Raw genomic sequence first — 70,312 nt, 5'->3', positions numbered from 1 at the left:
CTAGCCAGCCGTTTGCATGTCTGAGGCCGTTGAGGGAGCCCACCTCCTCAATTAGCTTTGGACGCTGTTGTGCTCGGGGTAACAGTAATGTTAAAGGAAGGGGTAGCATCATAGCGGCCATTAAAATACTATGTGAAAGGGAGGAGCTGGAGGGAGGAGGGATCTCTCATTAAAAAGGAAAGCTGTTTTGCCATGCTTATTTTATAGATTTACCTTTTATTTTTCTTTAATGTTTTTTAAAATTGCATTTTATTTGTGTGTGTGCCTGTTCTGGACTCGACCTCCTGATTTTAGGCTTGGCGATTGTCGTCTTTTTTAAAAGATTTATTTATTTATTTTATGTGTGCGAGTACACTTCAGATACACCAGAAGAGGACATCAGATCTCATTACAGATGGTTGTGAGCCACCATGTGGTTGCTGGGAATTGAACTCAGGACCTCTGGAAGAGCAGTCAGTGCTCTTAACCACTGAGCCATCTCTCCAGCCCCAGTTATCATCTTTTACCCACTGAGCTACGACAGCACAGGGTCTCACAGACCTGGCTGTCCTCGAACTCAGAGATCTACCTGCCTCTTCCTCTCATGTTCTGTCACGCCCAGCCGCAAGATTTGTACTTCCAGACCCCTGCCCCTTCTCTTGGCACAGCTCCTTATAGAGCCTCGCTTGAATTTGCCCACGTTCTGAGTAGAATTAAATTTTCCTTCTCTCGCTCTCTCCCTTGTTTTTACCCTCTGTAGATTGCTGCTGTGTTTTGGTGAGCTGTGGTGGGGACATACTCTTCAGAACTACAGACCCCAGTGTGTGCTTTCACAGACCCCAGTGTGTGCTTTGTGAGCTCTGACACCCGACAGACAACACTGAAGGTCCTTGGCACACAGCAGGTCCAGTCCTGAACTGGGTGTGCCAGCTTCAGGATGCTGGGGCCGTGGCACAGGACTCCAGGTATTCACCTGAGCCCACAATAACAATACAAGGTGTTCTGGCTGGTTTTGTGTCAATTTGATACAGGCTAGAGTCATCAGAGGAGAAGAAGGAGCCTCCCTTGAGGAAATGCCTCCATGAGGTCCAGCTTTAAGGCATTTCCTCAATTAGTGATTGATGGAGGAGGAACCCGCCCATTGTGGGTGGTACCATCCCTGGGCAGGTGGTCCTGGGTTCTATAAGAACACAAGCTGAGCAAGCCATGGAGAGCAAGCCAGTAAGTAACACCCTCCATGCATCAGATCCTGTGTTGGTATTCTGTCTAAGCTCCACCCCCAGCAACAGCCAGGTATGCTCTGCCCCACAGTTACCTGGCAACAGCCAGATATGCTCCACCCCACAGTTACCTGGCAACAGCCAGGCCAGGCTGACTATAAAAGGGGCTGCTTACCCCCTCCTCATTCTCTCTTCTCTGCTCTGCTCTCTTCCCCTCTTCCTTTTTGTCCCTTCTCTCCCCATTCTCCTCCCCCTTCCCCCCACGTGCCTTTATTCTTCTCCTCTTCTCCTCTTCTTCTCTCATTAAATATTTCCATGTGGAACCATGTTGGTTGGGTGTGGTTTGTCGGGATGCCAGCCGAGATTTAAGCTCGAACATCCTGCAGCAGGATCCTGCCCCATTTGAGTTCCTGTCCCGACTCCCTACAAAGAGGAACAGCAACATGGGAGCATGAGCCAAATAAACTCCGTTCTTCCCAAATTGCTGTTTGGTTCTTCGTCACAGCCATAGAAACCCTCAGGCACAAGACCTGTCTTAAGTTACTGTTCTATGTTTGTAAAGAGACGCCCATAACCAAGGCAACTTAGAGAAGAAAGCATTTGACTGGGGGCTTGCTTACAGTTTCAGAGGGTGAGTCCACGACCACTGTGGCTAGGAGCATGGCAGCAGGTGGGCATGCGTGGTTCTGGAGCAGAAGCTGACCGCTTACATCATGGTCCTTGGGTAGGAGACAGAGCTAACTGGACCTGGTGGGAACTTTTGAAGCCTCAAAAGTGACCTACCGCTTCCAATGAAGGCCATACCTTCTCACAGTTTCCAGCTTGTCACTCAGATCTTAGCCTGTGCCTCAGTTTCTCCAATGGACTGTGAAGTCCCTAGCAGGGGAACTGTGCTCTTTGAAGGTCGAGGCTGATTTTAGACGAGCCCAGTGCCCAGGTGGCTTCTGGGAGGAAGGGTGACCGACACCATTTCCCAGGTGGCTCCTAAGGGAGACATGAGTCTGTGGGGTTTGCTTACTGCATTAGCTTCACAACAACAGTGGCCCAAACAGGATGGAGTCTTAGTTTTCCTCCCTCGCTGGAAGGGACTGTGTCAGCCAGGGTCTTCCACAGCAGCTCCCTGGGCCCATAGACTGATTGTCAAGTTTGAGAAAAGCCAAGCAGCTACCACCACCTCTGGAGAGGGACAAGCCAAAGAAGGTATATTTTTATCCATGACGTCTGTTAACATCCTTATACCCAGCACTCAGTCAGGTGACTGCCCCAGATGCAAGGGGGGCTGGGGAACTGGGAGACTGAAACAGGAGCAATATACTTTGCCTGCTAAGGGTTCTGTTTGCAGTTAAGAATATGCTCTGGTTTGTCCTGTGTTACATCTTTGCAATTTAAGGTTTCTCTTTGTAACTAAGAACACGGTCCTCTTTCTTAGAGCGGTTGTAACTGTTGTAGCAGATGTGTATCCTTCCCCCTCTGCCTTTCCCTTTCTTTGTTTCTTTCTAGCAGTGTATTAACAGCCAACTCTCTCCCCCGTGAGCGTCTTATTTCTCATATAAAAATGACCTCAAGAGGCTGGCAGGGACTGCTCTCCCAAATCCAGAGTTAGGGTGAGAAATGGCTGGCTAGTTCTGGGTGTACAAATAAACAGTTGGTTTGATTGGACAATTGTGGTTTTGGTCTTTTCTCCACAAAAGTTGCGAGTTTAACAAAACATCACAATGTTCCCTTCACCTTAATAAAAAAATGTAGCCTGGGCAGGCCTCACTAACTGACTCTCTCTCTCTATGCACCTCTCAAATAAGGTGTGTGCTCCCTCACCTGGCTAGGGCTTATTACCTTTACAGAAGCAAAGAGCCAGCCAGTTGGGCTTGGTGGCTTATATTTGTGTTCCTTACACCTGGGACACAGAAACAGGAAGATGAGTAGTTCAAGGCCATCAAAAGCAAACAAATAGAAGAAAAAGAACAAGATGACGAAGAGGAGGTGAGTAGATACTGACGTGGGGTCTGCTTAGATCTAACATAAACCAAACATAACTCAAGCACCAGGTCAATGCAGATGACAAAAAAATAATATTGTAATCAAACTGCTACTGATCCACTGGGGCTACAGAACAGAGCTAGGAGCTGAACTGTGACCCAGAAGGGACGTTACAGCAGATTTAAAAGATGAAATCAGGAAGAGAGAGGGAGCCAGGTGGGCTGTAGCACTGTCCAATCATATTTTGCCATAAGGGGTGAGCAAGGAAGTTTCCGCCAATCAGGTTAGGAGTAGAGTCATGGGCCTGAGAATGTGAACTTAGTTTGACCCTGTCAGCAAGATGAAAAATTTGTCCTTGAGATGACTGGACACAGACAACTGTTCCCTTACAAGTTGTCCCTGAGATGACTGGACACAGACAACTGTTCCCTTACAAGCTGTCCCTGAGATGTCTGGATCAGGCAACTATTTCCTTAGAATAGAAGCTGTTCAGTTATTAGGAAGTCCCCAGCTCCCCAGGGGCCTGGATCCTTGAACTTAGTTTCTCCCTGTTTTTAAATGGAGTCTGAAAAATGAAATGGTAGTACTGAGATTTGCCTCTTCCTAGCAGATACTAGAGGCAAAAGAAGAGCTGGTTATACCAGGCAGGAGGTGAGGCCCTTCGGCAGGCAAGGAGCCGGAACTGGGAGAGGAGGCAGAAAGCTTGCAAACGCTGACAATGTGTGCACGCAAGCCTCAAGCCACTTGTCACTGCTTCGTTAAACAGAAAAGCAGCAGCAGACTGGAAGTGTTATAGCCCAGTGGCCAGGAGTTTGCTTAGCATGGGCAAGGCTCCCCCTCCCCTCAGTTCAATTTCCAGTGCTGTAAAACCGAAACAAAAATCCCAACATCCTAGACACAAAGCCAGAGGAAGCAGGTCACACTGACCCAGGTCCTCCTGGTATAAAACTATCTAAAGGATAAATAAGCAGTAAATCTGGTTAGCAACTCCTCTCTCTAACACCTACCCGTGGTTTTAGGACACACACAGCAGCCTCTGACTGACTGCGAAGGTAAACCATCAGTAATAGAAGGTGGTTACTTACTGTCCTCAGTTGGCTTAGGAGGGTGAACTCAGCCCAGCTTTCATGTCCAAGGCTCAGGCCATCCTAGGCAGAATGAGGGTCCCATGCCTACTTCTACAAAAAGCCCTAGGCAGCAGGGTGGTGGTGGCACCCAGTAGGCAGAAGTAGGAGGATCTTTGTGAGTTCGAGGCCAGCCTGGTCTACAGTTCCAAGACAGACAGGACTACAAAGAGAAACCATGCCTGGAAAGTCTGGATGGGAATGGCTGTTCTTTCTCACAGTCTCCGAGAGGCTGACGTCCTTTTACTGCTTCAGCGAAAACTCTGTTTAAAGGCCTGCCATTAAGACACTTCCTCCTTCTCTTGCTCAGTTTGGTTTTATCTGGTGAGAGGCCACAGGAGAGACCCCCACCAGAGGACCTGCACGGTTCTCCAGGTCCTCGATAACGAGACCAGACTTAGCCATGTGTGCACATCCTAGCTGTGCAGAGTTAGAGAGACAGGAGAGTTCATTCTGCTCTCCAGGGCTGGCCAGTGCCTCAGAGCAGTATAGTATCTGTGCCAAGCACTTAGCATGGGTTGTCAGGCTGAGTTACCCAGCCAGCTCTGGGCACTCTGGGTCCTGAGCTTGACCTGACCATCCCGTTCCGAGAGTCTGTTTTGAACGCTGCAGGCTCTGGAGTACTCAGTGTCCCTGGGTGTTACAAGTGTGGTGTCCTCGGCCTCGGTCAACATTCCCATAAAATATGGTTTCCTTTTTGGTTTAAAAATGTTTTTCTTAGGGCACAGCCAGTCCACCCACCCCTCAGCTTTCTTCCTAGCAAGACCCGCGTGAGCAATTTTTATTGCAATGAGATAAAGACTTTGTGGCCACTGAGCAAACAGCCTGCTTCCTGCAGATAGTCCTGGGTCAAATGTCTCCTCCCCACCCGGCTGCCTGGAGACTTAGTCACAACGTTCTTGCCACCTCTGTTTCCCAGGGCGAAGTACTTTTCAGTTCTGTGTGTTCGTTGGGACTTTGAGATGGATTGCTTCCCACTTTGACTATTGGGAAGAAGAAGCAGGCTGTCATGGATGATAAAATTAAGAATGAGAACCCCCTAATTGTAAAGGAAATATCTGGGTTCCCGTGGCAGTGGGTTCCACTGCTGTACTCGAACATCAGCCGGGCAGAGTTTATCAGAGGTGGGGCAGAAAGAGAGAGGAGACAGCTTTAGGAGGCAGGGGATGGCCATCTTGTAAGAGAGGTACAGCTTTAAGCCTGGAGCTGGCCAGAGGGGGACCCTGAAGCAGTCCACTTGTAGGCTGATGGGAAACAGGGCCCTGACCCCAGTCCTATCATTCAGAGCTGTGTGACCTTGGGTGACTCACTCAGCCTTTCTAGCAATAGTGACTGTCACAAGGGATGTTGGGAGGACTAGGTGCTTAAATTATTATACATGAGGGGCAAGAATAGAGCCTGGCGTTTTAGTAGTGGAAGGATCTTGTGCTGTGGTTGAATGGGTGGAGGGAGGATGTAGGAGGAGGAGGAAGGTTAGGAGGAGGAGGGCTTGCAGTGAGCACTGGGGAGCTGCGACTGACTGGGTGGATAGATGGAGGAGGGTTCACAGTGAGCGCTGGTGTGTGTGTGTGTGTGTGTGTGTGTGTGTGTGTGTGTGTGTGTTAGTGTTAGTTTGGAGTGAGCTGACACAGCTGTGAGGTAAAACATGTCCTGGTGTAAAGCTTCCTGTGGGCTCTGGAAGGATTGAAGAGGGGGCAGTAAGGTGCTTTCTTTGCATGGACTGTCTAGGGCCAGCCACCTCCCTTTGATGCCCAAGAGGCCTGGATTCAGGATGCTGGGCAGATAGAGGGGGTTTGAGATGGGCACACCCCGTCCCTCCACTCTGCTGCTCTGACTTCCTTCTTTCCTTGCCTGGCACCCAGGAATTTTGACAGACAGCTCACCGATAAAGGACTAGGATTGCCCTGTTTAGGAAACACCACTAGTGAGACACTTAGCAATGGCTCTGTGACCATGCTATAGGTCCAGCCTCCTTGTGACAATGAAGCTCACACAAGCTCGGGGGTGCCACCAGGAGGATCCAACCTGCAGAGACTGGAGAATGGCTGAGAACCTGGTGTCCCCAAGCAAAGAGAGGTGCAGCAGGTGTGGGAACTCCTCCGTGTGTTGTTCAGAACGATGCTCAAGAGATTAGGCAACTTCACCAGGCTCTAAACCATGTGAATGGAGAGTGAAGGGGGTGGGGACGGGGACAGGACTAGTGAGATAGTGATCTGAGATGCAGCAGCACTGACAGACACACTTCACAAAATCCTGCCATTAATCAGACATCTACAACCCAGGGAGAGGGGTTCACTCAGACACTCTAGTCCTGTAGGACATGAAGTGACATTGGGGGACCCAAGGCATCACTGCCACCTAACCCACTGGTGTGTGAGTTTCTCTGAAACATCTTGGCGGGGTCGGGGGAAGCTTCACTACTGTTTCCTGAGAGTGTGGGCACCCCAGGACTCCCTTCCAATGATGAGAAGGACACGATATTACTTCCAAGTCTGGATGAGGAGTTAGCAAACTTGGGATAATCTAGAGTCACTATTCTAATGGCCTCTGCTGTGACGGTGTAGCTGTGCCAATGATGTGAAGGGTACGGAGACACAGCTTGAGGAGAGGGTTCGGCAAGCTCCTGCCTGGGTTCATACAGGCACCATGGCTCCCCCAGGATCTCTTCCCTCTGAGAGGCAAGCTAGCTGTAACAGCACGGGGATGTGTGGGCAGCCAGTGGCGTGACCTACTTTGGGGAGGCCTAGGACCCGATGCCTCTTGCTAGTGGCCACACGGAGAGCTCTCTCAGCCACGTTCCTGACAGGTAGTCAGCAGCTGCCTGGCCAGCACCTTGATCAACCTCTAGGGAACTGAAGCCAACAAGCTGGGCTGCTCTCAGTTCCTACCACAGAAACGGAAATGTGTCTATTGTGGTGGTTGGCAAAGTTTCGGGACAATTGGTGACACAGTAAAGGGATAATGTTTGGAGGATCAGCAAGAGCCAGGTAAGTGGATGTCCTAGCCAAGGTCCACTTTCAAGTGTTTTATACTTTACTGGACACACCTAACTGCTTTTCATTGATCTCGAGAAATGAACTTTGACAGCCTTTTCTTTTTAAATGAATTCATTTGTTTTGCCTTTTAGATGACATTTCACTATGTTGCCCTGGGTAGCTTGGAGTTCTCTGTGTAGACCAGGCTGGCCTCAAACTCACGGGGGCTCTACCTGCCTCTGCTTCCATATACTGACATGGGCTTGACATTTTTTTTTTTTTTTTTTTTTTTTTTTTTTTTTTTTTTCGGAGCTGGGGACCCAACCCAGGGCCTTGTGCTTGCTAGGCAAGCCTCACCACTGAGCTAAATCCCCAACCCCTGGGCTTGACATTCTTAGAGCAGGTACAACCCCTTGCTGAGTGAGCCAGGGCTCAGTAGGGCTGCCAGGGTAGGAAAGGCAGGTGGGGCTCTCAGCTGCTCCTTTCACAGCCCCCTAGTCAAGAGCGTCAACTCACAGGTCTGGAGAGGTGGCTCAGTGGTTAAGAGCATGTACTTGCTGAACATCCACATGGGGGCAATACACAACTACCTATAATTCCAGCCCCAGGAGATCCAGTGCCCTCTTCTGACCGGTGCTCATAAGCTACCTCTCTCCCCAGACACAGCTACATACACATGATTAATATTAAAACAAAGTAAATCTTTTTTTCTTTTTTTTTTTTTTTCGAGCTGGGGACCAAACCCAGGGCCTTGCGCTTGCTAGGCAAGTGCTCTACCACTGAGCTAACTCCCCAACCCCTTGTTTTCTTTTTAAGAGTGTTGACTCTTGGTGGTGCATGCCTGTAATCCCATCACTTGGGAGCAGGAGGCAGAGGGATTGAAAGTTCAAGGCTGGTTTGGGCTGCAGATTGATCTATCTATCTATCTATCTATCTATCTATCTATCTATCTATCATCTATCTATCTATCTACCTACCTATCAATCATCTATCATCTATCAACCTATCTGTCTGTCTATCTATCTATTGATCTCTATCTATCGATCTATCTATCCACCTATCATCTATCTATCTCTTGATCATCTATCTACCTATCAATCTATTATCTATTATCTATCTATCTATCTATCTATCTATCCATTCATCTATCTATCCATCTATCTATCTATCTATCTATACATCTACCCATTCATCATCAATCATCTATCTACCCATCTATCATCTATCATCATCCATCATGTATCTACCTCATCTATCATCAATCTTTTCTATCATCAATCATCGATCATCAATCTATTTATCCATCTATCATCCATCATCTACCCATTCATCATCAATCATCTATCTATCTATCATCTATCTATCTATCTATCTATCTATCATTATCTATCTATCTATCTATGTATCTACCTATCTATCATCAATCTTTCTATCATCAATCTATCGATCTATCTATTTATCCATCTATCATCATCTATCTCTATCTATCATCAATCATCTATCTATCATCATCATCTATCTATCTATCATCTATCTATCTATCTATCTATCTATCATTATCTATCTATCTATCTATGTATCTACCTATCTATCATCAATCTTTCTATCATCAATCATCTATCTATCTATTTATCCATCTATCATCTATCTATCTACCTATCTATCATCAATCATCTATCTATCTATCATTATCTATCTATCTATCTATCTATCTATCTATCTATCTATCTATCATTATCTATCTATCTATCTATGTATCTACCTATCTATCATCATCTTTCTATCATCAATCTATCTATCGATCTATTTATCCATCTATCATCTATCTATCTATCTGTCTATCATCTATCTATAAATCTGTCTATCATCTATCTACCTATATGTCTGTCTATCTATCTCTACCTATCTATCTATCAATCTATTTATCCATCTATCATCTATCTATTTATCTATTGATTATCTACCTATCATCTACCTATCATCTATCTATCTATCTATCTATCTATCTATCTATCTATCTATCTATCTAATCTATCCTATAGTCAACCAATCAGACAAATTAAACTCAAACCCGGGGAAGATGCTTCAGTAGGTAACCACTTGCTATGCAAGTCTGATATCTGAGTTTTGTTCCTGTAACCTACATAAAGGCAGAAATAGAGAACCCAGTCCATAAAGTTGTCCTCTGACCTCCACACTCATACCAAGGCAGATGTATGCCTCACTTGGACATACAGGATAACAAATAGGACTTTCAGATCTTTCTGGAACTCAGCTGCTCACGATTGTATATCATTCCCATTTCCCGAATAAAGATTTTTCTTTTAAAAAATTAATTAATTAATTAATGATGGTCTTCAGACACACTGGAAGAGGGCATCATGTTCTATTACAGATGGTTATGAGTCACCACGTGGTTGCTGGGACTTGAACTCAGGACCTCCATAAGAGCAGTCAGTGCTCTTAACCACTGAGCCATCTCTCCAGCCCTAAAGATTTTTTCTTTTTTTTTTTTCTCTTTCTCTCTTTTTTTTTTTTTTTTTTTTTTTGTTTTTTTTCGGAGCTGGGGACCGAACCCAGGGTCTTGCGCTTCCTAGGTAAGCGCTCTACCACTGAGCTAAATCCCCAACCCCCTAAAGATTTTTCTTAACCCTTTAATATTTACTAAACAAAATATAAAAAGTCTTTAAAAAACAGTGCAAACGTCAGCCAATATTTCTTCCCAGGAGCACAGATTTCAGTGCCACCCTTGGACATTGGAAAAATGCAGGGGTCACGGTCCCTAGGGCATCTCCACTAAATTCACCAGCTTGATGGGCAGAGAGATGACGGAGCCTGACAGGTGGATGCAGACAGCACATCTGTGACCAAGGAGGAGCCCAAGCACAGCTGTCCTAACATCTGGAACATTCACCCAGGCTAGAGACTTAGCATAGAACATCAATTGGCAGCAAGCAGGAGAGAATTCAGGAGGGTTTTCATGGGGCAAGGTGGGCGGGTTTGTCCCTGTCCCTGTGGTGGTTTGAATGAGAATGGCCTCCACAGGCTCACAGATTTGGCTACTCCCTCCACAGTTGGTGCAACTGTTTGGGAAGGATTAGGAGGCGTGACCTTGTTGGAGGAGGTGTGTTCAGGGGCCAAGGTGTACTTGGAGATTTCAAAAGCATTCAAAAGTCATTGCAGTTGGTGCACTTGTGGATCAAGATGTAAGCTCTCAGCTGCTATTCAAATACATGTCTGCTTGCCTACTGCCGTGTTCCCTACCACAGCCGTCATGCACCCTAACCCTCTGGAACTGCGAGTCCAAATGAACACCTTATAAGCTGTCCTGGTCACGGTGTCTTAGCCCAGTAATAGGAAAGTTACTAGAACAGCCCACAGGACTGTTAAATCTCAGGACGTCTGCAGTCTGCAGAGTGAAGGTGACCCGTGTAATGAATGACACGATGATACTGTCAAAAAATCCCCCCACCCCCGCTTTGTCGTGCTGAAGACAGAACACAGAACCTCTGCTAGGTAACCGCTCTGTTGCTGAGCTGTATCCTGGGCCTGAGCTTCTTGGAGCTGCCCTCCAAGGGCCTGTTCTACTTGGGAGGGCTAAACCCATAGTCTCCACCCCTTTCCCCTGGGAGGGCTGAGCCCATAGTCTCCATTCCTTCCTGGAGAGATGGCTTGGTTTTCTGTGACTGTCCTAAGGTTTCACCAACTTGGTGGCTTAAAACGCCAGAAATCGATTCCCTCACAGTTCTGTGAGTCCACGTTTAAATCAAGGGGTCTGCAGGGCTCCGGCCCTGGTGAAGGCTTGGGGAGACAAATCCTATACTAGCTTTTAGCAGCTTTGAGGATTCCACAGTCCACGTGGCTTTGCTCTGAGCTCCCCAAGTGCCCGTGTATTCTCCTTGTCAGTCTCTCACAAGGACACCTGTCATTAGATTTAGGGTTCACTTGGGAACTGGGGGGAGGGTCTCACTTGCATACCCCAGATGAAGTCATCCTTCCGGGTAGAATTTTCTGGGGCCATTGGTCAACCTACTTCAGGGTTTTTGATCTAAGCCATGTATGTTTCATAGGTGGGAGAATATTCTGTGGGATCTTTTTTTTTTTTTTTTTAGGTTCTTTTTTCGGAGCTGGGGATCGAACCCAGGGCCTTGCGCTTCCTAGGCAAGCGCTCTACCACTGAGCTAAATCCCCAACCATTCTGTGGGATCTTAACGACCCCACGTGGCGGTCTGCTCTGGCCCGTTCTGGTGCAAGTTCCTCCATTTCTCTTGTGTATGCATCTGGTGTTACAGTGCGGGTTGAATGGCTGCCTCTCTCTGAGTGGCTCACAGGGAGGGAGCTCCCTCAGAAGGATGTTTAGAGAGGAGGACCGAGTACTGGGTTATATAGAGAGATCTGGTTAAGTCCCACTTCCACTGGCTAGAGGGGCTCCTCAGTTAGGCCCTCATTCTGTACAGACTCATTGACAGGGAGGGAACCCTTCCGTTGGTTCCCTCGCCTCTCAGCCCAGGCCCATGTCACAATTCACTCATCAGCTTCAGGGTACTACTCTGCTGTCTTTTCTAGCTGCAGTCCAGCCATCACTGAGTTGAAGGTAGACTCCAGCTGCAGCACGGCTGGCCTCTGTCCCCAGCTCACCCTCACCAACTGCCCAGCAGTGCCCCTCCTTTCCTTTCTTCTCCAGTTCTGGTTCGGCCACACGAGCCTAAGGAGGTCTGGTCCCATGTTATCCACTGGGGGGCGCTCCTGCCTCGTAGAACTTGCCGGTTTCCAGTGGGGGCAGGGCTGCAGCAGCTTTTCTGCAGGAGGCGAGGGATGGGAGCTGTACAGCCTGCCAGGCAGGTCTGGGTGTGGTGTGAGGAAGCCACAGGCCTGGGAGAGCTGGGTTATACAGACACAGTACATGAGGAGAAGGGTTGTCAGTGATGGTGTCAGTTGTATAGAAATGTCCTGGTTCCTCTGACTCTCTCAGGCCTAGGGTCCTCACAGTTGTGTTGTAAGAACTCAGGCAAAAGACTGGGCCTGGCCCTGCCCACCCCCTTTCCCAGGGCTCCACATTTTCACTCAAGGAGGGAGGGCTTTGGGGTCTTCTGTCACTCTACCATGTGGATTCATCATTTCTTTTTTCTTTTTCTTTTTTTCGAAGCTGGGGACCGAACCCAGGGCCTTGCGCTTGCTAGGCAAGCGCTCTACCACTGAGCTAAATCCCCAGCCCGATTCATCATTTCTTATAAGTGAGATTTGAGCAATGATACTCCTGAGACAGGACCATCATGGGAATGAGCTGGGAATGCAGGGGAGTGGGGTGGGGATCTAACTCTAAGTCAGGGACTGAGGGGGTGTCAGGTGGAGAGTCATAGGCCATCCCTGAGAGTTGGTCAGAGAACTGGACTGGAGAACCTGTTGCTCAGAGATGCAGATGTGAAAGAGTGCCCAGGTGTGAAGAGTGCCCAGGTGTGAAGAGTACCCGGGTGTAAAAAGTGCCCAGGTGTGAAAAGTGCCCAGGTATGAAGAGTGCCCAGGTGTGAAGAGTGCCCAGGTGTGAAGTGTGTGCAGGTGTGAAGAATGTGTAGGTGTGAAGTGTGTGCAGGTGTGAAGTGTGTGCAGGTGTGAAGAATGTCTACGTGTGAAGAGTGCCCAAGTGTGAAGAGTGCCCAGGTGTGAAGAGTGCCCAGGTGTGAAGTGCCCAGGTGTGAAGAGTGCCCAGGTGTGAAGAGTGCCCAGGTGTGAAGGTGTGCAGGTGTGAAGAGTGTGTAGGTGTGAAGAGTGCCCAGGTGTGAAGAGTGCCCAGGTGTGAAGAGTGCCCAGGTGTGAAGAGTACAGAAGCTGTTGCTGGGAGTCTGAATGGGAGGAAGAGGGCCATTGGAGCTGTAATCTGGGGCCTGCTTAGGGGTACAGGGAGGCCTAATGTGGGCTGAAGGAGTATGGAACTGGTCTGGGAGGAAAGATGGCTTTCACTGCAGAGAAGGCCTGGGCACCATTTTGTACATCATGGGGTCCTGCGGTGTTTGGGTGTAGGTGGCAGGCAGTGGATTCTTGGTTGCTGCAGTGGGTTGAGGTTCTGATGCTAGTGGTCACTCCGTGATGAGGACTGCAGGCTCAAGGCAGAAGTGTTTGGAGGGCTATGTTATCAAACTGGACTTCTGGAAGACCCACGTAGTGACAGGGAGAAGCATCCCTCTGATCAACATGGGGTGGGTCGAGGGATGGTGGGGGCAAGAAGGGCAGGGACCTGGACCATGGTGTCTGCTGGAGAGCAGGGCAGGTTTCCTAGGAGGCAGAACCTCTTCACTGAACTGACCTGAGGGATCCGTGTGGAATGGCAACAGGAACTTCCTGCATCTCTACTTGGGACAGCTTGGCCTGGGACCTGGTCTCGCCTGTCCCTAAATCTCCTGTCATCCCTGGTTACTAATGCCCACAAGTGGCTGTGACTCCTGGCTAGGCTTCTGGAGTGAGCCCTGGTTATGTAGAGACCTGGGATTGGGCAGAAGAGCTTCAGCCTTAACCCCACTGAGTGACATGACATGACAGGGACTCGTGTATGTGTGTGCGTGTGCCCTTGGCTCACCCCCTCTGTAAGCCAGGGCTCTTGACATGGCGGCGACAGGCCTAGAAAAGATTCCTCAGGGATGGTCCTGTCTCCTCAGGGCTGAGGGTGGGGGGAAGCTGAGGAGACTGGTGGTGGGGGTGTTGTGGAATGTGGCCTCAGGCTAGCGGTCAGCATCCTCTCAGCTGGCTACGGTAGCTGGATTGGAAGTGGTTGAGGTTGTAGAGGCTCAGACCAGCAAGCTAGCCCCATGCCTCTCTCTACATAGCAGCTGGCAGGGGCTTTAGGATGGAGAGGGGATTTCTGTAGCAGGAAGAGCTGGGGTCTGGGAAGAACTCTCGGCTTTTATGCCAGGGGTCTGGACATGACCCACTGCTGAGGGGTGTGGTATGGGAGGGCGTTGTTACAGAGGGCTTCTAGCTGTGAGGCAGAGGGCTCCTAGCTGTGAGACAGTGCACTTAACTGTGGAAAGATGTCAGGTTGCAGCAAGACAGTAGGTCTGGAATCTACACAACTCTTTGGAGTCCTGGAATGAAGCTGCTGGGAGCCCTAGGGGAAAGATTGTCTTGTCCCAAACCCTTGCTCCTCTGTGGTGACTCACAGCCTGGGCATGTGGGCATCTCTCCCACTGCTCTGGTCTATCCCAGGCACTGCTTTCTGAAGAGGGCTCTAGACAGCAGATGTGGGGTGGGCCCAGGTGGGCAGTCGGGCTAGAAGTAAGGTTCATGGGGCAGCTTGGAGCTTGGAGCAGGGCTGGTGTCAGTGGTGGAGACAGTGTGCTTCTGGAGTATGGACAGGTACCACGGAGTTGGGTCAGGGTTGGGCTAACATTGGAATTTGGGGTGTGAGTGTGTCAGTCTGAGAGTCAGGGCTTGGGATGGGATGGGTTTATATCTGAAACATGAAAAGAAGGAAATATTGTTTGGAGAGACACACCTGTCCCCACCCCTCTCTAATGGTCTCAGTTGACCATCACCACCACAACCACCACCACCACCACCACCACCACCACCACCACCACCACCACCACCACCACCACCTCCACCTCCACCATCACCACCACCCTACCCAAGTTCCTGCAGCAGAGGCAAAAGGGAGACAACCCCTCACTGACCAGGTCTGGCTGAGGAACTAGGAGCTGAGCCAGGAAAGACTGAATGGTTTGGGTCAGGCCAAGATGGCAGCCTACCAGGACACCCAGCCTGGGCATTAGAGTCCAGTTCCTGGCTTCTCCAGGGGCTAAACCTGACAGGTAATAAAGGCAGAAGAGAAATTCCCCCATGAAGGAATGATCCAGCCCCAGGCCAGACTGCATAGGCATAGCCCTGACCCTCTGTCCCCCTGATCCTAGCCCCTCAGCCAGGCCCTCGAAAAGTGAGAGCCATGACAAGATGGGACAGCCATCAGGTAACCTTTCTGGTTAAGGTGAGGTGAGGTGAGGTGCTGGCCCTCTCCTGGAGGTGAGGGAAGGAAAGGCCTCACTCTGCTGAGCCTGAGCCCACCAGTCATGGCTCAAAGGGTCCAGAGTGGGAGAAGAGGCCGAGGCGGAAGCACAGATAGCAAGGAGGACAGAGCCACAGCTCTCCCTGAAGAGGAGACCCAGGCTCTGGGTCCATTGTGGGCCTCGTTCCACATGACGCTAGACCTAGTGCTTAGGACTCTTTGCAATACCCCCTTCTGCATCCCACCCAGCCAAAGGGAGACAAAAGGCCCAAAGGGCACTGAGGAGGTATTTGAGCCCAACCCTGCCTACTGTCCCTCATTCAGAGACCCCTGTCACCCTGCATAAGGGCTAGCTAGCCCCAACTCCAAGTCTGAACCGTAGGGGCTCAAGACCAACAAACTAGCCCTGTGCCTCTCTCTAGATAGCAGCTGGCAGGGGGATTTAGGATGGAGAGGGGGAGGTTTCTGTGGTAGGAAGAACTGGACTCTAATGCCCAGGCTGGGTGTCCTGGTGGGTTGCGATTTTGGCCTGACCCAAATTGTCCAGTCTTCTCCGGCTCAGCTCCTAGTTCCTCAGCTAGAACTGGTCAGTGAGGGGTTGTCTCCCTTTGCCTCTGCTGCAGGGGCGTAGGTGGGCTGGTGGTGGTGGTGGTGGTGGTGGTCAGGGGTAGGGAGGCCTGTGATCCCCTCCAGTGGGGGACCATTAGAGAGGGGTGGGGTAGGTGTGTCTGTGAGTGATTCAGGTTAGATGCCGAGGCCCTGAGCTGGTGGCTTTTTTCTCCCACTGGCCTAGCAAGTTAATTCTCCAGCTCTGAGTCACCAGGGTGTGGCCAAGCAAACTGGCAGCACCGTAGATACACATGGCTACACACCTGGATTAGGCCATTGTGTCCTGGCTGCACAGGGGCCTGGCTGGTGGTGTGGTATTGTTGTTGGTAGTGTTGTGAGTGTTCCCAAGGTGTCCCTTAGTGACTAAGGGCCCCTGCCCCGGGGCAACATCGGCTAGGTTCATCCTCCCCCCTGTTCCCTACCTGAGAACCAGGTGGGCTCATGGAAGGATGAGAGGAGTTGGCTGGGGTTTGTCACCTGCAGGTGCAGCAGAGACCCCGAGAGGCACACAGGTTTTCCTAGGCACCCTGGAAAGGGCACCCGTGGGTTACTAAACGCTGATTGCTTTGGTGTCAATTCTGGGTGTTTCATAGCTCTGTGTGTGTGGTGGTGGTTTTCCAAGTTTCCATGTCACAGAGGAAGATCTGGGCTGTGGGTGGCTGTTGCCATCCACTCACATGGCCAATGAGGCCTGAGCCAGATGTGTGGACATCAGGGTTGCTGCCCTGCCCCCTCCCTGCCCCCTGTTGGTCCACCTCATTGCTAGGCCCCCCTCAACATCCTTGTTTAGGGTTAAGCTGAACTTGGCATTTGAGACTGGTTTCCCTGAAGAGTGTTGGGGCCAGCAGAGCTGCCCTGACTCCACAGGCTAGGAAAGGCCATGCCTGTCTCTGAGGGAGCAAGGGCTGGCCATGGCTGGCATGGTCCAGGGCTTTGAGTATCAGGCAGTGAGGGGACCCTGGTCTATTGTTTACATTTTCAATGTGTCTTGGGTAGGAGAGGTCATTTGGCTAGGGTGACACTGTCACCCCGCTGACTGTCTTGCTCTGGCTGCCTCTGAGGTCTGCCCTGGAATCTGGACAGGCATGACCTGACATTCTGTTACAGGAGGTGCCTTCTGGAACATCCCCCTTCTTCGACAGGGACAGATCACATAATGTGGGTCTCTAGAGGATCACCCCTTCTTCACAGGTGACTGTGTGATCCTGGGTAGGGGTCAGGAGGACCAGCACAGCTGTGAATCAGGTATGGGGAGGGGCAGTGCAGGTTAAGGGGCTTTAGGAAGGGCTCCTTTTCACTCAGAGGGGCTCTTGGTGGCCAAGGCAGGCTCCAGGTCTCGGGTCTGGGAACCCCTAGAGGGTCCCCAGTAGGAGGGTGGCAGGTGAGGCTCCAGCTTGAGCACTGGCTCCACCCCCTCCACCCACACCCTGCAGGGTCTGTCAGAAGCTGTTCCAGCACAGGAGAAAGTACCTTATTAGGTAATCGGTGTCTCTGCCAGGTGGGGCGAAGACAGGCTGCCTGCCAGGCCTAGGCAAAGCCCAGCCTCTGTGGTGTCTCCGAGCTGGCCCTGAGCCCGGCTCTCCTACACCCATCTGCCTGTGCAGCCCCTGATGTCTTGCTCGAGACCCAAGGGGGCACATGGGAATAGGAAGGTGGCTATGTCACCCTGGCCACTGTCATATGAGTGGAGAGCCAGGATGCTTTCACTTTTCTCTCGCAGGCCCAGGCCATGGCAGCTAGGCTGGTGCTCCCTCCATGCTGATGCTCCCTCCCTGCTGATGCTCCCTCCCTGCTGGTGCTCCCTCCATGTTGGTGCTCCCTCCATGTTGGTGCTCCCTCCCTGCTGGTGCTCCCTCCCTGCTGGTGCTCCCTCCCTGCTGGTGCTCCCTCCCTGCTGGTGCTCCCTCCCTGCTGGTGCTCCCTCCATGTTGGTGCTCCCTCCATGTTGGTGCTCCCTCCATGTTGGTGCTCCCTCCCTGCTGGTGCTCCCTCCCTGCTGGTGCTCCCTCCGTGCTGGTGCTCCCTCCCTGCTGGTGCTCCCTCCCTGCTGGTGTTCCCTCCGTGTTGGTGCTCCCTCCATGCTGGTGCTCCCTCCGTGTTGGTGCTCCCTCCCTGCTGGTGCTCCCCTCCATGTTGGTGCTCTCCCTCCATGTTGGTGCTCCCTCCATGTTGGTGCTCCTCCATGTTGGTGCTCCCTCCCCTGGTGCTCCCTCCCCTGCTGGTGCTCCTCCCTGCTGGTGCTCCCTCCCTGCTGGTGCTCCCTCCCTGCTGGTGTTCCCCCTCCATGTTGGTGTTCCTTCCGTGTTGGTGCTCCCTCCATGCTAGTGCTCCCTCCATGTTGGTGCTCCCTCCCTGCTGGTGCTCCCTCCAGGTTGGTGCTCCCTGATCTCTCTGGTCTGAGGTTGTGAGGCTTTCGGTAAGGCTTTTTCACAGCAGGAGAGCTTGGCAGGGACCAGGTCTGAGTTATACTGGGCACAGCTTCTTGTCTTTCTGATCTGCCACCTTCACTACCCCCTTTCTGGCTCTCTCCCAGCTTCTCCTTGGGAGGCTGGCCTCTCCAAATTCCCAGGCCACCACCACCTGCTCACTCAGTCCTTGATGGACCGAGTTCTGCGTCACCCTGTGCCCTGGCCTGTGTGTACCAGGGGCACCCTTGAAGGTTGGGCCCGAGATAAAAAGTACTACTCTGTAATGCCAGGGACTTTGGGGGCAGGGTTTGGTTTGCTTTCTGTGGCAGTCTTAGCACAGGACTCTCTGGAAAGGGCTTTAACATCAGTCTCACGGCTCTGCTGACAGACAAGGAAGCCCTGGATGATCTGTGGGAAAGTGAGGGTGGGTGTAATTTCCCAGGAGCTGGAGACAGCTGGGAACTCAGAGTCTAGGTCACGCCTCCCATAACCCCTTGCCCTGGAGTCTAGTGCCTCTTACTACACCCACCATGATTGTTCGGGTCCCCTGTCCCTTACCTCAGCTTCCCTGGCCTCTTGACTTGTACACTCTGAGGACCTTGGTAACTGAAATTTTTGCAGGGTGGCTTTTTGTGTGGAGACAAGCTGAGTATGTGAGTGCCTCTAATGCACAGATCCACCTCCTCCCTTCCCCAGTCTCCCATGCGTGGGGAAGAAGGGACCAAGCTCCTGTGCTCATAACTGCCACAAGCTTTGGGTCCCGGGGAACATCCCCCTACCCCTGAGTCTTGTAGTTTTAGAAGTTAGATAATTCAAGCAGGCAGTTTGGCCCACTGCCTAGCTCTAATCTTTCCATTACAAACCCCTGCCTCTAGCGCAGTAGTTTTCAAGAACTTCCAGAAGCCACAACCTTTTAACACAGTTGTTCATGTTGTGCTGACCCCCAACCATAAAGTTACTTTTGTTGCTACATTTTAACTTTAATCTTGCTACTGATACGGATCACAATGTAGACATCTGTGTTTTCTGATGATCTTAGGCAACCCTGGTGAAAGAGCCATTTGACCCCAAAGGGGGTCACGATGCACTGCTCTAGAGGACAGGCTGCCTGGTGCTTCAGGTCATGGTATCCTGGAGGTTGGCTTAGAGGTGCCTTCTCCCCCTGGGCCCATCTGTGTGCCTTGGGGAATAAGTTGGTCCCATTCTGAGCTTATTGGGGTCACTCTTCTTTCTCCTTCACCAGCCTGTTGGGCCAGGAGATTTTTACCTTCATGGCTTTGCTCTTCAGGGGTGCTACCTGCTGCCCACCCTCTTGTCTTGACACCTGGCATCCCATCTGTGTCTCCTGCTAGCCTGACACTCAGTGTCTCATGAAAGCACCTGACACTAGTGGATACAAAAGCTGAGTAGTCCCCACTGCTGGGAGCTCACATCCTCATCGCGGTCACTTTGGTGGGAAGCTTGATGTGGGAGTCGAGTCCTGGTGGTCTGGACCTGGTTCTGCTCATTTCCCAGTACCCAGCCTCTTAACCCTGCAACCCTTCACACACACACACACACACACACACACACACACACACACACACACACACGACCAGTCAACTCTTTCTGTTGATACATATTCCAAAACAGACACTGCTGCTGCACCCAATGGGACATCTGGGTCACCGTGTTATAAATGGGGCATCTGGCTACATGTGAGCCTGGGCCATCCTTCTCTGCTGGCTACAGGCTCTTATAGGCCTTGAAGAATTAGAGGAGAACTCAAGTTGTGTCCTTATGTTACTCCTCCATTAATGGGGCATCTTGGGCCCTGGACAAAGTACACTTAGAAGGTTCTAGAAGCCAAGAGTGCCAAGGCATGAGTAGTCATTTTGTATTATCCCAAGAGAATGTGCAGCTCAGATCCATTTGCTTTTGTAAAATGTATATTATGTCATTACACTTCTCAAGAGCCCACTGACTGAGGAAAGCGAAGTCCATCCAGTGTGCCTGATCAGCTCTGATAACACGTATATGGTATAGCTTCTCTTAGGACTTGGACTCAGAGGAGGACTGAGAGAGCAGGGTCACAGTCTGTGAACAACGATCCATGTGTGCAGTTAGTGAGCACTTACTGTATACAAACAGTGGCAGGTGACCACATTGTATGAACTGAGTCCATGTCTGGCATGGTCCTTAGTAATGGCTGATGTCAGCCACCTCTGGTTAGGGCCAGAAATGGACACATGGTGTGTCACACAGCAGCTCATGGTGCCTGGGATTAGAATCTGTGCTGCTTCCTCAGCGTCTGTAGTCCTAGGAACCTCCCTGAGCAGTGCTCTGTCAGCAAAGGGAGGCTTTGGCTAGGGAATAGCTGACCGACTTAAAAAAAAAAAATAGTGACTTGTATGAATGCTTTGCCTGCAGTGGGCAGGTACACCATGAGTGTGGCTAGTGCCCATGGAAGTCAGAAGAGGACCTTGAATTCCTTGGAACTAAAGTTAGTTATGAGCCACCCTGTGGGTGGTGGGAGACAGACATGGGTCTTCCGTAAGAGCAACAAATGCTTTTAACCACGGAGGTACTTCTTTAGCCCCTCCCTTTTAAATTATTATTATTATTATTATTATTATTATTAATTATTAGCATTCACACGTGGAGATCAGGCATAAACTTTAAGAGTTGGTTTTTTTCTCCCACCATGGGCCTAGGACTTGAGGTGCCATCTTGCTGGCATAGACTGCCCAACATTCTGAAACACAGTTGCCAGTCCGAGGGCGGAGTGCAGGAGTGGGGATGGGGTGGGGGTAAGCAACCCACGGGAACCAAGGCTACAGGACTGGGAGGTACCGTGTGTGTGTGTGTGTGTGTGTGTGTGTGTGTGTGTGTGTGTGTGTGTGTGTGTCTCCATGCACACATGGGGGAATATGTAGAACGGTGTGTGTGATTGAGATTTGGTAAGGCCCAGGGCTGAGGTGCTGGCTGAACGTTTATAAAGTTCTCTTTGTTCATAGAGAGTTTGGCTCTGTTTATCTGAGAGGTGTTGGAGGGTCTAGGGCCAGGACCCAAAGGGCCTGTGGAGAAAACCTGTCAGGGTTGTGAGTGTGTGTGTGTGTGTGTGTATGTGTGTGTGTGTGTGTGTGTGTGTGTGTGTGTGTGAAAAGGAGGCACATCCAGGGTGGCCTGATCAGTGCGTTTGAAGTGGGTGAGGGTCAGGGATCAGTACTGGTCGCTTCCTGGGCAAAAGGTTTCCCTAAGTTGAGACACCGTGGCTGGTGGGTAGGGACTGGTGAAAGTGGAGACCAAGAGTCTTAGCAGGTAAGAGGTCAAGGAATGTTTCTGTAAGCCCCAGGCTTCATCCTCCTCACCTCCCGCCCAGCAGGAACTGTCTAATGAATGATTGATGAGGGTGGTGGAACAGGGGTAGGGGGGAAGCCCCGTGGGGCTGGGGTACAGGTAGCAACCCCCTCCTCGTAATGAGACTTTCAGGCCTGTAGCAGCCTGCAGCAGCCTGGTAAGGGAGGTTTCATCTCAGCTTTGGGAAGCTCCTTCCTTGTCCCGGGCGCGGTGCCCTGGAATGCTGTGCTCAGATGTGGCGGCACCGCCCGCGTCGCGTCCAGTCCCATCTTGTCCAGTCTGGGCCGCCCTGAGCAGCCTCCCTGCCCGGGCACGCGGGCTGCAGGCGGATACCAGGTGTCTGCAGGAATAGAAGCTGCCAGCCCCGCCCCGGGATCCGCCCTCTGCCCTGCCCCCACGGGGGTACCTGGGGCTGTGTCAGGGTCTCGAGCTCACTGCTTGAGTTGGTGGCTTCTTTACGGGAAGGAATCCAGGCGGCATGAGCCACACCTAGCTTAACTACTTCAGAGGTTTCCCACATGCCCGGCCTCAGTTTTCTCCTGTTAAGAGAGGGTCCTAGCTAGAGCGCTTACCTAGGAAGCGCAAGGCCCTGGGTTCGGTCCCCAGCTCCGAAAAAAAACCAAAAAAAAAAAAAAAAAAAAAAAAAAGAGAGGGTCCTAGCTGCGGTTGTGCTAATCAGGAGAAAAAGCTGTGTTTAGGTCCCTGCTAAGCTCCTTACAAAGGGTCCTTTCTTAGTGTCTTAATCCTCCTTCCTTCCTTCCTTGGGCTGTGGTTCTTAGGCTGGGGAGAGGGGAGGATTGGGGGGGGGGTACGGAACCCGGACTGTATTGAAACAGAAACCTTGGTGGGAGCTGGCCTGACCTCACCTATCTGGTGGCTCTAAAAGGAAGCTGGGGACAGGCTAGATGGCCAAGGAATGCTCACCCAGCCCTTGCTTTCTTTGCTTTGGCCCTGCAGGGCCTAGCCAGAGTGGCTATACGCAGGCACACACCAGGCTTTTGGAGGTAGAGGCTCAAACTAAAGAGCAGTCTCAGCACAACTTGACGGCCAGGGTAAACTGAGGCTGGAGTTCCTCCGGTTAGGGGCCTGAACAAGATCCTGGGCCAGTACTCTTTCCTATCTCTGTCTCACACTGGTAGGCAGGTGTAATGTTTTCAGGGCCATCGTTACCTGGCTGTGACAACTCTCTTCCTGATTGACCAGCCTGATAGGAAGCTCTAGAAGGGGCTCTGTTATTTCAGGCTGGCCCTGGGGAGAGGCTCCCTACAGCCACTCCTCATAGCAGAGGGAGTTTCATGGGTTTAGGGTACATGGTCCCTTTCCCTGTCTCTCTCCCATCTCACCACCAGCTGGGCAGTGTACCTGAGAAAACTCAGAGGGAGAGGTCTACCCTTGTCTGCTAGTGGGGGGTTGGTCAGAGGTCCTCCTGCTGGCCAGTGGGCTGTGTAGCTTAGAGCCAGGCCCTTTCTCTGCCTGGCCTTCAGATGAGCAGACAGGATACACTCATGGTTCTGGGATGTCACCTTGGGAGGGAGGTCTGTGCCCCAAAGTTAAGGTGTCCATTTATAGAGGGAGATGGCCCAACCAGGGTGGTACTGGCTATCTTGTGGTCTGTTTACTTCAGTGGACAGATGAAGGAGTGCTGGGCACGAAATCTGCTAGGTGCACCATTTCCTGGCACTGCCTGTCAGATCCTAAGGACAGAGTCTCAGATAAGTTATTTGGGGCCTGTGTGTTGGGAGAGTTGTGACTGAGATCTAAAGCCTCCAGGGGTGGCCTTGAAGCCTCATAGACCTTATGGCTGGCTTGACGGCTCTGAGGCTTTGGGTTAGTACATGAACCATGGTCCTTTTCCTCTGACATAGGCCATAGGGTGTGGGGAGAACATGATGGGGTCGGACCCCAGAGCTCTGCCTTGCCAGAGCCATGGTCTTAGCACATGCAGCTTATGCAAACAGGGAGTGGGGGAGCAGGCTGTAGAGCCCCCAGGAGAACCCTAGGCTCTCCAAGTCTCAGGCCAGAGCCTCAAAGTGTCAAAGCAAAGCCTTCGTGGCCTAGAGGTTAAGTGATCCCTAAGCTGTCTAGTTTGCACCCCATGTCTGTAACCAAGAGGAAGTGGAAGCAGCAGGAATGCTGGAATCTAGCCAGGCCATGTCCCAACAGGCATGGGAGGGTTGGGCTTCATGGGCTCTGAGCACAGCGGTAGCTAAGCAGCCTCAGTAAACAGTACAAACACACAAGTGCCCCCAAGTGTGTGCGTGCTCCTGGTCACATGTGTGCCTGGGCTGAGGCCACAGTGTTTCACATCATAGATAGGCACCATGTCCCTTTCCAATCCGGTCCCACAGAGGCCTGGGATGTGTTCTGTCAGCCACCAAACACTTGCTCCATACCTGGTGAGCCACACACACATTATCCCCTTCAGACCCTATCTCCCTGGATGCAGGTACCCTTAGTACCCATTCTCACAGGAGGGGAAACTGAGGCTCTGAAAGTTGTACAACCCCAAGGGCAAGGGCAAAACCAGGCTTCATACTGAGCTCCATCTCACCGTGGAATCATCTCAGCACTTTTGGGGTGTGTGCATGTGAGCAATCCTGGTCAGGACATGTGCACACATTAGCAGAGATGGGTGCTTTGCTGGCCATCTGTGTCTATAGGATGCCTCCACTAAGACGTGTACACTTACATGACCCATAGAGCCCATATGTGTGTGCTTGCATATGTGTGTGTATACATGTGTAAGAACACATGTGCAATGCATACCTGCGTTCACTAGTGCAAGTGTGTGATATGCATGTACAGTGCCATGTGGTTCTCTCAAAATGCTGACCTCCCGTCAGCCCACGTGTCTTCTCTCCTTGGCTTGGGACACAAGTGGAATATGTAAATGTTTCATGTTGGGCTACCAGACTGGCACCACATGGGTGTGTGGTGGCCTTGTAGATGGCACAGGAGCTTTTGGGAGTCCACAGCTTGGTGGGAATGGGGTTGGACCAGAAAAGGCAGATGTGTAGAAGAAAGGGAGTTCTCAACCTCCAACCATGGATAGAAATCCATAAGAGACTCCATTATGGAGCTCCAAACCTGTACCCTTTATCCCTCTCTCTCTCTCAGGATTCAGCCTCAGAACCTCAGACGATTCTCTGTGATCCTGCAGGGGGTCCAGGGTCAGGGCACCTGTGGGCTCTCTCAGCACAGATCTCTGCCAGACAATCCCCCTTGGTACTGGGAGGAGAGAAGGGAGAGGGGGACCCCAAATGGTGCTAATCCTCCTCTGTGACTCACAGAACAAGGGCAGAAGGGTGTTGTCCTAGTCCCTAGACAGCAGGAATGCACTCTTGCTCACTGTGCTGGTGCAGATGGGGTGATGAGCAGCAGGGGGCGCTCGGAGCTTGCAGATTGTAGATATAGCCTCACAGGCAGGCAGGGGAAAGGAGGGTAGGACTGTGTGTGTGTGTGTGTGTGTGTGTGTGTGTGTGTGTGTGTGTGTGAGAGAGAGAGAGACAGAGAGACAGAGAGACAGAGAGACAGAGAGACAGAGATAGAGGGACATAGATGTGTGTGTGTGTGTGAGAGAGAGACAGAGACAAAGAGAAAGAGAGAGACAGAAAGAGAGAGTCAGAGACAGACAGAGACAGAGAGAGAAAGAGGCAGGGGGAAACAGATGTGTGTATGTGTGTGTGTGTGTGTGTGTGTGTGTGTGTGTGTGTGTGTGTGTGTGAGAGAGAGAGAGAGAGAGAGAGAGAGAGAGAGAGAGATTTTGATTGGGGTGTCCACACCCTGGCTCTGTTTGCTTTCCTTTGGACCGAAATTGAGTGGCTATTGTGACAGACACCAGACTGAGATATCATAGCAGACACCCTGAAAGCTTAAAAAAATGGAAGCAAGCCAGCAGAGGAGGGCGATCTTTTATTTCTAAGTGGAGGCTCTGGCAGGGGACCTGGAGACATTTCTCACATTCTCTCCACTCCTCCCCCTGCAGGTCCAGAGTCAGACACCTCGTCAGAATGCCATCCAGCCTTTGATTGTGCTCTCTCTAGTCCCATGACCTCAAGTCCAAGTAGCACCACTGTTTTCCCTGCTCAATCCTGCCTCCTCCAGTTCTGGGGTGACTTTCTGTGCTTTCTAATCCTAGGAAGTGACAGGCAGTCCCCCTTCACCTCTGTGTCTTAGTGAACTCCCCATCAGCCCTCTGTGGGAAATCCCAAGTGTGGTTCTCCTTTAAAATATTTTTACCAGCACATATTAACCATACCCCACAATGGGTTTCATTACGTTTTCACACGTGCATTGATTTTGATCATAACAATTTTCTTCTCAGGTTGCTCCCTTCCACTTTCAGATCCCCTCCCCCTTTTCTGAGACAGGGTCTTACTGTGTAGCCTCGGTTAGCCTAGAACTCTCTATCTAGACCAGGTTGGCCTCAACACAAAGACTGCCTCTGCCTCCCTAGTGCTGAGATCGAGGGCGTGTGCTGCCACATCCAGGTTTATGACAGGATCTCCAGGGGCCCAAACCTATGCTGACTCTGTGCAGGCAGTCACAGCCGGTGAGAATTCGTGAGTACAGCAGCCACATTGTGCCAAGAAGTCAGCCCTCACCCAATTCCCCACCTTCCCTAGGCCCTTACATTCTTCCTACTCTTCCTTTTCTCCAAGATGTTTCTTGAGTCTTGGAAGGGATGACACAGACGTCCCATTTATGGATGAGTGTCTGTTGATCATTTCTTGTCTCTGTTTTTGACCAGGTATCAATCTATATCGTCACCGCACCGCTGATCACTAGAGTCAACAGGGTCTATGATCTCTTCGGCCACGAGCTTCTGACTGAGTTCGCAGTACCAGATGTCAATTCTCTCTGGTGGCGTGGGCCTCAGATCCGATCTAGCACGGTTCCTTATTTTGTCTGGATACCAACCAAAGCACAAGAAAGGGATCAGCAAGGCTGTGCAGGCTGTGCTGTGCATGCTGGGAGCACAACCCAGAGATGAACAGGGGACAGTCGAGTCTCAGAGGGGGATGGTACCGGGACAGGGGTGTCTACGGGGAGACGATGTTACTCCAGACTTGACCCTTAGGAAACAGATAGGCAGGGGAAGGGTTTCAGGTGAGTCACCACTGTAGCTACTGTAAGGTCTGGGCGTTGTGGCAGCCATTCAGTGGATGGTGTTGGGGAGGAAGCAGCACAGGGAGGAGAGGGGCGTCGGTCCTGAGAGACTCTCAGAACTGAGGTCTAAAGTTGGAGCCATGTATATGTAATTCTGAGGCTGGCATTTAGCTCTTCCAAGCTCATCCCTAGCTGCTTTCTTTCTGCCTTTCCTGGAGGCTCCAGAGACATGCTGGTTTTGCCTCTGCCAGGAGAGGGCAGTGGTGGCTGCTACTCTGGTTGTCTGGGCGGGTTAACCTTTTTCCACTGGAGAGCAGCCTGGGTGACTGCTTGAGAGAGAAGGGGCCTTTTCTCTGACCCTCGCTTTCTCTAACTATATCTCCAAGAATGAACAGGTAGGCTTAATCGCTCCGACAGACAGGCTCCTGAGGCCTGATCGAAAGCCCATCTCACCCCCACTGGGGATTCGGAAAGCCGGTTAAGGCCTGTGTTGGCTGTTAGCAGCATTATTAAGCAACCGTTCTGTGCCAGGCACCGTACTGGATTCTTTTCTCACGCGTCATCTTAAAAAAAAAAAAAGAGAGAGAAGAAGATTTATTTTTATTTTATGCATGTGGGCGTCTTGACCGCGTGCGCGTCTGTGCGTCACGGAAGCCAGAAGGAAGAGCGTTTCACGTTTCCCTAGACCTGGAGTTAGAGATAGTTGTGAGCGGCTCCTCGTGGGCGGCTCCAACCTGGGTGGGAATCCAGCCTGGATCCTCTGCCAAGAGCAGCGGCGAGCGCTCTGGATCGCTGCACCGTCTCTCCAGCCCTCGCGCCTCAGTTTTTAAAAGCCTTACAGCAAACTAAGCAAGTGTAATTCAGCTTTCGGAGAACGACCCAACCCCTCCCATCCAGTGCCGGGATACGATCAACTCGGTTACTATGGGCGCAGCCCCCTTGGGAGGGGTGTGCCACCCCCGGAACTCAGATAACCGAAAGCTCAAGGAGCCAACTGGTATGCTGAACTCGCCATACCTGAAACGCTGGGTATTTCAAGCCTAAGAAGATTAGGTATTGACGAGTGACATTTGGGAAGGGGTTTTGTGAAGGACCCTTTCCTGCCATAGCCTGTAACTAGGCACTGAGGTGGTGGCAATGGTTCAAAATAGACAGCTTACCCATCAGTCCTATCCTCCCCTTGCTCCCTGCACCCATAGGTCTCCGAGGGACTCATAAGGCCCCCAGGATTTCCCTGTCAATCTGCTGTGTCAGCATGGTTCCTAGCATAGCTGAAGGCCCCACCACATCAACTCAGATGGACGGTAGGGGCATCTTTAGCTCTCCCCTCATACAGAGACTTCACCTTCAGTGTCATTAAAACTCTCAGGAATGTCACAAGCCTGAGACCCCACCAAGCAATCACGATAGAGAGAGCTTGGCCCAATGGGGTCAGGCAGGGTAGGGACATGCGTGGATCCTGGGTCTGCTCCAGACAAAGACCCTCTTCCTCTCTCTCCTCACCAAACACGCTCCACGATGGCGCTCTCTGTGGTTCTTGACAGCTACGGCCCCTGGCTCTCACCACCCACTTGTTCCGTCTTCCAGAATTTGGCACGCGCCAACAGCATCCTAGACTCCCAGGTTGCAGTCTGTGCTTTTGGGCTGTATCCTGGTGAGCACTTCAGGGACCCCCAGACATTACAGAAGCTCATAGTTTTCCTCGTTCACCTTCAGGAGCCCTGCTGGTCGCTGGGCAGTCTTGGCCCAGCAAGGTCATTCTCTGTGTCTTCTGTGTCACTTCTAGTGCTCCTTTGACTTGGCCTCCTTTCTTCCGGGAACCCCCTGTGACAGACTTTGCACTGCATTGCAGCCTCCACTGTGATGCGGGTGTCAGTTGAGTCATCTCTGGTTTGCCTCTTTCTGTTTCTGCGTGTGTATGGGTCTCCTCCAGCAGGGGCAGAGGGGCAGAGATCCCCAATCTTTTTTTTTTTTTTTTTTTTTCTTTTTTTCGGAGCTGGGGACCGAACCCAGGGCCTTGTGCTTGCTAGGCAAGCGCTCTACCACTGAGCTAAATCCCCAACCCCAAGATCCCCAATCTTAAGGACATGCCTCTTTTATATGTGTCCCTCAGATTTGAACTTGCCAGAACTGGCGTGAGGGAAGGCAGTCTCACTAAACCTCAGTCTGCTGGGCCTGCCTGGTTGCTGGATGAGGACTCAGGCAGACACCTCCTCTGGAGCTTCAAGGGGCACCGGCCTCTGTGCGCTAACCACCAGGCTGACCCGAGGACTCAGCTTGTGGTACCTGTCCAGCTCCACCCACCTTTCGTGACTTAGTCCACCCTTCCGCCCGCACCGACTATAGCCTTTTACATGTAGTGTGTAAGGCCCTGTTTGAGCTCCGGGGTTTAAGAGTAGACATGACCTTTGTGCAACTGTGGGGCTTGGGGATGGTGGCTGGGGGCGGGGTGGTCGAGTTGATATTTATTGGAGATCCCTTATTATCTGATTCCTTCAGGGGAGAACAAAATTAGTACCTGCTCCCAGACACCCACGGCTCAAAGGATGACTTACCCAAGCTCATTTTGATGAGTAAAATGAGTTTATTAAGGGCTACTTGTGGATTGGTGGATGACTAGGGACAGCTGCATTTTCCTGAAGTCTCCACCCCATGCCACCTCTGCATACCAACCTCCTAGAGTATGCCACTGTAAGGCCATAGCAGAGGGGTGCAAACCTGGCTCCGGGAGCTCCCTGGCATTAAGTCTAGAGGTGACTACAGGCTCAGCCTGCATGGGGCACAGGCTAATCCAGTCTGTGGAGAAGCTAGATGTCCACCCTTGCCCTTTTTAAGGTTTCTGCTGGTTTTGACCTGTTGTCCAACTATGGGAAGGATGGCTTGGGTCATCTGTGCTGCGGCCCGGCATGTAATTCCATGACACAGTGGCTCACGGCAAGAGTTACTTTCCCTAGGGTCTGAAGACCCTGGAGACAGAGTGGGTCAAAATTTCTGCCCTCAGGATGCTTAGAGTTAGCCAGGACAAAGACAGCAAGGTAGCCACCTCCAGCCTGCTCGGCTGAGGTTCTAGGAGTGACGATTCTAGAGGTCAAACTGGGGGAATTTAGCATGCTGCTGTGCACACCTGGAAGAGGGCCACACACACGAGCCAAGTTTGTGTTTAAAATAATGCTTGTAGGGTTGGAGAGATGATGACTCAGTGGTTAAGGGCACTGACTGCTCTTCCAGAGGTCCTGAGTTCAAATCCCAGCAACCACATGATGGCTCACAACCATGTGTAATGGGATCTGATGCCCTCTTCTGGTGTGTCTGAAGAGAGCTACAGTGTACTCACATATATAAAATAAGTAAATCTTTAAAAAAAAAAAAGCTTGTAAATGAATGACTTGGGTGTGCGTCATAGATTTCTGAAGAATTCACGAGTCAAATAAACCTCGTTTTAACTCCACAGTAAAGAAAGTGCTACAAATGAGAAGTCCGGGGAGCAGCCGGGATGGTATGGATCAGAAAGTGAATGATCTTCAAAGAAAGTTATATTGGAAAAGGTGGCTGAAAATTGGTGTTTAGTCCACGCAGTTGGAAGCTGGTAAAAGATAATTCAGAGAAAGTAGGGGAATAGATACATCCCAGAACCTTGGAGCATGAAATTCCGACTCATGGTTGGGAATCTGAACAGGAATTCAGAGGTGGGTAAAAAAACGCAGAACCACCTCAGGTCTCTTCTCTTCTCTGGAGAGGACGTGGGGCTTCTCTGTTTATCTGCCCTGTATCCCAAGAGCAGCTCCTGTCTATCAAAGTCCTGAGGGGAAGGGATAGAGTTGGACCCTTTGGCCTGGCTGTGTTGTGCCCCCTGTGTGCCACCATGCGGTCTCCTTGCCTGGCTTTGGACCTCAGGCTTAGTCGCTCACCTATAACTCCTCATATCCACCCTATCAACAACAGTGATGTCACTAGTGACCTTTCCCACTGCCTGGACTGCCACAGGATGAGTGTGGCAGCAGAAGATGAGGTAGCATTTCTGATAGGAGTGAACACAGCCCTGTCATCAGAGCCCCAGACAACGTGAGGCAGTGAGGAGAGCTGTGTGGTCCCTGACACTGACAGGGAAATTGAGGTATAGTTTGTCCAAGGTCTTGTGGGCTAGGAAGTAAGTGGGCTACAATGCGCTAGTTCTTGACCTTTCCCTGACCCACCATAGGAGCCACTTCTGGTCTTGGCAGAGAAGTCTAGGTTAGTTATTTTGATTCTTACCTGAGAATGTTGACTGTGGGCTCCTGGTAGAAAAGAGAGGGAACTGTAGTCTTGGTCTTCTAGGATAGGGCTTAGAGAGGGTCATTTAGAACTGTCTGTCTGTCTATCTAATCTATCTATCTCTCATCTATTATCATCTATCTATCTATCTATCATCTATCTATCATCTATCTATCTATCTATCTATCTATCTATCTATCTATCCATCTATCCATCTATCTATCTGGTATGTGTACCTATTTATTTATTTATTTATTTATTTATTTATTTATTTAGTATGTGCACACACTGCAGGAATTAGTTCTCTCCTTCTTCCGTGACCACGTAGGCCCTGGAGATCGAATTCAGGTCATGAGGCTTGGCCACTAGTCTGTTTGCCAACTGAGCCGTGTCACTGGCTCTTGGGGTTGTTGGCCCTTGATCCTTATTATTTGATCTGGAATTTGACTTGGCAAGATTAAGCCTGCTCCATTCAAATGTACTCTGGGTTGTGCCACCCTGCAGCCTGGCAGAAGTATGGGAGAAGGAACCCTATCACCCGCTGGGGAACCCCCATTTATATGTGCTGAGGTGGCAGTCCCTATACATGGCACTGTGAATGTGGATCCTCATTATAATAGTCTCCTGGTAGCAAGGAAGGGTTGGGGACCTCTTGCATTTCAGCCCTATTGGTCTGAAGTTACAGCTCAGTCTGTTTATGGGACACTTCCCTATAAGTAGAGAGTTCGCAACTCCCCGAGGTCAACCAGGGACTTATGTGACCAAATCACCCCAACGGGGAAGATGAGATTAGATACTCAAGCAAGACATGGTGGTGTATGTCCGTAATTGCAGATCTTTGGGAGACCAAGGCAGAAGAGTCAAGGGTTCAAAGGCATCCTTGGCTGTATGAGTTTGAGGCCAGCCTGGGTTACCTAAGATCCTGTGCACACACAAAACAAAACGAAGCAAGCCGGCAACCGACAAACAAAAATGAGGGTGCAGCATCTTTATCCGTGGATGAATCTCAGTGTTTTATTCACCCCTTGCCCGAGTCAGCAGCCAAGTAGGCGGCTGGAATGACTTCTCTAAGATCCTGATAGCTCACTCAGCAATTATCATGCAGAAACAGGGAGGGAAGCAATAAGTTAAAAGCCACATAAGTTATGAAAAAATAATATATACGTTCTATATTTCATGTCCCTTGGAAACGGATAAATAGCCCGAGAGAGAGCAGCAATGAGCACCCGCTTCGGGAACTCTAGGTTAAGTATATTGCTGGGTTCCTTTGGCCTGGGAGAGTAGGTAGCCTACGGGCACTCCCTGCAGGCCTGGCGGGCCAGCGGCCTTGAGGATACCTGGTCTGAGAGAATGAGATGCAGGGGTGGGAGACAGGCTAGGAGAGGAGGTGAGGCAGGAGCCAGGACACGGGTTTCGGGGATAAAGGGAGTCGAGAACGAGGCTGGTGGCATGGGGAGGCTGGCACTGCTGTGCTCCGCAAATCGCTGAGGTGAGAGCCAGGGCGGGAACACACAGACACCCTTGGTGGATGCAGTGCTTTGAAGGCCTTTGTTGATGCTTCCCGGACCAAATTTAGGTCTAAGAAACTTCCAGATCTTCCCAGGCTTAGCCTTCTTTATGACCCACCAGAGGCAGGGGGAGTAAACTTGGAGGAAGGGAGAGACAGAAGGGGGAGAACTGATCCACTGAGTGGAATGTCTTAGGGGATAGAACAGAGGACCCAGGGAGTGAGATTTGGGGCAAGTGGGCATTTCTGGCAGGGAGGGCTCTGGGACTCTAGTGCATGCTGTTCCAAAGACAAGTGAGGTTGGAGAGACCTGGGCTGGAAGGAGAGCCCAGATTTCGGGATGGTGGCACAACCCAGAATGGCAGGGAGGGGAAGGCAAGGCCTGGTGTTAGGCTCTTATCTCTGGATTCTGCTCCTAGGGTGTTAGCCTTGGTTGGAATAGCTTTAAGGTCAGTTATGACATCTTAGTCCCTAGAAGAGGGTGCATCGGGGCCACTCTGCAGCTCAGGCTTTTGTTTAACATATCAGGCTTTTCCTTCCTTCATCCCCCAATACTGTCAGGTGTCTGGAAAGCCTGAAGGCAGGGGATCTAGGGGTCTTCAGCCCCCAGGCCCAGGCACACCGTATATGGGACAAAATCCGAGTATACCCTTCAGCCCCGTCTGTGTCCTGGCTAGTTGGTGAGGATGCCAGCCTCAGTTTTGAGGCAGAGGCAAGGCAAGGCTGAGGCAGAAGTCAGGGCAAGCAGTGGGCAAAAGTCAAGCACCTTGTCAGAGCTCTACGGGAAGAGGAGCTTCAGAGGAGTGGAGAGGCGGCAGGTCCCAAGCTCCCCTTTGCCCGCCAGGACAAGCTGTGGCCAGGAGGCTGGAGGTGGCAAATGAGACACCAGTGAAGAATGGAGCTGTCAGCTCTCCCTGCCTTCGCTGACTGTCCAGAGAAACCGGGTCTCAGCTGGAACCCACTTCTCCCAGTTCCATATCTCCCCACAGCCTGGAGGCTCCAGGCTCCGTTCTTGAGTTTAGCTTAAGTCGGCTGCAGTGGAAGTGACTTGAGGCTCTTCCTGGGGTGACTGTCTTACTCGGAGGCCTCTGACTCCTGGGAGAGGTACTTCTCTGACATTTCAGTGATCTTGATCACTGGGCCTCCTCGGTTCTTCTTCTTCCGGGAGGGGGTCTTGGAGAGACCAGACTTGGAGGCAGCTACAGGGGACATAAAGGGTGCAGAAAGAAGGTCTGAAGGGTTCGAAGCCACTTACATGATGCCTTTGGGGCCCCGGTCTCACACACCCCATGTATCCCCGTCTTGGCCTCTGGGCTGGTGGACTTACTGGTTCTGCATCGGGATTGCACAGCACTGACCACAGTGGCGGAAGGCAGGTCCATCCTATGGGAGGGAGATATGGTAGGGTGTGAAGGGAACGTGAGATTTTAACCCCATTAGGATTGGGAGCTGGAGTCTGCTAAGTGCAGGGCAGTTCTTGGCCGTCACTCCCAGGCCTGTGGTTGACCTGCCCTGTGACCCTGGCTAGCCTTGTCTCTGGAGTTCTTAGAAGTTAGGGAGCTGAGGAACCACAGCTACTCTGCTTTCAGCTCCTCAGACACTTGATGGCGTTAAGGGGAGAGGGGAGGGGAGAATCTTGGTGTTTGACACACAAACTTGGGCTTCAGATAAATCACTCTGCCCTTCACCCATGGTCAGCTCCAGGGGCTATAGTCCTTTCTTTGCCAAGCATACACAGTGAACATGGCTGGGCACTTAAACAAACAAACAAACAAACAAACAAACAAACGAACCAGGATATCTACCTTGAGCTTTTAAAAAATTTCGCGCGCGCGCGTGTGAGCGTGCGTGCGTGCGTGCGTGCGTGTGTGCGTGTGTGCGTGTGTGTGTGTGTGTGTGTGCATGTGTGCAGATGTGACAGTGCATGTCAAGGTCGGACTGGTGAGAATTAGTTCTCTCCTTCCACCATGTGGATTCCAGGGATAAAACTCTGGCTGGGAAGCTTAGCCCTGAGCATCTCTCTGGTCAGATTTCTACGGTTTTCCCACCACAGGTGAGCCATGCTATCATGAGCCCATTTTCCAGCTGGGCAAACAGGCTGTACAGAACTAGGTCCCAGTTCCAGTAAGTGACTGAGTGAGGCTGGATGGCAGGTCTGTCAAGTAGTTGGCTTTCAAGTCCTGCCCTCACCCCTATTGCCCCGCTATCCCCCCACCCTCACCCCCGGCTTGCTCTGCCCCGGCTGGCCCCCCCCCGCTTGCCCCGCGCCCCACCTCACCCGCTCCCACCCCCTCACCCTGCTCCCGCCCGCCTCATCCCCTGCACTGCCCCCCCCCCCCTCCCGGCCCCCTCCCTTTCCTCACCGGCTTTCTTCTCCTTCCATCAGCTTGTGGTAGGTGGCAATCTCTATGTCCAGAGCCAGCTTGGTGTTCATGAGATCCTGGTACTCGCGCAGCTGCCGGGCCATGTCCTGTTTGGCCTTCTGCAGGGCAGCCTCCAGCTGGGCCAACTTGTCCTTGGCGTCCTGGAAGGCCAGCTCTCCTTGCTCCTCGGCCACCTTGATGTTCTCCTCCAGTTTCAGGCACTACAGTCAGGAGGCCAAAGGGAAGGAGCAGTGAGTGGCCAGGCCTGAGGTTGCCTCTGTCCCAGTGTGTGTGTGTGTAGCTAAGCAACACCATTTCTAGGTGTGGTGAGTGTACAGGGAGCTCGCTTAGACCTGGGAAGTTTCACAAGCTACCACAAGGAGTCCAGAGCAGAAGCTAAGATTTAGGTCTTATTCTTCTGTATGATTGACTGGGCTTTAGTAGGGATGAGGGCCCTGGTTGTGCGTGGGAGTGGGGGAGTGCTTTCTGATGTCCCAGTAGCTCTGGGCACTTTAAAGAGGGCGGGTCTGTACCGAAGTCACGTGATCCTCAGAGCCATCTAGCCAGGTTAGGAAACTGAGACCAGAGGCACGCAGGCCTACTCAGGGCCATTCAGACGGGTCTTGTGTGTACCCAGCGCGACTGAGCGTGTCTCCTGGCCCGGAAGTCCCCACTGGCCCTTCGGAAGTTTTCTCACATGGCTCTTGACTGAGACGATCTGTGACCGCAGCTTCTGGATGCGCACGTTGAGGTCTGCAATCTCACAGCGGCTGCTCTGGAGGCTGTTCCCGAACTCCGCTGAGCGGGCAGCTCGCTCCTCAAGCTGAAAGGGTGTGGAAGAGGAATGGTGAGGGTGGCCTGCTGCGGCTTCCTCAGCATCCCTCCCGGCCTCAGCTCTTCAGTCTATCCCCCCTCCCCCTCCAGACTCAGGTTTTTCTGGTGTCATTTTTCTGGCCGCCCCCGGGAAGCTACAGCCACACCTGTCCACACTGTTACTCCAGGAAGCTTCCCCTCCCGCTGCCCCTGGAGCCCCAGAGCCCTGGAGCTCTGCAGGAACCGCCTCTCACATTTTCCATGCTGTCTGTGGACTGGATTCTGCAAGACTCCCTGCGTATGCTCTCCACTACTCCTCAGAGACTCTCAGGGCCCAGAGCCACAAGGCCTCAGCCACCTCCTATCTAGTCCTTGTCCCTCCCTGCACAGCCAGTCCCTAACTTGGCTCCGTGAATAGGCTTCAGCCTCCTCCAGGCTTCGAGCAGCGATGGCATCGTACTGGGCCTTCACTTCCTCCACGATGCCGCTCAGGTCGATGTGGCAGCGGCTGTCCAGGCCCACGGTGACCGACACGTCCTTCACTTGGGCTGTAAGGTCTTTCAGCTCCTGGGCAGCACAGAAGTGGGAGGCTCAGGGCTGCTGCAGAGGACTCAAGGTCTCTCGCATACAGTCCCTTTGTCCCCTCAGGAGGTGGAGACTACGCTAACTCCTGTGATTTCCCAGGAGTCAGGTGGCTCTTACTGCCCTCTCTGCCTCCCCATGTTCTCCCTCTGAGTGAGGGCAGAGGACAGGGGTGGCCCTGACTTTCATACTTAGACTGGGACCCCTCCTCCTGGCTGGTGTTGAGGTGGGGGTGGGGCAGGTTTCCCTGCTCCCTGTTCCTCATTGGATCTCCAAGGAGCCTGGCAGGGTCATCTTGTGGGTCCCCACATTTGTTGATGGAACATGTAAGTTTAAGTTGGGCCAGAGGGGTTGGAGAACCATGCTAGGCAGGGTGGGGGCAGAAGGTATGAGGCTAGGCCAGGTGGGTACAAACCTCTCTGGACCCAGAGTCACCTCTGCTATCAGAATCATTGTCTCCAGAACAAGCTGGATTAGTAATGCCTCCCTCCCCCAGGCCACACTCCGGGGCCAACAGAGTGCTCACCACAAGTGCCCATAGTCTATCCTTCCTTGATCATATGGGGAGGTGGAGGCAACTGCAGGGGAGTAGAGCTCTATCCGATCTTTTCCATGTTAGCATAGCTTAGCACAGAGGAGCTAAGCTATCTAACTATCTGTAGTGCCAGGCCAACTTTCTACTGTCCCAACTGGCTTTCCCACGGGGGAAACCTCAGGACTAAATAGTGAGACGTGTGGGAACAGGGGTCTCTCAGGGGCTGTAAAGCATTGCCAAGAACCTGGGCTGCTTCCCCTGGAGGTGCTAAATAACTTCCCAGGCCTTGGGGGGTACCTCAGGGTGGGAGGAGGAGGAGGAGCAGACTGTGTGTCAACAGAGCGTGGTTGTTAGCGTTCTCCATAGACAGGTGAGTCTGCTGGCCATAGGGGTCAGGCAGGGAGCCAGCAGAGGTGGCTGTGTGTGGCTGTGGCTCACCCTGTGGGGGTGTGGCCTGGCCCTCTGCCTCTTCCGGCATTCACAGACCCTGACTTTGTTTCAGTCCCAACTTCCCAGCTGATGTTTCTGGTTGCCGACAACCTCCTTCCCTTTTAAAGCTTGCGTCAGGCAGGATCCAAACAAGAAGGGTGAACGGGAAGTTGGTGAGAATCGCTAGAAGTCTCCAGTTTCCTGTTTCATTTTTTTTCCTTACAATTTTCTTACTGAAAAAGCAGAATCCCCCCAGGGTCTGACTTTTATCCTGCGCTGATGTGCAAGTAACACACCCGTCAGTTTCTCCCTGGCTTCCTAGTGCTGATGGCACTTGGATCTGGGGGCTGCTTAGGTCCTGATTCAGCTGGTTCACTCATGGCCGTATACCTTGACCTTTGTCACTTTTGGGGCCCCCCTCCCCCTGTTCATCATTAAACCTAGAGAGCTCATGGTGGTGCCTCTAGTTTCTGCCCCTGGCAGGGGCTGGGACTTCTTACTGGTGGCTTCTATTCTAGATTCAGAGACAAGGTGGGGTCGGATGGGCTCTCTGAACAATGGATGGTGCCTTTCGTGTTTGCTTGCCTGCAGCCTGGACCACCAGCACCTCCTAGAAAAGCTCAGGTGCTGCAAGGATTCTGGAGGCCGGTTCAGCTGTCAGGAGCCCAGCCTAGGGACTAAGAGCCGTGGGGGAGTCTTTGATTGATCTTCAGATGAATGGAATATAAGTCTCTGTGTAAAGAGACTGAAGGCGCTGAGTGGCATCAGGTGGACAGACACCACAGCCCCATCGTCACCACCAACACGGCTCCCTGTAAATGGGCATCTGCTAGGACAGTTTTAGAGAAGTGGTTCTGGGTGCACTGTGGAAATCAGTAAGTGAGGATCACGGAGACAGCCCCACACCCTTCATTTCGGGCCTGACTTGGCATCTGGCCCACAAAAGCTTGGCCAGGAGATGCCACTGAGGACAGGTCTTCCCTGTCGGGGCTGAGGATGGCCGACACTGATGGCACCACCTCATACCTTTCTGGAAAGAAGCAGGCAAGGCAGAGTGAGATAAACAGAAGCGGGAAGTGGTATTTGGAACAGCTGTGTGCCTGTCCAGACACGCTGTCCCTCCGGGAAAGAGGGTATAACAATGCTTACTTGTGTGATGAGGTGCCACCTTGGGGTGGGCCCCTGACACCCCAAGTTGGCAAGAATTGCGCCAAGTATATTTTAGAGTTTCCCTAGGGAGCTGGAGTTGGAGGAGACGGCTGCGTATGAGTCTGTCTCACAGTATTAGCCCCTGGGGGCACTGAGGAGACAGTGGCTCTCCCGGGGTGACCGAGAGCTGCTTGGTAAAATTGCTCTCAGAATCACTGTATTCTAAATGCGACCACCTTGGATTCATAGGTGACTCCGATCAAGTTTTTAAACACCCCCAATCTCCATTTCCCATCTGTAAAATGGTGCTAGACAGAACTAAAAACGGTTAATGCTTTTTAAGTATTCACTCCATGGAAGACATTATTTTAAGTGCTTTAGGATCTGTTAAGAAATAATGTCTGGGCTGGGAGGTGGTTAAGTGCCAGGCAAGGCCAAAACCTGAATTTGAATACCCAGAACCCATGTAAAGCTGGACTTCTTAGTGTGTGTCTGGAATCCTCTTGCTCCTAAAACTTTTGAGGTGGGAGACAGAGACAAGAGTGTCCCTGGAAGAGACTGAGGGCCACCTAGACCATCATACTCGGCTTTGAATAACAAAATAACACCGGTCTCAAACTAGGTGCAGGGGCAGAACCGACACCAGAGATTCTCATCTGACCACCACAAACACAAACCTACAGACACACACACATGCATGTGTGTGTATGCACATACTCACAAACCCATGCGCACACACAGGCACACATACATGCATGCACATACTCACAAACTCGCACACACGCACACACATGAACACACATGCATACACACAGACACACATGTACACATACACTCATGTATGCACACACACATACACATTGTGCTTCCTATTTTATACTTGGGGAGATTGAAGCACAGGGAGAGAGGAGAGAGAGAGAGAGAGAGAGAGAGAGAGAGAGAGAGAGAGAGAGAGAGAGAGAGAGACACTAAGGCAACCTGCTCCAGCTGGCTCCCAAAGTTGATGAGCCAGGATTTAAATCTGGCTGTTCTAAAATCTGTACTCACTCGGTTGTTATCCAAATCCACAGAGTTTTCAGGAGCATTAACGGAGAATTAGTCTGGAGAACACTTGGCACCGTACCCAGAGGATAGTAAGTAATCAATACATGGTAGCTAGTGCCACAGTTGCTGTGATTGGCGTGGGTAATAAGGCTAGGATATAGATTGCAGGGCAGAGCAACCTGTTCTGGACCTGTCTCCCTGCCAAAGCTGTTCAGACGGTGCTGGCCCCTCTACAGCCTCCCAGGAGACTGACTGCAGGGGGCTCTTAGCCTATTTTGCCCAAATCTCCCAGGACCTAGGCCTTCTGGGTGTGGTAGGCAATATTAAGACTAGATACATGCAGATTCCCTGTTTTGGAAATCGATAGGATATAGGTTTATACCACAAGGCTTTTCTGATTGGACCCAAAGTTGAAACTCAAGTGTCCAGGCCTCTGAGAGCTACCTATAGTCCACTGTATTTTCCTGTCATGAGAGGGAGCTGTGACCTCTACCTCCCTTTGCTCAGGCCTGCTCTATCCAGGAAGGGAGCCAGTCTTTATTAGTGGTCGGGAAGCATGTGGGATGTGACTCACCTGACTGAGTGTAAAGTGTGCTTGAGACCTTAAACTTTTTGAGTGTGTGTTTTGTTTCTTTTTGTTTTTGAGACGGCTCTCGTGCAACCCTCTGGCCTGGAACTCACTGTGTAGAGGCTGGGGCCTTGAACTCTTGATCCTCCTGCCTCTCTCTCCTTGGTGTTCAGACTACACCTGACTCTGAACATGTAATAGGAGAAAGGAAAGTAAAACAGTCCACTAATATTTATATTGATTATGAGTCAGAATACTCATATTTTGGGTGTACTGGGTTAAGGGAGATATGTTATTGAAATAATTTTGTCTCCCTTTTTGGGGAAGGAAGTACTAGAGGTTGAGTCCTAGGGTCTCCTGGTACTAGGAAAGCACCCTACCAAAAAGTTATAGCCTCACCAGTTTCCTGATTTAAAACATGGGTTCTAGAAAGCACCTGCATGTCTTTGACTTTATTTCCGACAAGCAGCCGCAGCTTAGGGGCTCACTGGCATCTCTTTGGCAAAGGTCAATAGGCTTCTTCTCAACAGAGGCATGTAGAGCAGATCATAAAGCCCATTCGCTGCTCACAAAAGTAGAAGCAACCATGTGTAGCTGCCCTCCGCAGTCACCTGCTTCTCAGAGGATTCAGCCAAACACAGATGGGGTAAAATCGCCCCTCTACTGACCTGTGTAGGCTGTTCCCCTGGCCATTGGTCCCTCACACAAATGGTGCTAGAACTACTGTTTACATTGAATTTGGCAGGATAAGGTTCTCTACAATACAGGGGGAAAGGTGCTCAGGTTATATGGAAACAATGTGTCACTTTATGTGACACAAATGGTGTGAGAACTACTGTTTACATTGTATTTGGCAGAGTAGAATCTCTACAATACAGAGGAAAAGGTGCCCAGGTCATTTGGAAACAATGTGTCATTTTATGTGAGAGACTGGAACATCGGGTGATTTGAGTATGTGTAGGACTCTTGCAACGGATGGCTAAGGCTGCTATGGTGGTTTGAATAAGAATGGCCCCCATAGGCTCATTCATATATTTGAATGTTTAGTCATCAGGGAGTGGTGCTATTTGAGAAGGATTAGAAGGTGTGGCCTTGTTGGAAGCCATCATGTTAATGGCCTAACTTTTGAAGCTGTAAGCACGGCCCTAGTTAAACGCTCTCTTCTCTAAGTGTTTCCTTGGTCCTCATGCCAGGCTGCTATTGTTGTTCTCCTTAACTTATAAATGTGGAAACTGAGGCACAGAGAGGCCTTGGCCAAAGTTACAGAAATGCTAAAAAGGAGGAATCAAAACAGAGGCCAAGAGCCTTGACTCCATCTGAATGGAGTTCACAGGCCTGGCTATTTGACAAGGGAGCCAAAATGTCTTTTTAGGCATATCTCTGGCAATGTTTGGTCATGGCCAACCTCCTTCTGACTGGACCTCAGCTGCGGGACCTCCAATTTGGCTCAGAGCTCTGAGTTTGTCAGGCATCGGTGAGCACAGTGAGGCACAGAACGTGAAGCACTGGTCCCCGATGCCCGCCTGGCCCACACCAAGCCAAAGGGAGCCTGGGCAGAACAATCAACCGACTCCTGAGGATAGGGGTTCTCTCTGTTACACTCCATCACACACTCACAGATGTCCGTGAGTTCCGTAGGGGTCCTGGGATGCTGAGCCTGATGGAAGAAAGGCTCAACACCCCCTACCAAGCTGGGAAGCTTTGCTCAGAAGTCTGTGGGGTCAGCAGCAGAACTCTGCTTGCATTGTGGCCATGGCACTGACCTCTGCTCCAACCTTGGCTTCTTTGCTGTGGCTTGGCACTGGATGCTGGCAGCATTTGGCTTTGGGGCCTGTCAACCCCAGCAATGACTCTTTCTACTTCTTATTAGACGGTAGATGTTTGTCTGTCAAAGATCACTCCTGTACCCCTTGGCCATGAGACAGGTGCTATGGAAAGAGATGATAGATAGATAGATAGATAGATAGATAGATAGATAGATAGATTGACAGATAGGCAGAAAGAAAGATGGATGGATGGATGGATGGATGATAGATAGATAGATAGATAGATAGATAGATAGAAAGATAGATAGATTGGTAGGTAGACCATGGTAGGTTGCCCAGGAAGGTATAGTGTTCCTGAAGAGCCAGGGTCAGCTGAGAACCTAGGAGATAGATGGGGCTATGTCCTAGAAGCTCCTCTGTCTGCCTTTGCCACATCATGTCTTAGCCAAGAGTGGGAGAGGGTGAAGCTCTGTCCATTGGAGCCAGAAGACCTATGGCCTGGACTGCAGGGCCCAAGTAGCCTGTGTGGCAAAGGGGAATGTAAGGGTTGTTGATACCCAGAGAGCACTAGGGAAGCTGTGATGTCATTGGCTGGAAATAGTGACTGTCAAACACGCCACGACCTCCCCTTGGGTTTCTCACCTGCTCATAGACTGTTCTCATCAGCTCTACGAAACCCTGCAGGCCCTTGAGTTTGGTTTCCAGTTCAGTTCGTCGGAGACACTCAGCATCCAGGTCCTGGAGTTGGGAGTGGAGGTGAGAGTAGAGACTAAGAAAGCCATGGCTCAGGGTGAGAGGTGGGTGGGACAGCTTCAGGGGAGGGGGATGATACCTAGAGGAAGTCTGCTCTGAGCCTGGAGAAAGGGGCATGTTGCCCCTGGGCCTTTCTGGCTCTAGGTCCCACAGCCCAGGTGCCTGGGGGATTTGCTTAGGTATCCAGGTAAGTGGATGATGCTGGTGACAAGGGCAGGAGGTCATGTTGGAGGGCCATGAAGGAGGGAGGATCATGATGGAGGGAGGGCCATGAATGAGGGAGGGTCGTGACAGAGGGTCATGGCAGAGAGTTATGATGCAGAGTCATGATGCAGGGTCAGGATGGAGGGAGGGTCATGACAGAATGTCATGTAGGAGGGAGGGTCGTGATGAAGGGGCATGATGGAGGGTCATGATGGGGGGTCATGATTGAGGGTCATGATCGAGGGAGGGTCATGATGGAGGGAGGGTCATGGTGGCGGGTCATGATGGAGGGTCAGTCATGATGGAGGGCCCTGGGCCCTGGATGTTACCTTCTTCAGCTGGACAAAGGTAAATTCCAGGTCTGTGCGCTTGGAGATCTCATCCTCGTACCTGTGGGAGAGACAGTCCTCAGCAATGTTGTAGAACTTGGGGTTTGGTTAACTGTTCCTTGAGGGGTCCGGGTCTCTGTTAGACCTCCGTGCTTTGTGGCAATTAGAGAAGGTGGCCATTTTGGATGTGGAGGCATATATCTATACTTCTAGTACACAGGAGGCAGAGACAGGGTTCTACAAGCTTAAGACCAACCTGGACTGCAAGTTCTAGGCTATTCAGGGCCACATAGGTCCTGTTAGGACCAAAAACAAAACAAAATCAAACAAGAAAACCTGGCCCTTCCTTCGGTGGACACAGTCTCAGACTCTACGCACACCCACTGGGAAGCCTTTTTGATCGTGCATGCCTTTCAAGGTGGCTCCTTTCCCTACCCACCCTCCAGAATCACAAGTGCAGGTGGGCCATGCCTGTGGTCTGTCCTCTTCCAGCACCTAGCTCATTTCTCTTCTTAAACCTGAGAAGTCTCAAGGAGAAAAGACCAAAGCCATGATTGTCCATTTAAAGCAAGCTCCATTTTGGGGTGCTCCCAGGACTGGCCAGTTGTCTGTGTCACCCTAGTCAGGATTTGAGAGCAGCCCTTGCTGGCATCTTGAATTCCCCTTTGTAGGAGAGACGAGGGGCTCACAGGGGCAAGAGAGTCAGTTGTTCTACGTTGTTTGAAAGAGGCAATGAAAGGGAAGGAGCAGAGGTAAGCACACACATCGTATGAATGAAGTGCCAAGCAGTCTGCATCAGATCTATTCTTAGTTACAAATGGAGGCTTTAACTTGCAAGGACTTTATACAGGACAGACAGCAACTTAGACTTTACTGTCTTAACTGCAAACACGAGACCTTAACCTGCAAGGTATATTGTTCCGTTTTGGTCTGCCACTAACCTACAAAGTATGCTGTTCCTATTTGGTCTCACACTCTCTTCCCCAGGCCCACCTCTTTCCTGGAGCCTGTTCTTGTTCCTTGGCTTCATTAGCGAGTGGGACACCATCATAGCTTGTGACCGCCAAAGGGAAGCAGGGAGAGAGATCTCCAGTGTGCATTGTGGCAGCTAATATCTCCCAGCCTTCCTTACTGTCTAAGGCTTCTTCTCTCTCTGTCTCTCTATTGCTCTCCTTGTCCTCTCACACTCTCTCATAATATATTCTCTTCTCCTCGCTCCCCTACATTCTCTCTCTTTTCCTGCCTTTGCCTGTGTCTATCTCTCTGTCTCTCTCTCTCTGTCTCTCTCTCTCTCTCTCTCTCTCTCTCTCTCTCTCTCTCTCTCTCTCTCTCTCTCACTCTCTCTCTCTCTCTCTCTCTCTCCTCTCTGTCTCTCTCTCTCTCTCTCTCTCTCTCTCTCTCTTTGTGTGTGTGTGTGCGTGTGTGTGTGTGTGTGTGTGTGTGTGTGTGTGTGTTATGTGTGTGTGTAGGCTGACAGAGCCTGCTTGCCACAATTACATTAATCCGTGGCCTGTCCTGCCCATCAACAGCACCCCACAAAGCTTAACTCTCTTCCATGTTGCTTCCCTCTTGTGTCAGGCTCACCCTGTAAAAAGGATACTGTTGGGTGGGGACAGGATCCCTTGGTGCCTCACTTTACCCTCTTCTAGTTAAAACACTAGTCTTGGCCCCATCGGGTAGATGGCATCTGCCAGCCTCAGATGCCCCACCCAGGCCCTCAAGGACAGCCCCAGTGGATGGACATGGAAGTGGGTTAGTTTCCTCTCTCCTTTCCAGGAATGCTTGGCTCAGGGCTCTAATTACAGACGCCTGCTGCCCCAGTCTCTGACCTCCTGGTAGGGCAGTGTCACAGTGTCCCTGCCAGCTGACTAGACCCACATGTCTTCTGGAGGGAAGTGGACCTAAGGAAGGCAGTGTTCACAGGGCACCAAGGTCTCTAGATCTCTGGGGATGGGCTGCACTTGGCCTTATTTCGTCTTCCAGGAATCTGTGAGGGCCTCTGAGGGCCATAGTGGGGCTGGACGGGGTCATGCATCAGGGAGAACAAAATGCTCAGATATTCTGACTACAGGTGTGCTGGCTGATGTGTGCAACGGCACCTCAGACTCCTTTGCCTGGTGCTCCCTCTCTTGTGACCCTCAGAGCTTCCAGCTGGGGAGGACCTCAGGGTCCTGTGACAGAGGCTTCTGAGGAGTGCTGGCTGAGTAGAGGGCTCAAATGCTAGCTCCCCTGAGGAAGATGCACAGTTTAGTTACATCGCTTATGTGTGTGCTTTGTCTGTGACCTTGGACATGGCGTGAAGTCCCAGTGTTTGCTGCAGATCTGTCACCTAGCCTCGCTTGGATCTCTTCCATGGCTTCTAGTACTTCCACAAGCATGCCTCTGGTGGCCCTGGGGAGAGTGGGGCTGGCTCCCTGACTGTCTTTAGGTTGTCTGAGTGAGGCATGCTTCTAACTAAAATCTGGGAGCCCTTGTGAAATTCCCCCATCTTGGGGCTGAAGCCAGTGAATCCCCCACCCTGCTGCCCTCTAAATGCAGGTAGCTGGCTAGCACCCACATTTCCCCTGGATAACAGAATCCACCAACCTTGGGGAGGCATCTGGTGGGACCCCCGGGTGTCAGGTCCCTGCTCAGCCCTTTCTGCCCTTCACATCCCCTGGGCAGCCTTCTTGTGTGGTTCCTCTTTGGAGGCCATATCATCCTGTCTCTGTCACTGCCCTACCTGTTCTTAATGGCCTAGAGCCACCTCCTTGGTGGCTGTGTCCCCTGAGAAGGCTTAGGATGTCCCTAGTCCCCACTGAGCACTGTCGAGCTGCCTACCCTATAAATGAGGCCTTCACCAGGGACAAAGGGACTTAGCTTCTAGAGTGTTTCAGGTTGGGGCTAGAGGGAGTCTGCGTAGGTATTCTGCTTAGGACCTCGAGATAGCCTCCCAGGAGGGCCAGTGCCTGGGGCCTAGGCTAATGGTCCAGCAAGAGGTCTAGGGCTCAGCATGGGTTCCAGTCTGGGGCTGGTACCCAGTCTCTCTGAGGCCCTTGGTGTTCATCCCAGCTTTGGTGGACAACCTCCTCAGTCTGCCCCAGCCTGCCGTCTGAGGCTTAGTTAGATTCAGCTGTCTCCGAGCCACACGCTTCTTCTCATCAACCGACTTGTGCAGCTCTGCGCTGTCCTGAGTCTCCCGGGTGAGCTTGGGCACCTTGGTTCCTCTTGCTGGGCCTTTACATTGTTCTTAGTAACTAGAGAGTTAGACTAGCCAGACCTCAGAGACCTCTGCAAGTCCCCACCCACTGAGGCTCAGCTTATATCTATTTTCTGTCCCACCCCCAATCTGCCGCCAGCTCCTGAACCTGTTCTCAGGCCCTTTTTAGCCTGTCCCCCCCCCCTCCACCCCCTTGCTTATTTCTGGGAGTAAGACTGAGCTCATCACCCTGCAGAGGCAAGGCACACCTCCTCCCTGTCCGGGCTCCACCCCACATCAACAACTTCAGCTCCAGCCTGCAGATCCCAAACTCCTGCAACCCCACTTACTCTCTTCTTCCTACCCCAGAGGAGATCAGCCTGAGCCTAAACAGCAAGGCAGACAGGAAGTGGGTCAGCGGCTAATTGACAGCAACCAGTGGTGCCTGAGAGGGACTCAGCTGCAGGTCCCCAGGGATGCCACGTTGCTCAGTCACGGCCACTGAAGGTGGCAATTTCGTTTAGTAGTTCCTGCCTTGGGCCTCCTATGAGGCGCTCAGACCTATTGGAGAGCGGTGAAACGGGATGCCGCCCTGGTGAACGAGTGTTGGTCAGTTCTGAGTGATCAATGCCCACGTGGGTTTCCTAGGATTTGGGAGGGCAGGGCTCTCTGGGAGGGGTGGCCTATATGGAGTTTCGGCTCAGGAGCCTGGGTTCCTAGGCAAAGCTGCCCTACCCTCTGCCCCACCTGGATGCTCCCAGAATGCTGGTACTTGGGTTGGTAGGGTGTGGACCACACTGCAGGACAGGGATCAGCCATGTTTGGTTCCCCATGCCTACCCCCACCCTATCCTGGGTGGAGGCCCCTCAGAAGGAGTCCCAGACCCGAGGACAGACTCAGGGTATTCAATGTTTGCTGCCTTGTCCTAGAGGGCTTGCCCACTACTTAGAGGGTCAGCTGTCCTGAGCCTCCCAAGTGTTTATTCTGCCTTCTTAGCCAGGAAGTTCAGCCAGTTTCGGTCAGCGTCAGCCTTCTCGGGGACAGGAAAGTCACTGCCAGGCACCAACGTGAGCTCTTGATCTCTTGCTCATGGCTCATAAGGTTAGTATCAGCCACTGTGTTCACTCACTCAGAGGCCAGTCAGTAGGCCATGCTTGTCTGAAGTCACAAAGCTAGGGGCCTGGGACAAGGACGAATACTTCTCACTTCAGTGCCTAGGCTGGACTTGTGATTACTGTGTGGCGCTTGCCCATCTTCTGTCCGCCTGCCCCTCTGCCCCAGTAGCTGTAAGAGCATCATGTGAGCAGGGGCTATAGTTACCTCATCTTCCTGGCTCCCCAACTACCTTGATACTGAGCAGAATTCTCTACAGGGGGTTGCTGCTTTATGAAGGTAAGCCTTGTCCTGTGTGTCTCCTGCCTGCACTTCAGTGTCCCTTCTTTCCTGAGACCAAGATCACATCCGAAGTGCGCCCCAGACACGACTTTATGTTGCTTTGCTAGAGGCAAGATGTCCTGTCCCAGGGTAGTACACAGGAGCTGGCATGCGTGCAGGCTCAGGAGAGGCTGCTGGAGCCAGGCCTGTGTTGTGCCAGCAGCCAAGGGCTTAGCTGTAACTCAGTGTGGCTGAAGCTTGGTGGATAAGGATCAGCGCTATTTCACCCCATACCTGCAGTCTTTACACATGTGACGTTCTCAAGAGTCATATCTAGAAAGATCAATGCTCTACCCCACACTTCCTCTTTCTCCACCTGGGGTGCACCCCACCCTGGCTCCCACTCTCGGGCTCTACCCTGCTTCTCAGCGTGAGACCTACCTGACGCGGAACTCCTCCACCTTCTCTAGCACCTGCAGCAGGCTGGCCTCCAGCTGTCCCCGCTCCTGGCTCACTTTGCGAAGTTCCTCCTGCAGCCGGCCCTGGAATGTCTCGTAGTGGTGGCTGAGGTCGAAGGTGGCCGATCCCTGGCCCTGCAGGAAGCTCCACCGGGTCTCCAGCAGTTGGTTGCGCTGCTCCAGAGCTTGTACCTGCAAGAGCAGGAGGGCACTGAGTAGGTCGTCGTTGGCCGGTGCCATACTGGGTTCCCTGGACGGGCTGGGGGACCCCGAGGTGGGGCTCCCCATCTCAGGGCAGCTCATCTGCACACGTTCACCGACACTGGCTCCACTACGTACGCAAAGCCACCTCCAGTTCTTGGCTGTTGAGTCGAAGATGCCAAGATAAGGACAGGGTAGAGGTGGAGACAAGAAGACTGAAGGCTTCCTAACCTGGGCAGGGCCTCCATTGAATGAGGGAGGGGGCAGGGGTGTGGAACGCCTGCTGTCATAGGCTGGTGCAGGACTGGGAGAGCCAAAAAAACAGGGGCACGGGAAACAGCAGGGTCCTACCTCCCTCTCATGGCAAATCTGATCTCATTCGGCCCCGAGACCCAGCAAGGTAGGCTTGCTTTGTATTTTAGTGTTACTTCTCCAGACCCAGACTTGCTGATCCTTTGAGCCTCAGTTTCCTCAGTTAAAAGTTGAGGTTGATGACACTGCCTGTCAGGGGGGCAGGAGGAGGGAATGGGCTCGGGAGAGAGGTGGCTGCTGGTGTGTACTAGCTGCCAACCGTGCACCAGACTGGTTCCAAGTGCTTCGTGTCCCAACTTCTTTGAGGCAACACCCCGTGGAGTGGGTATTGCTATCAGCACGATTTCCAGAGGTGGCGGGGGGGGGGGGGTGGAGGCATCCAGCCCACGGAGCCGTGAGAATTGCCTGAGGTCACCGAATTAGCAGGCAGTGGGGGAGTCAGGCCTGGCACCTGGAGTTGTGTTTGTTTGTTTTGGGACAGCGAGGTCTCACATGTTACCAGACTCCAGCTCATTATACTAGTGAGGGCGACCTTCAGTTTCTGGTTCTCCTACCCCTGCCTCTCAAGTGGGGGGGGACCACAGCTCCTGTTTGTACAGTACTGGGAATCTAATCTGGGCCTTCACGCATGCGCGTTAGGCAAGCGCTCTGCCATGGAGCTGTGTTCCCAGTCTTGTACCGAGATCATTAACCACTATAATGTGCCTCCTGCGGGTTGGGCACCGCTGTCCTGAGGCCCGGGGCTCTTCTGAAGTGGGCTTTCCTCCAGGCAGAGTCAGGGTGGCCTTGAGAATGGGGACCTGGAAGGCTCTGAGCCCTGTGGGTTTTCCCAAGCTTTGGCTACGGCTCACCTCCTCTCTCTCCTACCAGCCTCGGAGAGTCTCTTGTTTCAGCGGGTGGAGTTAAAGTCATCTTTAACCATGGCCTGCTCAAGGCAGAAAAGCTCCTCCCTGTTATTTCTACAGAGGCACCTACAACCTCTGGATCACAGCTAGGCCCCCAGAGGGCTGCCTACTTCTGTTCTAGCCTCAGCTCCCACGCGATCGTACCCCAACATGATAGAGACTTCCTGGCTTTGTCCTCATCCTGCCTGTCCTTTCGTGGGCCTTCTGCCTTCCTCCGCTGCATGCATTCTCTCTTTTCTCCATGAAGGATCAGCCAGACTCAGCCTGGAAGCCTTCACTCCTGCTCCAGCTTCTCACGTACACCCCCTTTTCAGCCTGGGAGCCCTGGCTGGCTGGACCATTCCTGGACGGCAGTGGCTGTTCTGGCCGTGAGGATCCGGTGCTAACCAGATGGTTATATACTGAGGGTGCTGGCCTTCTTTCAGGACCACAGCAAGAGAGAGCTTTGGCACTTTTGTTTCTGTAATGGAAGGGATCAGAAGCATTGGATAGAGGCATGGACTGTGACTCTGGTGAGCAGTCATCCCCCTGCCTCACACCCATCTCCCTGGGGAGTTTCTACACGACACTTGCCTTGAACCTGTGCCACAAGCAAACTGGTTCAGTCAGGCTGGAGGTCAAGAAGGTTCTGCCTCTCTCTCTCTCTCTCTCTCTCTCTCTCTCTCTCTCTCTCTCTCTCTCTCTGTGTGTGTGTGTGTGTGTGAGAGAGAGAGAGAGCATGCGTGGGGAGTATCAGTTCACCCCACCTTCCCTCCGTTTTGACAAGCAGGAGTCCATGTTTACACTGAGGGTGCGGTGAGAGGAGAGACATGAGGCTCTTACCTCCACCCATGAGCAACAGAAAAACCTTTATACCAGGAAGTTCTTCCCTTAGTCTAACCTCTGTGGGAAGATGCTGTGAATTGGGCCAGCCAGTATGGGTAGAGAGCATGTGTTCTTGGGGGACCAAGGGTATACCATCTGACTTCTACTAGCCTTGGGGAGTCTATTGTCTCCCCATTGGGTGGAGAGGAAAAGTCATCTCTAACCATGGCCTGCTAAAGGTGGGAAGGTTTCTCCCTGTGGGAACAAAGACCTAGGGAGGACCAGTAATCACTGGTCCCCAGAGGAGCTCCTGCATTCCCCTCTAGCCGGTCCCCCTGCCCTGTAGGGCATAGCAGCAGCTCTGGGGGCCCTGCCCTAATGGGGCACAGTGTCAACTTTGGGGGTGGCTTCCAGAGCAAATTCTTGGTTTGTTTTCCTCCTCACTCTGCAGGTGGGGAAACTGAGGCTGGGAGCTGCAGGAAGCCAGGTCGGGCTGGACAGAACGTATGGTGTGAGATTTTTTTTTTCCCCATGTTTTACAGGGGACTTCAAGTCACCTTTTGAGCTCTTTACTGAATCTGGTATGGACCTTGGGGAGGGTCCAGCCACTGAGAATGCAGGAGACATTGACAGGGACCCCAATGGATGTGCTGGGAAGACGTCAAATCCCAGCTTTAGCCGAGGCGCACAGAGCCCTGCCGGAAAGCTGACCAGTGTCTGATGCCAGCAGTGCTGACAACAGGGACATCCAAGACCTTTAGAACTGGCATGGCTACCCTTGTCTCCAACTGTTCACTTCTGCTCTAGCCCTTCCCCAGCCCCAGCGCCCCAGCGCCCCAGCGCCTAGGCTGTCTGCAGTGGCCCTGATAGAGAGGACTCTACTTGGATCGGAGGCCTCCCTCATCTTTCCCTGTGACCATGGCCTTGCTAATCCCCCCCTGGCAGGACACAATCTGAGGCACAGCGAGGGTAAGCCACTTAGGGAAACACAGACTCTAAGGGAAGCAAACACCACAGCGGGAGGCCTCTCTGCTGGGCTCCAGAGGAACTACTCCCTTCCCTTACACACAGACAGACAGACAGGCATGCGCGCGCGCGCGCGCGCGCGCGCGCGCACACACACACACACACACACACACACACACACACACACACACACACACACACACGCTGGTTTCTCAGGGCAGCAGAGGGCCCTGAACGGGGAGAGGAGTGGAGTCCTCCTTCCTCTTCTCTGCTCAGCGCCCCAGCCTTGCTCTGGGCCTGAAATCCATCTCTTGTGCTTTCCCTGCCTGTACCTCTCTCTGAAGTCTGGGCTGTGCCCTACCCTGCAGGCCCCTCCCCACCCTTCCTTACTCCCCAGGCCTGGGGTGTGTGTGGTTAGAAGAGGGTAGCTAGCTCTGGGAGCCCCTGAACAGGGCTTATTCACTCTCTGATCAGAAAGCTGGCACCATCTACTAGATGTGTTCTAACTCATTTTCAAAAATCGTCCCTTTTGATTGACAAGCCCATTACACTGATGTGCACCGAGGCCCAGAGAGGTTCAGCAGTTCACCTGAGGTTTCACAGCGGGCTGGTGGCGGGTCCAGGATTTAACTTAGAAATAGGGCTCTAATGCTTTTCTAGTCTCTCCAGAGCTCTCACAGCCTCTGTTTAGCACAGGACTCCAATAAACAGGGCTGATACCCATAGTTTCCTGTACCCTACAGTGAAGGGCACCCTGCCCCAAGGCCAAATTTGAGAGCTGGGAGGCTAGAGCTCTGCGAAGGACCTTCAAGGGTCTGAGCCCAGGACCCCAACTGTGAGGGCTCCTTCCCTGGGCCCACACCCACGGTTCCCACCCCGTGCCCACGGCAGTGGCACAGAGTGACATCAGCATTGGCAATCGTTCGAAGGAGAAAAGCCACCCATGGGAGCCAAATTACATAGTTCAGCGAAGCACTCCTTTTAAGGGATTAGCCAGGCATGTCAAGGAGGCACCTCTGCAGGGCCTCCCTCCCGGGCCGTGGGTTCCAACTGTGCATCTGTGGGAAGGGCTACTTGTTCCTTCCCCGATCTGGGCACTTCGGGTGTAAATGAGGAGACTGAGCTACACACACACACACACACACACACACACACACACACACACACCCCTGAGTTCAAATATAAACTGTATCAGTTGTTAGCTCTATGACTGTGGGCAGCGCACTGAGCCTCTCTGGTCCCATTGCCTCATCCGTACAGCTGGGAAAACAATGGCTGTAGCGATGTTAGCACTGGTCCACCACCCCATTGCTAAGCTCCCATGGGGTTCAGGCACCCAGGTCACACGTGACACGCACTTCTCTCTGCCTGTCTATACATTCCCACAGCTCAGGACCCCAGAGATGTGCCAGGCTTTGCAGATTCAGAAACCGAGAGGCAGATAAGGACTGGCCAGGGTTCCCTGTTCTGTGCAGTGTCATTCTTTATGGTTAAGGGGCTCGAGGCGAACCTGTGAGGTGCCCTGTGGCTCCTAGCACGCCAGCATGCAGTTCAGTCAGTAGGACTCTGACACAGGAGGAAACAGAGCCAGGATTGCTCACAGAGGCTTCTTGGAGTGGTTGAGTGGGCACAGGCTTGGGAGGTAGACAGGACTTCCTGAAGCCCTAGGCTAGTTGCAGGCAGCGAATCTAGGAAGTGTGGGGGCTCTGTTGTTAGGGGCCTGTTCCTTCCACCTAGGTGAGTGTAAAACAAGCCAACTGTTGGCTGCTGGCTGGATGCTGACATGGTCCTCTACATTCCTTTCTCCTGACGAGCCAAAGTTGCGTCTTTACTCATACAAACTCCGTGGCAGCCTCCTCCTGCCTCCCCACACCCCCTTTGGACCTGCCAGCAACAGTGATTCTATGCATGAACGGGAGAAAGCCAGCAGGGAGGGAAGGAGATGCTTCTGGACCAGAGGCTTGGGGTCAGGAGGACATCTCCCATCCACGCCTGGGCAGAGGTCAGCGGGTCACACTCCATAGACCTTCCTGAGAAGCACCCCTTGACTGCTACAGGGGTACACTGGCCCCTCCCAGCCCGAGCTACGTGGCACGCCCTTATTCAATATCCCTTAGAGTCATTCTGAGGTTCCTTCCACCCCAGACACCAGGATGTATCAGGACTTCCTAGCCCATCTCTGCAGATTTAACAATGCTGCATCCCCATTGGCTGGGATCAGGGGCGGGGCATAATAACCGATGCTCAGGGAACCACAGGCTAGGTCACCTGGGAAGCCTGGGGCCCTTCTGTTTTGGTGCCCTCTCCTGCTCAGCTCACCTTGCCAATGAGGGAGGCAAATTTATCATTGAGAACCTTCATCTCCTCCTTCTCTTGGTTCTTCTGCTGCTGAACAGTTGGATCCACCTCGAGGTCCAGAGGCACCAGCAGGCTGGGGTTCACAGTCACCTTGGGGATGACACCAGCTGGCCTACAGCTTGTGAGGCTTCGAGAGCTGAAGCCAGGCCCAGGGAGCCCACAGCTGCCCCATCCTGAGGTCCCAGGCTGGGAACTACCCGCAGGGGTCACCTCACAGCCACGGAGGCTACTGAAGCCAACGACGCAGGAGCGGTAGGCCATGGTGGCCCCCCTGGGCCTGGGAGCCGGAGGGCTCACCAGCGAGCTAGGAAGCTTTGGAGTTGGTGGCTGGCAGCTGCCTCCTGTCACATCCAGGGCCGGCTGGGGACTGAGGCGAAAAACACCTGTTGCATAGTGTTCATTAGCTACAGGAGGGCGGGGCTCTTCCAAGCCAGACCAACCTGTTAGTTAGATGATGTGGATCCCGCCCCTCCCCCGGTACCACGGCTTTCTGCCTGCCCTACAGGGGCTCTGCCTTGTTGAAGGGGCTTGTCACAGTCCCCTACAGGAGGGGCCTGACTGAGGAGGGGGCCTGAGGCTGGGCTGGCTGGGTGGGGCAGGGTGGTCAGTGCCAAGAGGGCAGAGATCCAAAGGAAGAAGCAGGGAGAGAGGCAGGCGGCCAGCCACAGATCGCTGCATACCGGAAGGCTGACGTAGCTGGGCTCGCATTCTTCTGGAAAAGATGAGGCAAGTGTAGCCCTGAGCTCCAAGGGTAAGATGACTGCCCTGGGCGCCATGCCAGGGCTGGCGTTGGAAAACAGCTCCTTTATTATATATCTTCCATCTGTCAGTGTCCCTTGCTGATTCCCCCTTTTCCTTGCCTTATCTCCCTTACTGAGGACCAACTGAGTGCACCCCACTGGCTGGAGGATGCAGGAAACACATGGCCAAGGCCAAGAGCTCTTGGCTTTTGGAAACAGGATACTGGGTCACGTGAGGAGTCAGCTTGGTTGTTCCCACTGGTGGAACCTCAGCTATGTGGCTAGATTTTTACTCTCATCCGAAAAATGGGCTGAAGGTTTTAGTCACAAGCAGATAGAGGACCCACTCCAAATAGCTAGTCTGGGTTCGGAGTCCCCGGAGGGGCCAAGGTGGTCTCTGATTGGCTGTAGCTCTGCCTCCAGGTGCCAACCTCCTTGCCCTGCCTTCTCCTTCACCCTTCGTCCCATTCCTCCTCGCTGGCTACCCGTACACCTATCTTCTTCATGGAAAGTCTGGTGCAGAAGCAAGGTGCCCAAGGAACTTCCAGAAACTCTCACCCCAGGGCTCAGCCAGGGCCTGCTTTTCCGTGTCCAGGGATGACCTCCTCTTACCCACTCTGCTAGGTCCAGCACAACCTCCAGGAGGAGCACAGAAAAAAGTGTGTTTGTAAAAACCAAGGGGACTCGGCCCCTGAGGAGACTGAGGGAGTTACAGATCTGAACCAGGCAGGCTGACTGAGCCACATGACCTATGTCAGCCTGGGGCCCAGGCTTGCTTTCCACTCATGGGCACTTCTGGTTCCCTTGGACACAGAACTCTGCGTCAGGAGTCCATCCTGATCCTGGATTCCCGGATCTGCTGTGGGTGACTGGGTCTCCAGGACAACGTATGCCCTACTTCTGCGGCATGCTAGGTACCCCACTCAGCAGCCCGGTGTGTCTGGTATGGCTGCCCCAGCCTCCCACCATCTCCTTCTGGCCTGGTATCTGAATGGCATGTGGTCAGATCTAGTGGCATACCCTCCCTGGTCAGCCCGGAGTGCTCTGAGGGGCAGCCGGTGGCGTCTGCACTCAGAACGGCCTGAATGATCTCTCACTCCTCGCTAGAGCCTCCCTTTAAGGTCCATGCTGAGTTCACCATCCTCAGTACAGAGGGTGGCGTGATGTGCCTGGTTTCAGGGCATTGACTGTCCATGGTGACTTTGGATGCCACGGGAAGGGCAGGGGACAGAGAAGGAAGCTGTTTTTGTCTCCTCCTTGTTGGCTTCGGTCAGGTCAGTTCCTCTTAATGCTCAGTTCAGCCTGTCACGTCGTCCTGAATTTGACAGGCTCTTGGTAAGTCACAGTCATCTGTCCCTTCCAGCTGGCATTGAGGTGTTTGTCTCTGAGAGCTTTCCTTGGGGGTGCTCTGGACTCCCTAGATGAATGGCAGACATGATGGCTATGGGGAGGGACATGGGAGCTATCTGGTGCCTCCTCTCAGCTTTGCACTCTCTTTGGACGCTATCTGTAGAGGTGCCTTTGACTGCTACAGCTGTGATTGTCAAACAGGAAGAGCAGTCATAAAAAAAAAAAAAGCCCCAAATAAACAAACTCTGCAGCTCTGCCCCACCTACTCCTTAGTCCTCCCCCGAGTAAGTCCTCCCACGACCCCTGTCCTCCCCCGGCTGTACTTCCTTCTCCTCGGCACCCCTGAGACACATTTGAACAGGTTGTCTCTCACCGGAGGCTTTCCCTCACAGTCAGGGAGGGCATCTACCTTTGCTGAGCTCACACAGGACCCTCTCCAGGCCTTGTTAGGAGCCAGGGCCCCAGGGACGGAGTGCCTATCAAATCTAAGTCTGTTGTAGTAAGGGCAGGAGATGGGGAATATTGAATTTCGTTGGAGACTGCCCAGGCCCTTCCTGGATATGCTCCAGGCATGCACGGGTCCGGGCAATGCCAGCTGGCAAGGATCTTTGTGGCCTAGAGATGTCCTTTATCATTCCCAGTGACCTCTGACCTGTCTCCCTTACTCCTGCCTCTCTTCCACGATTTCCTGTTGTTCTCTCTGGTCTTCCCTCATGCTTAGGGAGGAGGGACATCTGGCTGGCTGATCTTATAGGAACGATATTCATGTCTATGTCATAGTTTCAGTGTCTCTTCTCTGTCTTGCTCTCTTTGGGACAGCCCGAGACAGTCCTGTGCACTGGCAGCCTCTCCCTGCATGAGAGTGGCGAGTGCTTGCTGTGTGAACTTTGGTAGGAGTACTGGCCAGCCTTCAAGTCAGCATCAGCGAGTCAGGGGAATATGGGGAGAAAGAGTGTCTGGGAGCTGCTTCCGGGCAAGATGGGAAGGCCTCCATAGAACCGCTCAGGTTCTGTCTTCGTCTTGGTTCCTTTCAAATGATGTCATTTCAAATGATGTCATTTCCATGATGTCATGACAGAGGAGGATGCTGCCTGCTCTGTGCCTAATCCCTTTCTCGGGGTCTTCCCTGGGAGTAGGGCTGAGCTGAGGCCGCAGTGGAGGCAGGGACAGGGGAGTGTGGCTCTCTAGCCTCTTGAGCATCTGTGTCTGTAGAATCTGAGGATTCCAGAGCAGGGTATGGGGAGCAGAGCGTGGCTTTGGGAAGGGTGCAGGGCGTAGAAAGGGTGGAGAGATGAGGCCCCTTCTGTGTGACAGGCAAACTTCATACACCCTTGGCAGAGGCGCCAGTCAGGGTAAGGAGCCTTCCGGGAGGGGCCCGAGGACTGGAGGAAGAGGAAGAGCTGTGGGGGTGGGGTAGAGGAAGGGTGCTCCGAGTACTAGCTGGGCGGTGCAGATCCGTGTGGGATGGTGACTGAGGTGACAGGAGCTGGCATCACTGGAGTGTCGACAGGTACTGTGGAGCTCAAAGGAATCCTGACTCCCCAGGAGCCCAGAGGCTGCAAACCAAGCATTTCACCACTGGGCTAAAGTCCTTTGGTGGTTCCGTGTGTGCCCCTCCACTTCCCAGCTCTTCAGTTTCTTTCCCCTGACATTCTACCCCCTGTAGCCACACCTGGACAGTGGCGCTCAGCCACGCCACGTTCGACGTGGGACATCTCAGACGTGAAACATTGACATCACGCAGCTTGACTAGACAGTGTTCAGAGCCTCTGAGATGAGTCAGGATGGTGTGGATCGCTGGAGGCTAGCTACATCCTCATTCAAGGCAGGCTGTGAGGATCTCAAGACTGGCGGATGGGTGGGTGCTATGGGTACCATTGGCCCAGAGTTGGGACATCTGACTTCTTGTCTGGTTCTCTGCTGCTTAGCAGCTGTGTGATTTGGTCAAACGCCTGGTCTGTCTAGATTCGTAACATTAGGCTATGCTGAACACTTTTTTTTTTTTGAAAAATTTAATAGTTTGGTTCAATAAGGGCTCCTTAGCCAGTTGTCGCTGCCCCCTGCTCTGCCAGGCTCACAGGCTGCAGTGTGAACCAGGCCCATAGCCAGGGAACCCTGGGAAGAGAGGGCATGCCCGCCTGTGTAATGAGGGCAGACCTTAAGGGCTGGGGAGGCCGCAAGGTTAATTGCGCTTTCCCCGTCCTCAACCCACTTAGCCCAATTTGTAGTTATTTATTGTTGGCTGTTGACGTGTTTGTGTCTGCCTTTCGGCTGAGCCAAGATCTGCGAACACAGGGAGTGGGTAAGGGCTCAATTCCTTTGATGCCACACTTCTTCATATAGAATCTGGTACACAGTAGGAGTTGGCGCTAGTCACTTCTAAGCAAAAGGTCGTCTTGTACACGGAGCATTCGTTCTGCTTTCTGGAACAGAGACCTAATCACCAAGAGCTGTGGGATATCTCGGAGTCCCCTGAGTGGTCTGTGCAGGAGTCTGTGTGTGGACACAGATGGTGAGAGGGTAGCCTGTGAACCCTGCTTTGCAGTACCTGCTTGTCTGCTTGCCTGGGCTGACTTGGATAAATCCCATGTAGACATAGGGTCCTTGTCCTGGAGTCTCATGAAGGTCACAAACAACCAACTCTCAGAGGCCCGTATTATACTGAGTCCTAAATATTCTATCCCTTGTGTTTCCCATCTGGTATCTGGGGAACCCTGTTATCTCCTTGTCATAGCTGAAATCTTGGTGGTTGGCTGAATATGGCAGCTCACGCCTTTAATCCCAGCACCGGGGAGGATCTCTGTGAGTCTGAGGCCAGCCAGAGCTATGTAGCAAGTTACAGACCAACCAAGGTAACATAGTAGCACCCTGTCTCAATAAATAGAGGCAAATTAAAAGAAACAAAAAGCTTTGTGGTGGAGAAGGGGAGGGTGTCTCTGCAAGCTTCCTCCGATGACTAGAAGCCTGTGTGGGTCTAGAATACAGAGAAGCCATGTACTTGGGACCGAGCAGAGACAGCTCAGACGTGCTAGGCTCATCCTCTGTGCATACAGGACCCAGCATAGAATATTTAGCTTTCCCTGGTCCAAGCTTCAACTGTCCAGTCCTCCCTTGGGAAAACCAGCCGGTGGCCAGTTCTTCAGGTGCTGGGTTCATGCCAGAGGCCTCTTGGCATAATTGTCAGGCCTGCCTCTGGGTGGAGAGGAGCAGGAAGAAGGATTGCACAAGGGGAAACTGGCAGAGGGCCCCTGCTTCCGCTGGCTGCTGATGCCTTCGGGGGAAGGATGAGGGGCTGCAGGGCAGCATAGCATTCCCCGATAGCATCCTTCCATCTACTTGCCCAGTCAGGAGGAAATGACAGTCTGAGAAACAGTGTCTCCGGTGTCCATCCTGCATGCCATCCCTGTGCCCACTTTGCGTGCCACCCACTATGCCCAGCGCACGTCCAGTCCCGAGGATGATCCCTGCAGGGGACACACACACACACACACACACACACACACACACACACACACACACACACACTCAGAGCTTAGTGCTGGTTCCATCTATTCCTTCCTGCAGGAAGTCTTCTCTGAGACTCCGCTCCCGATGCAGCCTTCGCTACAGCAGGGGTAGCTTCCGTCCATGGTTCTGTAGCTTTGGGTATAGTGAGTGAGCAGTTGTGGGTTGGTATTGGTTTCTACAACTCCTTCGGGCAATGGTCTCTTTCTTTCCTCCCTGAGGACCCCACTTCCCTTCTCCAAGCGCTTCTGGAATCTGGACCATCAGAGAAAGCACCAATCCTGCTCTCCCCTGCTCTTTGGTCATCTACTCAGGAAATGGTTTCGTGATTCTGTCCTCAGTGCAAGCCCTGGGCCAAGCAGTGGGGCAAGACAAGTCAGGCAGAGTTTGTGGCTGGAGATGCACCCTCTAACACCAGGAGTGAGCATACTGCATGGTCCCCAAGACTAAGACTTTCTGAGTTCCAGGATCCCTTTCTATCCAGCCTCAGCTTCCAGCCACCCCTGTCTGGCTGGTTCCAGCCTCCTCACCTTCCCCACCCCCTTCACAGCACAGGGGAGTTGTTTAGGAGTTGTCCCTCTCCCCCGGGCTGCTTTTAGAGTGCAACAAAGAGTCGTTGGGAGGTGGACAGCTGACAAAGGAGACTGGGGGAGTGGTGGGGCATGTTGGAGATGCTTATTTGTAAGCCCAAATCTCTCCCCCAAGCTCTGGAGTCTGCCCTTTATCTGGCCTGATAATAGACCGAAACCGTGCTCTACTCCCCGGGGAGAGATCTGTGCACCTGCCAGGTGGCAGCAGCCTACGGTGACACTAGGCTCTGCTCCAACTGACGAGCTGGACAGATCTGGTAAAGAGCAGCCAGGTGGGGAGCCACCAGGCTCTAGATAGCTCACACCGGAGGACAGTAGTCCTCAGTGCCCATGTAGGAAACATGCAGAGGTCTGGAACCTGAAGCCTCAACTCCAGTTCTTGGGTCTCTGTGTTCCTAGCATTAACATGGTCCCAGCATCTTCATGGTCCGCCCTCGAGCGTTTATGACACCTGCTTTGCCACTAGTGTCCTGCTGCTGCTAGGCATCTGGATGACCTCCTCTTCATCCCCTAGTGTCTCCCCATCGACATCTGTTGGGGATACAGAGAAATGTGGGAATCTCCACAGTAGCTGGTATGTAAATGCCAGCCTGCTCATGGCCTCTTCACTGTGTCCCAGGAAGAAAGTAGGAGTCCTTTCTTGTGTCCCACAATTCTTAGGTCAGTGTTCAAGCATGCTACCCTGTCCAGACAGGCCCAGTGCTACTGCACCCCATTTTGTAGCACCCAGCTTCTGCCCCTACTCCAGCCCCCATCATGTTTAGGGGCTCAATTCCTCTGTTCACTTCTGAGTTTCTGGAGGGAGTTGGGAGGCAGGGATAAAATATGAGCTTGGCGTAGACCGAGGAGAGGTGCTGAAGGGTCCTGGGATGATGCAGGCAAGAGGGCGTGACCGATGGGTGCAGCTGGGTTTCAGATATGTCCTGCAAGACTGGGCAGCAGGAATCTGATGACCTCAGTTCTTCTCTGAGGTGCCTTCGGCTGTGTTGAGAGAGGATAAACAGCACCCAGTAAGGCTGGAATCTAATGACTGTTTGCAGTGAACTATTCCTCCACATGGGGTCTGTGTGGTCGGGCTATCTCTCTGCAGTCTGTGTATCCTCATGTAATAGGAGCCCAGGCTGGGCTTCCTACCCACCTATTGGCCCCAGGGCCCTGCAAACTGATGGTAGCAGATGAGGAGAGGAAGGCAGTGACACACAGGGACACGGGAGCAACACGCCCCACTCTGTCTGTCTCAGATCTCTGCGGTGGGCACAATCTCACAGGGGACAGCCCTAGGGACACCCACACTCCCTCACAGTCCTCAAGGCCCAGGCCTGCACGTGCCTTTCAAGTCCTTGAGGGACCTTACCTCCACTGCCTGTAGACAGCCCCTTCCAGGCTTAGGGAACTGAAGGTGGCCTGCGTGCAAGCCTCACAGATTTTCCACATCCCTGTGACCATCCACAGGGTGGGTACTGTTTTCTTTTAGCTACTGGAGATGCCATGGTGCTGCACCTCAAACCACTTACCCAAGGTTAGCCAACTTGGTTGACAGAGTATAGTAACCCAACTCCTCACCACACCTAGTGATGTCTGTGTCCTAGTCAGAGCAAAGGGGACTTGGTCGATGTAAGGGAAGGATTTGAGTTGGGGAGGCAAGCCTGGCTTATCTGGGTGGGCCCAGGGTCATTTCCTGAGCCCTTTAGATTGCAGATGTGGTGAAGACCTGCCTCTCGAAGCTGGAGGAACCTAAGGACTGCCGCTGGCAGGTACCTTACAAGGTCACGAAACAGCCTGGCTAGCGGACATCCTGACTTTAGCCCACTGAGATTCATTTCAGACTTCTGACTTTCAGGGCTGCAGAAATGAATAAAATTTGTGCAAGATAGTAAGTAAAACATGTGCGAAGCCATGGACCTCGTGGCGATTTTTATAGCGTCATCAGGAAACGAGCATCCAAGACCCTGTAAGCGGCACAGCAAGAGACTGACCTTGGATTTGGTTAGATAAGCTCTGCCTAGTTGTCTGTCTGTCCTCTCTGCAGTCCACAGGGGATGGAGAAGTGCCGTGAGAGAAAGAGACAGGGAGTGGGCCACACACTGGGGGAGAGCGCCAACTCCTCTGAGCCCCATCTCCTTGCCAGTCTCCTGCCATGGAGGTCAGGAGGCCTGAAAACCTGGCCACGGTGACCCATTTTGATTTCGCAAGAGTTTCAGTGGGGGAAGGGTAGGAGCTGGCCTTCAGGGGGTTGCTTGGATTCTATTTCTAGTTTGTAAGCTATTTGTAGTAGAGGTAGTGGGGATGGGGGCATGTGAGAGCCTCCTGTTGGATGTGTGTGTGTGTGTGTGTGAATGTGTGAATGTGTGTGTGAATGTGTGTGTGAATGTGTGTGTGTGTGTGAATGTGTGAATGTGTGTGTGAATCTCAGGGCAAGAGGGTGCCTGTGTGTTGGGAGGACCTCAGGGCCCCTCTAGTGACACAGGGATCTTCAGACCCTAGAGACCTCTTGGACAACATGTCCAGTTAGCTTATGTGTGAGAGTGCATATATAGCTTTAGTTACGGCCTTCATGCGTGTGACCATGTGGAGTATACCCATCCACACTCCTTGTGTGTGAAAAAGTACATGCCTGAGAGTGCGAACACCATTTCCCACATCCGTTGGGAACATGTGCCTCGCATGCCTCTGAGTGTGTGTGTGTGTGTATGAATGTGTGAATGTATGTGTGTGTATGAATGTGTGGATGTATGTGTGTGTGAATGTGTGTAAATGCATGTGTGTGTGAATGTATGTGTGTGTATGAATGTGTGAATGTAGTGTGTGTGTGAATGCATGTGTGTGTATGTGTGTGTGAATGTGTGAATGTGTGTGTGTGTGAATGTATGAATGCATGTGTGTGTATGTGTGTGTGTGTGAATGTGTGAATGCATGTGTGTGTATGTGTGTGTGTGTTCGCTCCCCTGTGTGAACACGAGTGTGGGTACCTAGCTTGTCATCTGGGTGTGCGTCTGCTCACATTCCCTCACGAGTAGACACGGCTCAGCATCTGCTACAGCCCACCTCTGGGTGTGAACGCTGATACCCCCCCCCATGGGAATGTGTGCCACCATTGTGCACGTGGGTGTAGAACATGTGTTTGAATGTGTGGAGGAGATACAAGAGTGCCTTTACACCCCTAAGTGGAGGTGAGGGTGGGGGCGCCTCCACTCACGCCTCTGCTCATGAGTGAGTATCTGGGTGAGTGTGCGTTTCTCTTTGTGTGCATGTGTGCATTTGTGTGGACCCAGGGCCGTCCCCTCCCCCACGCGGCGGCATTGCCTCACCCCGTGACACAGCCGCTAATGACTATTTGCTATTGTCTGTGCATGGTGGCATCACCTGCTCTAATGACAGTCTCCCTGCCTAATGACCTGGCTCCTGCCCCATTATTTGGCAGCCATAGGGCCACTGGCCTGGTGGCTAGAGAGATGTTGACTAGCTCCATACATTTCCTGCTGGGTGTCTGTGGGGGTGGGGGCAGCACCGATTCCACCCCCTCCCACAGCCCTCAGGGTGCTCGCGTGGGCCAGGATTTCAGCTGGCAGGTAGCATTCCTAGGCAGAAAGCCCCAGGTGTGGGCTCTGCCTTCTTTCTGGGCAGGGCTGGGTGTCTGCTGCTGAGCTGATGATAATTCTTTCTCCGCTGCCCCTCCCGACAAGGTGCCCTGGACCTCAGCAGGCAACCTGATCTCCTTCCGTCACCAGACAGCGCCTGCCAACAGGAGCAGAGATGTCCTTTCTGAGAAGGCTTCTCTGAGCCCAGATGCTCTGGTCTGGGACAACCTCTGAGGAGCAAGGGGGGTGTGGAACTGCCTGGGAGTTCTTGAGACCCTGAGCAAGTTCTCTTGTAAGAAGGCGGCCAACCCTTCTCCTCGTATCTCAGTTATGACTGAAATGATGTTAAAGTGGCCTCTGGATCCTGAAGGAGGAAACAGAAGGTTTCTTATTCTTGCTTGCTGCCCCTTCAGTGAACCTATAGCCTCTTGTTTGTATTCTCATGGCTTGGAAGTGGTTTTATCTTCATTACCCTTCTTACAGGTTTGCTTCCCCCACTTGGAGTTTGCTCAGATGGCAGGGGAGCCCAGGACCATGCCTCCCTCATAGAGATTCGCTAAACGTTTCCCCAGCCTGGGAGATGCACACCCGGCTGTAGATGTGGGTCCTGAACTGAGTGCCAAACTCATCTTACGTCTTCACAGTCTCCCTAGGTCTTGACCCAGCGTAAAGGGCTTCTGGTGCTCTAGCGACTGGGAGGAGGGAGACCGTGTGCTGAGAGGCTGTCACAGAGGGACAGTCAGGGTGACTTTCTCTCTGCACCCTCAGCTTATGAGACCTTATAAGTAAGGAAGGGAGGAAGGAGCTGATGTGACGTGCAGGCTCTCTCACCTGCTGAGTTGGTGTCCCTATGATGGTGGGAGCACTTACTCCCTTGAGCTGGTGGGAGCACTTACTCCTTTAAGCTGGTGGGAGCACTTACTCCCTTGAGCTGGTGGGAGCACTTACTCCCTTGAGCTGGTGGGAGCACTTACTCCCTTGAGCTGGTGGGAGCACTTACTCCCTTGAGCTGGTGGGAGCACTTATTGAGCTGGTGGGAGCACTTACTCCCTTGAGCTGGTGGGAGCACTTATTGCGCTGGTGGGAGCACTTACTCCCTTGAGCTGGTGGGAGCACTTACTCCTTTAAGCTGGTGGGAGCACTTACTCCCTTGAGCTGGTGGGAGCACTTACTCCCTTGAGCTGGTGGGAGCACTTATTGAGCTGGTGGGAGCACTTACTCCCTTGAGCTGATGGGAACACTTACTCCTTTAAGCTGGTGGGAGCACTTACTCCCTTGAGCTGATGGGAACGCTTACTCCTTTAAGCTGGTGGGAGCACTTACTCCCTTAAGCTGGTGGGAGCACTTACTCCTTTAAGCTGGTGGGAGCACTTAACTCCTTTAAGCTGGTGGGAGCACTTACTCCCTTGAGCTGGTGGGAGCTGGTGGGAGCACTTACTCCTTTAAGCTGGTGGGAGCACTTACTCCTTTAAGCTGGTGGGAGCACTTACTCCCTTGAGCTGGTGGGAACACTTACTCCTTTAAGCTGGTGGGAGCACTTACTCCCTTAAGCTGGTGGGAGCACTTACTCCCTTAAGCTGGTGGGAGCACTTAACTCCCTTGAGCTGAACCTTGCTCCCATTACCTGCAACAGGATTCCTCAAATATTTGTTGGTGACTCACTGGAGGGTCATGAGGATGGAGAGCTCATGTATCACAAAGCACAGTTTCATGACAATGCGTATGTGCCGGCCTCTACGTAAAGTATATTCTGTACTCTGTGGGCTGACAAGAAATAACCCGTGACAGATAATCTGCCATTTGAGGGAAGGACTAGGGACAGTGGGGACTTCCCTCCAGAGCCTCAGGGAAGCCAGTACTCTATAGTCTGCCCTGGTGTGTCACCTCCAGCAGAGGCTCACCCCTTCTTACCCCAACTCTCAGAACCCCTTCTCTCCACATTTCCCCGGAGAAGGTCTGGTTTGGCATCCAGTAGTAACTAGAATGTGGTTGCTAGGCAGGCAGAGACTAAAGGAAGGCCTTCCAGGCACACTTGTCCCATGAACCATTGCTCTGTCTCCTTCAATCCTGAGCCCTTAGCCAACCTAGCTCGTGGCTGGGGCGAGGGCATCAGAAAATGCTTTTCATAAAAGCAGATAATGGGCTCAATGGTAGGAGTGCCAGCACTCAGGAGGTTCCAGCAGCCCTCACCTCCAGCCTGGGTGAGCTGGGGAGTTGGGGAAAGGACTTGGTTTCAGGGATTCCGTGTCTTCCCATAAATACCTCCCACACTGGTCTGATTGGTGGGGTGTGAACGTTGTGTGGTGTATGCACGGGTATACATACTTATGTTCACGCTCACGGAGGCGAGAGAGACTTGAGTGTCCTGCTCTGTCCTTTTCTACCATACTCCTCTGAGGCTCACTCCCTTGAGGGAGGGTCTCTCACTGAACCTAGAGCGAGGCTGGAAGCCAGCAAGCCTCAGGGACCCTCCTGTCCTCTTCGACAGTGCTGGGTTACAGGAGCGTGTAGCCACACCCAGGGTTTTGCATGGGTGCTGGGGGGTTGAACTCAAGTCCTCATGCTTAGACAGCAAGCACTCTTACCCAAGGCACGAACTCTCCGGGCCCATTGCTTTTATTAAAAACACTTCCTGATTCCCTGATCCCTTGTAAGCCATGTTGGCTAAGGGCTTGGGGTTGAAGGAGGAGAAGCGGGGTCCCTGGCCCAGGTGCAGGGAGCGCCTACCTTTGTTCTCCGCCCAGCCCGTACCACCCTCTCCTACCCTCTTTCTCAGCTCCATGCTTGGCTACCCACTCCCTCTCAGGCCTCTGATTTCTGTGCTCACCGCACGGATGGTGAAATAAAGGTGCAAAGGAGTCAAGTTCACACAAACAGGAGGTGCTAGGACCAAGGTTCCTTCCCAGGTCAGTCTCTCCCCATAGCTTCCTGTGGCCATGTGGGGAGTCCACTGGGTTCTGGTGAAGATGCAGCACCTACAGACAGCTTGGTTTCTGGGGCTGAGAGGAGTGGACCTGGTCTCGGAAGGGTTTGCAGTACACCGAAGGACGCTGCTTTCCTTTGAAGAGAGACCGACCTCTCCCAGGCTCTCCAGAGACTTCTGCCCCCATACGACCTTATCTGGGGCCTCCCCGAGAGTCCAAGCAGGAGAAGTGGGGAGAAGCTGCTTACCGAGGGGAGTTTCGTCAGGGAGATTGCTTGATTATCAAGAGGGAGAAAAAATTGCAGCAAGAGAGATGTGGCTTCGATTCCAGAGTGTTCCTTGGCACTCCTTAAGGGCAGGGACTAATCCTCTAGCAAAATGGACTTAATTAATGCTCGAGAGCTGAGACCTATGAGAACATTTGCAAAGTAGCATAAGCAAGGTGGTTGAGCACGCAGTAAATTTTGCATCTAAGCGGCTGAGGGGACGTGGAGTAAGCCATGGTTAGAGCAGGGTGGGGTCTGCCGAGGAAAGCTTCCCGAAAGGGCAGTGTGGGGATATGCTGGGAAAGACCAGGCTCTCTCTGCGGTGGTGGGAGGCAGCAGGCAGCCGGCTTCTCAAAAGCATCATTGCGGAACCCTCCAGTCCCGAGGGACCCCACACCCGTGACCCGACTCAGTGACTGGCTACTTTGGGAATTCACTCTGCCTCCTGGGTGGGGACTGTCCAGTAACATGCCTGCCCAGCCCTCTAGGTGACATGGAAATGTGGTATGGCCTTAAGCCAGGTCCTCCTCTCTGTAAAATTTGGGGAAATGGATCGCCTAAGTGTCTTCTCCATGGGAGAAAGGAGGGACAGGAGCTTCCTGTGGTGAAACCAAGGATGAGTCTGAGAGGAGCTCAGAGATAGTTCTAGAGCCAGTTGCCTGTCTCTTCAGAGTCAGAGTCTCTCCCATCCCCAGCGACCTTCCATCAGGCTTCACTGCTTCTGGGCTGCAGCCTGGGCGTTTGCACATCTGAAGTGGGACTTCAAGTAGGAGACAAGGATGGGGAAGAGGGAGCCCCTTGGGTAGCAGGATGAGGCTAGGCTGGGGAGCTGGAAGATTCTAGGCTTGGCTGGGGCTCTCCATTGGAAAAGGCTCTGCGAAGCATTGGTGTATGGTAGCTCTCTGGACCTGGCACGCAAACCAGGATGTGGTGGTTGTCCCTGGTAGTCCAGTTCCTGCCATTTCTGGGTAGGCCACCTGTCCTGCGATCTGAAAGCTGCAGCCTGTCTTACCAAGGATTGGTGGAGAAGGTCCTTGACCCCAGTGGCTCAGTTGTACCTGGGCTTGACTTCCATATCGTCCTACCTCTAGGGGTGTGCTGGTACCGGGACAGAAGCATTTATTTGGGGATTTATAGTCACTTTATAACTGGCGTTTAGGTGTGGGCCTACAACAACCTCAGAAATGACAGCATTTGGTGATCATCGCCTGCCCAGCAAACTCAACACAGGGCGACTGTCCAGAGTCCCGGGGGGGACACAGTAGGGTGATAGTCACTGGGTAAGTGGAGTGACCTGCCCTCCTCCATCTGTGATCTCCAGAGAGAGGACTATGAGAAAGAGGCTGTGCCCAGAGTCAGGGGTCTGAGGAGGAACAAAGATGGTGGATCACAGGTAGTCAGAGGTAACATGTGGAGGTCAGAGGTCACACTTGGAGGTCAGAGAGCCGCTGCATCCGAGTCTTGTAGGGTGGCTTTGCTGTTGGCCCTCAGTAGCTTTCCCGCCTTCCCGTCCTCGGCCCTGTGCCTAGGTTCTGTTGTCAGCACCTGCTCCCCGGGGCCAGCGCCTGGCAAATGTAACCATGAGCTCATGGGGCGGGGTAAGTTGGCAGGTCCCCGATCTCCCTGGAGCTGTGGCAGGTGCATGTCACAGCCCTGGGCCCGGCGCCTTAGTAATCTCTCTTCTGGCCTTCCCGCCTGTAAGGAGGCAACTCTTCCAACTAGCTAACTAAGCCTCCGCCACCTCAGACTCCAGACAGGTGGTGTGAGGCCCTAAGATTAAACTACAGAAAGGATTTCCTGCTGGACAGATGGGATGGGTGGGGGCGTTAACATCGGGAACAGACCACAGGGCTCTTGCACATCCACTCCCTCCTTCAGTTCACCTTCTGTGGTGAAGGAGACAGGAAAGCAAGAGGCCAAAGAGGCTGGAGAGAGAAGGGCTACATTCACCTTCCAAGAGGAAAGTAGCCGCGTGGAGTGAGTGGACTGTTTCTGTCAGGTACCTCTTGAGTCTGAAAGGAAAAGCAGCAAGATGGGGCAAGGCAAGACAGCAAGACTGACTTCCCAGGTGGAAGGAAGTGTCAGGTGGGGCTGTTTGAAAGGCTGTGCTGAGAAGAGATGAATGACCCAAAAAGGGCTTTGATGGAGCTCCGAGTAGCAGTCTCTGTGTGTCCGCACACACATACATGTCCACCGTCTGTAGTAAGAGATATTCCTGCCCCGATGGCTCTGAGCTCACAGCCTCTGGGCTGTCGAACTGCAGGCCCTCGGGACAGTCGGCCCTTTGCTGATGGTTTGGAATTTATTTAAATTTAGGTGCCACGCAGTTTCGATTGGGGACTAACTCGATCTTCAAATGCCCTCCAGTTTGCAAGACCCCTTGCCTCTCCATCCTTCTAGGGGTTTTTCTCTGACCCTTGTCCAAGGACCCTCTCCTTTACCCGAGGGCAGCCAGGTATCACAGATGTTAGGTAGTGGTGGGCATGCTCCATTTCTTCCTCGTGAGCCTACGTCCTTGTTTGGACCTCTCACCTTCATGTTCCAGCAGCTACAGGCTGGGACTCCTTAGTGAGCTCACACACATTCCTTAAGATGGTGCGGAGGGGCTCACTTAACGTCGCACACCAAGTTAGGGGGACACACGGAGTGACCCCCATTCCACGGCTTCTCCTGCTGTGTCCCCATGTCTCCCCAGTTTGGACAAGGCCCCTTGCCGTCTCCCTTTCTGCCCTTCTCCATAGTCTTCTCACTCTTCCCGCTCTGACCATGCAAACCTGTCCATTTCTCAAGGCCCAGCGGCCTTTGTTAACTCTGGAACCTTTCTCCCCAGGACCATTAGCATCACGGGCTGTTAATTCCCCTTCCCTAATTGCCTGGAACACGAATGGGAGCGCTGGGAGCGCTAATGACCCGACTTCTAACCGGGCTCATTTGTTTCCCGGGTTGCGTGACCTTGGGCTAGTTACTTAGCATTCTCAACCCTCCGGCTTCTTATCTGTAAAATGGGGCATGCGGTTCATTCGGAGCACAGAGACTTGGGAAACTCCAGGGTGAACCCTACGACGTGGTGGGTGTGGGTGGAAGACAGAGGTGGCTGCTTTGGCTGTGGTTTAAAGGGGAGCCTCACTGGGAAGGGCTAGGTCGTTGGTAGTGGGGAGCCCTCAGAGGCTTTTCTGGAAGGGAAGCGGCAAGCCCCTACCTGGAGCTTAGGGTGGCCAAGGAGTGAGAAGAAAGAGCAAGTGCGAGCACTGGAGGATCTCCATTTGGATCCTCACCCCACCACTGGGGATGAGTGGAGCTAGGTCTCTGAAGCTAGCACCTTGCCTACTCTGTACCCTCAGGGGTTAAACAGCTCAGCTTGGAGGGTGAACGGGGACCACCCTTCTCACCACTCTGTCATCTCCACCACATTCGTGTCTGTCTGAGGGGTGGGCTGGCCTTAGTACCTGGGTCTTCCTGGTCCTGGGTGTTGCTTCTCATTTCCTAACTTGGAAGCTTCCCAAGGGCAGGGCTGATAGTATTACCTTGTTGGTCTAGCTACTGTTGAGAAGAGATGATGTCATTCCTTGGAGCCTCTGGGCTGCTCTGCGGAAAGCCCCAAGGATTCTGGCAGGATGTGGGGGAATCATAGGCCCTCCGGTGCGCCCAGAGGCCTTGTACTATCCAGGCGACTCCTGAGCTCAGAGCCTGGTGTGGATTCGGAGTGTAACTATCCTTAGGAACTATCTAGCCAGCAGTCCCTGGTGCAGTCCTCAGGCCCCAAGTCTATGAAGGTTCTG

At 52.5% G+C, this 70,312-nt stretch overlaps 1 protein-coding gene across 1 annotated transcript; it reads right to left on the bottom strand.

Annotated features, from left to right (window-relative positions):
• Positions 1 to 33,565: 33,565 nt before the first annotated feature.
• On the bottom strand, positions 33,566 to 53,843 carry Krt80 (keratin 80). The gene is made up of 9 exons (XM_032890950.1): positions 53,544 to 53,843; positions 48,020 to 48,228; positions 43,027 to 43,087; positions 42,383 to 42,478; positions 36,070 to 36,234; positions 35,552 to 35,677; positions 34,855 to 35,075; positions 33,819 to 33,874; positions 33,566 to 33,690 (listed from the first exon to the last, which is right to left on the bottom strand). The coding sequence occupies exons 1-9, from the start codon at positions 53,841 to 53,843 to the stop codon at positions 33,566 to 33,568; spliced, it is 1,359 nt and encodes a 452-aa protein (XP_032746841.1).
• Between the last annotated feature and the right edge of the window lie 16,469 nt (positions 53,844 to 70,312).

Source organism: Rattus rattus, chromosome 1 (genome assembly GCF_011064425.1).
Source record: "Rattus rattus isolate New Zealand chromosome 1, Rrattus_CSIRO_v1, whole genome shotgun sequence".
NCBI classification, from domain to species: Eukaryota; Metazoa; Chordata; class Mammalia; order Rodentia; family Muridae; genus Rattus; species Rattus rattus.
This window is presented reverse-complemented; position numbering and strand designations above follow the sequence as displayed.

Excerpts from the sequence above, each read along its gene's own strand:
- Krt80 (XM_032890950.1), bottom strand. The coding sequence starts at position 53,843 with ATGGCCTACCGCTCCTGCGTCGTTGGCTTCAGTAGCCTCCGTGGCTGT. Across the intron at positions 35,678-36,069 it reads AAGCCTATTCACGGAGCCAA|CTTGAGGAGCGAGCTGCCCG; the intron begins GTTAGGGACTGG and ends ACACCCTTTCAG. Across the intron at positions 33,875-34,854 it reads ATGGAAGGAGAAGAAAGCCG|GATGGACCTGCCTTCCGCCA; the intron begins GTGAGGAAAGGG and ends TCCCTCCCATAG.